General features: G+C 38.8%; 2 protein-coding genes across 2 annotated transcripts; one reads left to right on the top strand and one right to left on the bottom strand.

Annotated features, from left to right (window-relative positions):
• Window positions 1-262: 262 nt before the first annotated feature.
• AVPR1B (arginine vasopressin receptor 1B) lies at window positions 263-12,802 on the top strand. The gene is made up of 2 exons (XM_001372226.3): window positions 263-1,843; window positions 9,536-12,802. Exons 1-2 carry the CDS (start codon window positions 898-900, stop codon window positions 9,850-9,852), a joined length of 1,263 nt encoding a protein of 420 aa, XP_001372263.2. The 5' UTR covers window positions 263-897; the 3' UTR covers window positions 9,853-12,802.
• Window positions 12,803-36,044: 23,242 nt separating this feature from the next.
• Window positions 36,045-56,054, bottom strand: RHEX (regulator of hemoglobinization and erythroid cell expansion). Its single transcript, XM_007481279.2, has 7 exons — window positions 55,986-56,054; window positions 55,189-55,282; window positions 54,181-54,287; window positions 41,994-42,128; window positions 41,046-41,129; window positions 37,900-37,979; window positions 36,045-37,153 (listed from the first exon to the last, which is right to left on the bottom strand). Exons 2-7 carry the CDS (start codon window positions 55,194-55,196, stop codon window positions 36,959-36,961), a joined length of 609 nt encoding a protein of 202 aa, XP_007481341.2. The 5' UTR covers window positions 55,197-55,282; window positions 55,986-56,054; the 3' UTR covers window positions 36,045-36,958.
• Between the last annotated feature and the right edge of the window lie 16,035 nt (window positions 56,055-72,089).

Raw genomic sequence — 72,089 nt, 5'->3', positions numbered from 1 at the left:
CGTTCTCCATTTCTCAAGAGAACAGAGGAAACTTCAGCGGACTGAACTGCTTCCCCCCCCTCTAATCAGCTTCCACGTTCATGGGCGAATTCCCTGGCCTGGGCCTCTATCCGTTCTCTCTCGCTCCTGGGTATATAGGGGACAGGGGACAAGTCCATTTGTTTGGTTTTCAAAGCGCGTTCGCGTGTCTGGCAAGCTCTCCAGGGTTGGGCGTAAGGAGGCTTCACATCGCAATCCTTCTCCCGCAAAGCACCTCTGTGAGTTACTCTGGCCCCACCGCCTCTCGCGGCAGGAGCCAACCAGAGGAGGGAGGGGCTGCTCAGGGGCCGCTCCGAGACTATATATATAAAGCAGCCCTGGCCATCCCCGCCCCGCAGAAGCCCTGCCAGCTAGCAGCGGAGACCAGACAGCAGCACGGGATACCTGGGGGCAGCCTCAACCTGAGGTCTACCGAGTCGAGAGCTGTGGGGATACTCCTTTTGGGAAGGCAGGAAGTGGGAGCTGGGCGCTAGGGAAACTGTTTTCCAAGGAAAGTTTGGAGGAGAGTGGAATTTAGGGAGAGGGGAGGCTTTCCTTATGTAGCATTCAGTTTACTCACTGATTGTTCTCGGCTCTCCTCTCCCTTCCTTATCTTCCCCGGAATTTCCTATCCAGTTCTCCCTTCCTTTTTTTAATTTGCACATACACACCCTGCCTCCATTTCCCCCTCTCCCGTCCATTTTTCTTGCCTCCTCCTTTTTCCTTCCCCTAATTTCTTTTCCTCTTTGTCCCATCGATCCTCCTATTCTCCTTTCTTTCCATCTCCTTCTACCTTTTCACATCCCACTCCCGAATCATCTTTATCTTTCCTACCTCCACCTCCCTCCGCTCCTTCTGTATTCTCCTATTCTCCACCCCATGGATAACTTCCCTCTCTGGACTGTCAACTTCACCCCATGGAGTTCCCCCTCACCCCCAAACGCCACTACACCGTGGTTAGGTCGGGATGAGGAGCTAGCCAAAGTGGAGATTGCTGTGCTAGCCACCATCCTGGTGCTGGCCACTGGGGGCAATTCAATAGTGCTGTTGGCCCTGGGTTGGCCTGGCCGTAAACGGTCCCGGATGCACTTGTTTGTGCTCCACCTAGCCCTGACTGATCTCGGGGTAGCACTCTTCCAGGTGTTGCCCCAACTGCTGTGGGACATCACCTACCGTTTCCAGGGGTCAGATTTCCTCTGCCGGGTGGTCAAATACCTGCAGGCCCTAAGCATGTTTGCTTCCACCTACATGCTGCTGGTCATGACCTTGGACAGATACCTGGCTGTCTGCCACCCACTTCGGACCCTCCACCAGCCCAGCCGATCTGCCTACCCTTTCATTGCTGCCACCTGGCTACTTGCCGCTGGCCTCAGTCTCCCCCAGGTCTTCATCTTCTCACTAAGGGAGGTGAGCCAAGGCACTGGGGTGCTGGACTGCTGGGCTGACTTCCATTTCCCCTGGGGGCTTCAGGCTTATATCACATGGACCACACTGGCCATCTTTGTCCTTCCCGTGGCCGTCCTCATCGCCTGTTACAGCCTCATCTGCTATGAGATCTGCAAAAACCTGAAGGGCAAGACTCAAACTCGGGGAGTGGGAGGAAGGGCCCGAGGGGCTGTACAGGGAGGGGGCGCCTCTTTCCAGGTTCTAGCTGGGGCCACCCGGGGCCCACCATCTCGAGTCAGCAGCATCAGCACCATTTCCCGAGCAAAGATCCGAACGGTGAAGATGACCTTTGTCATTGTGTTGGCTTACATTGCCTGCTGGGCGCCTTTCTTCAGTGTCCAGATGTGGTCTGTGTGGGATGAGAATGCTCCTGATGAAGGCAAGTGGGTATGTGGGTTGTTGCTGGGGAAGGTTAAAGGCTTGGGTACCATTCCCTTCCCCTGGCCTGTCTTTAAGGGAATGGTGGGCTCTCCAAGAAGCAGCCAAGGATTTACTGCATGGTTGGTGGGAGAACCTACATAGTTTCTGCCAGTCAGCAGTGGGGGTCAGCGAGGGAGTGGCTGTGATCTGAATCCTCAGACATTCTTCTTTATGTCACCAAGTGACACTAAGAACAAATCTTCAGGGAGATTGTCCTAAGCTTGGTTGGGTGGGAATATAAGAAATAGGGAAAGAGAAGTTGCAGCTACATCTGGGGGATGCTGATTGTTCAGAGAACAATACTCAGGGGCATCCCTGCTGCTCTGGAGAGAAGTGGGGCTATGCTAGTCTGTAGAATTGGAGCTGTTGTGTGCATCTTTGGAATTCCTGGTCAGACATGGGTTGGATGAATCATAATAATAATATCCAACACCTATATATCACTCACTATTAAGATCTGCAAAGCCCCTTACTTATATCTCATTGGACGCTCTATGAGAGAGGTACCATTTTTATTCCCATTTTACAGATAAGGAAACTGAGATTTGGAGAAGCTAAATGACTTGGATCCAAGCATACAGTGAGCAAGTGTCTGAAGAGGCAGTGGAACCCAGGTTTTCTTGACTAAATTCTGTGTCTTAGCCGCTCCATGCGACTTGCTTCCCATTCTTCGTCAGGAGGGTACAGCGTACAGCCCCTCTATGCGCACTTGCACATATAGGAGTCAGCAGCCTTGGGAAAGGAAACCTTTTCAAGGCCCATTACATATCAAAATGGCACAACCAGTGAATCTGAGATCAAAGAACCCGAGTTTGAATCCTGGCTGCCTATTACTAGCTGTGTGATTTTGAACAAGTCATCTAACTTCTCTGAGACTCAGTTTCTTCATCTGTAAAAAAGGGAGTTGAATTCAGTGATCTTTAAGTCCTCTCCTTTCTCATACCTCTCCCTTTCGTAATATAATTCGACTGGTCTAAAGCCAAATTCTACCTATCAGGTGAGGGTGTTTATATTTGCCAAAAGGTGACTTTAGCATTGCCCTGGAAAATTAGCAATCAACCAAATAAATAACAGCTGCTACTGCCTTTGTGCCAACAGCCAGAGGGGAACAGAAAGGTATTACTCTTCTGAACTCAGGCATGACTCCCCCCATAGTGAGTGGTCTCCTTGATTCTCAGGGACCCTAGAATTTTTTTTTGGCTGATCTTTTTATTCAGCTACTTTGAAGCATAGAAAACAAGCTGAATGGGATGAGCCTGAGGACTCAAGAGTGAGGGCTTTGATCAGTCCCTTTGGAGGGGAATCTAGGATATTCTGTCTTTTTCTGATTTGGGTAAATGCAGAGTAAGCCTGTACAAGAAGTGACTGAAGGCTTAATTTAGAGCCAGAACCTGGCAGAAGTAGTTTTAAAAGAAATATTCTCATTTGTTTTCCTAGAAAAGTTCTTAGGGGGCCCTTTTTTGATGATACCAACCCAAATATTTTAAATTTATTTCTGAATTCCCCCCAAATTCTCCATCTCCAGATTGTTCTATAGGAATGAAACCTTATTGAGAACCTTCTCCCTAACCCAGATATGAGCATCCCGTTTCTGCCTTTATAGAGAGCCCAAGTTACCAAGTCTAAAACTTAGAAATATTCCTGATTTCTAATGAATGTACAATGTAGAAGGGAATAAGGGTCTGAAATATTCTGTAAAGGACACCCAGCTTTATTCTCTCATCTGCAGATTAGTCTATAGAACTCTAAAGTTCCTCTCTGGTTCTAGCATTCTAGGCACCTATGAAACGAGTTAACTCTTTTTTTTTTTAACCCTTATCTTTTGTCTTAGTATTATCTCTAAGTCAGAAGAGCAACAAGGGCTAAGCAATTTGTGTTAATGTCTTGCCCAGGGTCACATAGGCAGGAAAGTATCTTAGGACAAATTTGAACTCAGGCCTTCCCAACTCCAAGCCTGCTGCTTTATCCACTGAGCCACCTAGCTGCCCTGAATCATATAGCTCTTCAGAGTTCATAAAGTAAGAGAACATGAGAGTTTTGGAGGCAGGAACTGCTCCTTTTTAACTTTCTATCCCCAGCTCCTAGGACAGACTGCCTATTGATTTATTGCTCTTAAGTGCTATTGCCCTAGATATCTGAATGGATGACTACTGAGACACCTTTCCCCAAAGAAGAAAAAAAAACAACTTTCTAGGTCCCTTTACTTTAGGAATTAAGTTGACTTGGAATCAGGGCTGTTTCAGAGCAAAATAAAGAATTGTTCTCCCTGTAAGTGCCACCCCAAAGTGCCCTCAGTGCCCCAGGCCTGCCTTGCCTAGCTCACAGTCCCCAGATGCCTCCTACTACCTCGGGCTTCTATTCTGTGCTCCACTCAATATAAATTTCATCATCTGGAATCTCACTGCCTTCTTTCTACTTCCTGTCAAATACTCACTCCAGGGCACAAGGCAGCCAAGGAGATAATCTAATACACCAATAGGTGCTGATGGGTTCAGGGGAGAGTGTGATCACAAGGCCATGTTGCATGGCAATGATAGCAGTCCTAGAAACCATGGTAGGAGCTCCTTGCTCTTGCTTGACTTGAATGCCACATCCAGATCCTCCTTTTAGGGTCACTGGTGCATAGGTCTAGAGATGGAAAAGAACTCAGAGGTCATCTTGTCGAGCTCCCTTGCTTTATAAAGGAGGCAGCTAAGGCTTAGGGAAGTCTCTTGCCCAAGGTCACACACACAGTAGTCAGAATCCAGGTTCTGAGACTCCAGGGCTTTTAAAATTTACTTAGGATTAAACTTAAAATAAATAAAAATAATTTAATTATTAAAAATCCAGAGTTCTTCTTGTGGTACCAGGGATGCTTTCCTTTAGACATCCAAAGGGAAGTAAAATTCTATCAGATAACACCTCCCTCTCCCAGTCAATTTACCCCTTCAATCCTAGAAAACTAGGTTAGTCCCAGGGTTATTTTAGGGTGAGGGTATCTCTGGAAACCAGGAAGACACTTCCCTACTGGTCCTTGTGTATCTGTGACCTGTGGCTTGATCTGTGCTATTTCTTCTTTTCCATTAGAGAAGGGAATAAAAAACATTAGTCAATAAACATTTACTAAGTGCCTTCAATGTGTTAAATGCTGGGTACAAAGAAAGGCGAAAGGACAGTCCTGTCATCAAAGAGTTTCCAGTCTAATGGACTAAAAGAGCCCTGAGCTTCCTGCCTACAGCTTGGAATCAGGAATATCATATCCTGTCTGCTCTGGGGAGATTGTCAAACTTGAATCTGATGATCAGCCCATGCTGGGATTGGACCAGGGGGAGCTTCTATGGATGTGGACTCCTTTCTAATCCTGACATATTATTATTGTTGTTATTCAGATTTCATAAGTACAAATGTTCATAATATTGATTATTTGATAATAACAAGGGATAATTTTTGGGTCCAGATATGTGATTTATATTCAGCCCCTACCAAAGCAGATCAGCAGCTGCTCCAGCCATTTTCTTTCTGAGGTTAGGTATCTTGTATAATTTTTTCCCTTTTCCTTTCTTTGATTTAAATTCCTAGAGTAAGATAGTGTTAGATATGATAAGATTAGTGAGTGTGGACTGTTTGTTGTTTTGGATAAGATTTAGTTTAGCTGGGATATAAGTTTGTTAGTGCACAAATGCCCAAATATTGTTTTTAACACTATTTTGACTTTGTGCAAAGGGGGGAAGTGTTGTAAGGAAAGTGTTGGGAGTTTGCAGAGAAAAGTGGTATGAGACCAGCAGCAAGATTCTGGAACTTTGAAGGGGGTTAGGCTGAGACCAAGACTGTTAGCTGGCTCTCTGGAGAATCTCTGGAGGTGTTGGTTGTAAATTTTCTTGGATTTGTCAGAGGTTCTCCTGACTCCAAGGACAACAGGACACCATATTGCCTCTCAATAATGAAATCATATAGATAATAGAGGACAGTATGACATCATAATATAGTATAGTATAATATAATATTGAATGATATAATATGGATTAAATATTATAATATAGGTTAGTATGATAAAACAGGTTAATATGAAGAGTATACATAATGTAGTATTATATGGGATTGTATAATATATAGGATAGTATAATATAATGTAGCATAATATGGGATTATATTATATATAGATTTGTATAATATAATATAGGAGAGTATGATATAAGATAGTGTAATATAACATATGATTATATGATATAGTATAATATAGTATATAATATAGGATAGTATGATATATAGGATCATATAATATAGTAGAGTATGATATAAGAGTATAATTTGGATAGTATGATAATAAGACAATATGATATAATATAGGATAGTATATTATATATATATAAATTTTTTTTAATTATTAAGAAAATGTTTCTATGGTTACATGATTCATGTTCTTTCCCTTCCCTCTTCTCACACCCTCCCATAAACAACACGCAATTCCACTGGGTTTTACATGTGTCATTGATCAAGACCTATTTCCATATTATTGATATATGCAATATCTGATCCCTTAGAGTCTACATCCCCAATCATATCTCCATCGACCCAAAAGATCAAACAGTTGTTTTTCTTCTGTGTTTCTGCTCCTACAGTTCTTTCTCTGGATGTGGATTGGTTCTTTCTCATAAGTCCCTCAGAATTGTCCTGGATTATTGCAGTGCTGCTAGTAGAGAAGTCCATTACATTTGATTGTACTACAGTGTATCAGTCTCTGTGTACAATGTTCTCCTGGTTCTGCTCCTTTCGCTCTGCATCACTTCCTGGAATGTTGTTCCAGTTCCCATGGAATTCCTCCACTTTATTATTCCTTTAAGCACAATAGTATTCCATCACCAACAGATACCACAATTTGTTCAGCCATTCCCCAATTGAAGGGCATCCCCTCATTTTCCAATTTTTTTTTCCACCACAAAGAGTGCAGCTATGAATATTCTTGTACCTGTCTTTTTCCTTATTATCTATTTAAGATACAGACTCAGCAGTGCTATGGCTGGATCAAAGGGCAGACAGTCTTTTATCGCCCTTTGGGCATAGTTCCAAATTGCCCTCCAGAATGGTTGGATCAATTCACAACTCCACCAGCAATGCATTAATGTCCTGACTTTGCCACATCCCCTCCGGCATTCATTACTTTCCTTTGCTGTCATGTTCTAGTTGTTTTGATTTGCATCTCTCTTATTATAAGAGATTTAGAACACTAGGATAGCATATTATAGGATATGTAATATAGTATGCTATAGGATTTTGTTATATAATGCATGATACAATATAACATAATATAACGTAATGTAATATAATATAGTACAATACAATACAATATAATATAGGACAGTATGACGTGATAAAGGATAGTATGATATAATATAGGATTGTATGACAATACAACATAACATAACACAACCCAACAAAACATAACAGCTAGGTGGCAGTGCTAGGCTGGGAATCAGGAAGACTCCTCTTCCTTAATTCGGATTTGGCCTCAGATGTTTACTAGTTATGTGACCCTGGGCAAGTCGCTTAACCCTCTTTGCCTCAGTTTCTTCATCTGTAAAATGAACTGGAGAAGGAAAAGGCAAACTATTCCAGCATCTTTGCCAAGAAAATCCCAAATGGGATAACAAAGAGTTGGACATGAATAAAAACAACTGAATAAGAAAATGATATGATATATATGATATAATATTTAGCTAATAATGATAAATGAATCCAGCACTGCATATTTCCTCTGATGCCTTGTCATGACACAGAAACTTCCCTCAGTTCACAAAGGTTAGGCCACCAGAGCATGAATTTTGCCAGCTGCTATGAAGCTGAACAGCTTTGAGTGTGGACTAAGGGATACATGCATGCACATGCATTCTGAAAGTCAGCCTCGCTAAGCTCATCCAGGTTCATGGGACAGACAGCTCCTGTGGCATTGAATTTTTTTGGCCACAGCAAATCTAGAAGAGCACCTACATTAGAGGGATTGTAACTGGTGGAGAGGAGGCGCATCAGGATGAAATCAATTAGTCAAGTCACCAAGCATTTATTAAGTACCCATGTGTGCCAGGCATTGTGCTACCAAAAATCACAGGTTGCTGAAGTATTAAAAGACAGTTATCCCCTTCACATCATGGGGTTAGGGGTGCAGTGCCCCTGCGAACTGGAAAATCTGTGTAAAATTTTTTGGCCCTCCGTATCAGAGAAGAAGCCTGATTTTTTTTTCTTTTTTCTTTTGTGGAATGTTTACAGTAAAAGAAATTGCATGTATTTATGGTATTAGAAGACATAATATGTTGATATGATACTACGATACATATATTTTATATAGTTGTAAGTTTCTAAATGTTTCTTGTGTCTTCTCTGGCTTCTGCAAAACTCCCCCAAATTTCCATTTAATTTCTCATGCTGACCTTCAATATATGGAAACTGATGGGGGAAATCACAATGTGGAAGGGATATCTAGGGTTATAAACAATACTAAGAATGAGTTTGGGACTTGGAATCAGTAGACATGGATCAAGTTCCAGCCTTGTTCCTTGGTTCCTATGTTCATGTAGTAATGCTAAAAATTAAAGATATGTAATGATAAAACTTAACTAAGTAAACATGAATAAAATAGTAAATTAATTAATGGAATAATTTGATAACAATGTGGGATAGTGATCACAACTATCATAATAGGTAATATATAAACTATATAAAATAATAAATGACTATGCTATATATAAATAAGAGATAGTGGCATAAAATAATAACATAGTGACTACACTTTTGTTATTAAATTATTTGATTTTACTATACTTTAGTAGAAAGAGTGTTGGACTTGGAGTCAGGACATGGGTTCAAATCCCAGCTTTGCTCCTTAGTTCCTCTATGACAGTGGACAAGATGGCGTCCTCATTGGCAAAATGAAGGGTTTGGATTACGTGACCTCTGAGGTCTCTTCCAGCTTCAATTGTATACTCCTGTGATCCTAGACCAGGTTATGAATTTAGACTTTAGCCACTATTAACTGGAGTGACCTCAGCTTCCTCATATTTACAATGGGATAATCTAATCCTATACTCTCTAATATACCATAGAAGTGTTATGAGGAAAGTGCTTTGTAAACCTTAAAGCCATATACAGGGGGTCCCCAAAGTCTAAAGCCTAAAACTACACTACAACTTTGGGAACATCCAGTGTAAATAAATATCAATTGTTCATTTTGGGGCTGTAGTCATTATTATTATTGTTTGCACTGGCCCCAGACCTGATAGTTCTGGCTCCTTTGATAATTATGATGATCATGAAAATTAGTGTACCATTTGTGTCCCTGGCACTTAGCATGGTGCCAGGCACATAGTATGTACTGAAAGAATACCTGATGACTAATTGACTTTAAGGTTTGCAAAACATTTTATATATGTTATCTCATTCAATCCTCATAACTACCCTATTGGTAGGTGGTATTGTTATTTCCATTTTATAGCTGAGAAAACTGAGGCTGAAGGAGATCTAGAGAATTGCCCAGGGTCACAAAGTTTATGAGTGCCTAAGGTAGGGTTTGACCTCAGACCTTCCTGATTTCATGTCCAGCATTTCCTTTACTCACTATGATACCTTACTAATCTCCAACCCTTTATCCATCCCGTTTTTTGTTGTGCTTCTCCTTTGGCAGATTCCACCAATGTGGCTTTCACCATCACTATGCTTCTGGGCAACCTCAGCAGCTGCTGCAACCCTTGGATCTACATGTGTTTTAGTAGCTACCTGCTACCAGCTCCATTGCGTGACCTCTCCTGCTGTGGGCAGCCCCAAACTGGTCTCAAGAGACAGCTCTCCAGTGGCAGCCTCTCTAGTCGTCGGGCCACCCTCCTCACCAGAGTCAGCCACCCACCCCACCTCAGCCTCAGTGGGAGTTCCCGACCGGAGGAGAACCTGAAGGATTTCTTTGCACCCAGTGAGGATACCATCACTGAGACCAGAGCCCTCTAGAAGAATCCCCGGAGGGGCAGCAAATCTTTTTCGTTTGGGGGGGATATCCCTGTTCATTCCCAAGTCTTTTTTAAAGTGGGCAGAGGTGTAGGGATGGGTTTAGAGTAGCTCCTCTTTCAGATGGAAATGCTGGCTGGGTCATCCTGGTCCTTCGTTTAGGGACATCCAGGAATCCTCTGTTTCTCCTAAAGATGTTTCAAACACATGCATATTTAAAATGACTAGATGTGGCTTTTTCTCTTTGACTTAAGATGTCCAGCTCCTGCCTCCTCTTGTGACCCATCCTGGGAACTAGAGATTCAGTCATATAGAGCAGAGCCCACCATCTCCTTCATGGATATTTCAACCCTCTAAGAATCTCTGGTTTGATTGAACTTAAACCCACTTTAGTCTAATTGACAGTCTTGTAGAGTTGCTCTGGCTTAAAAAAAAAAAGTATTGTCCTGTAGTCAATCTGAGGATGAGCTTCTCCAAACTTCATCTAGATCATAGATGTACAAGCCCTCACTCATCCTGTATTCAGACCCTTTCTATCATGCTAGGGCCTGCCAGATTTGGGTGGACTTAAGCCCTAAATCACTTGGTGGTGCCAGTGGAGAAGGATGTTTGTGTGTCTTGGATCAGCCCCAAATCCCAATGGTGGTGGGAGATCCCATTGTCTCAAATCCAAAGTTGGCATGACCAGAGATCAGCCCAGAGATTCAGTAGGGTTCTCCAACTAACCTTCAATAGAGAAAAATATCTTTATAGTAACAACTCTTTGGGCAGCTAGGTGGCTCAGTGGATAGAGTGCTGAGCCTTGGGGTCAGGAAGACTCATCTTCCTGAGTTCAAATCTGGCCTCGCACACTCACTACCTATGTAACCTTGGGTAAGTCACTTAACCCTGTTTGCTTCAGTTTCCTTATCTGTAAAATGAGCTGGAGAAGGAAATGGCCAACCATTGGAGCTGAGAAAATCCTCAAAAGGGAGTCACAAAGAGTGAGACACGATTGAAAGAAATGACTAAACAACAGTAAACAACCCTATTGTTTAGAGAGGAAAATAATGATCTTGCCTTGTCAGCAGAGCTATAAATTCTAACTCCTACCTTGGTCAGATTAGCCACCCTTGCCTTAGAGCAGGGGTTCTTAACCTGGACCCCTTGGGCAGTCTAGTGAACCCTTTCTAAGAATAACATCCTTAAATGTATAAAATAAAATACATAGGATTACAAAGGAAACCAATTATATTGGAATTGAGTTATCTGAATGTCTGTCTGTCTGTCTCTCTCTCTGTCTCTGTCTCTCTCTCTACCTCTCTCTCTCCCTCCCTCTCTCTCCCTCCCATATATTTTTTTGTTTTTGTTTTTTTAAGAAACCAAGTTCATGGAGAAAGCTAGAAAGGCTCCTGTGGAGGATGAATCTCTGACCTTTCCCTGATGTACCCTAACCTGGTTAGATGGTTACTGTGAATTTTACTAAAGGAGATTCAGCCAATTTGCCTCTAAATACAATTAGAAGCTCCTGTCTCTTTGGAAAGCATCCTCTTTTCCCATGCTGCCTCTCATCCCTTTCCAATAAGATTTTCATTATAGATGGTATTACTTTATAAATAAAATTAGTGAGCTTTAGTTCCACTTTCCCCTCAGGCTTTACTAAAAAAATTAAAAAAGACAATCCATTTTGTGGGGTAATGGAAAAACCCATGGATTTAGACAGAAGACCTAGGTGATCAGTTGAATCACTTTCCCTCTCTCTATTATCCGTTTTCTCATCTGTAAAATGTAGGGTTGTACTGGATGAGCTCTAAGGTTTTGTCCAACTCAAACAGTCTGAGATCCTGATATGTGAACTCTTCCAACATCTTCATCTGAGTATAGTGCTAGTTATATTTAGGGACTTGGAATTAGTCCTATAGTTACAATAGTCTTGGTTTGAGACACTTTATTTATTTCCCACTTATGGCCATTAATGTATCATTCCCCTCCTCTCTTCAATCATGTTGGGTCTCTCATCTCTTGTCTCAGCCTATATTTAATTGAGCCTTTGGGGCAGACACTCCTCAGGCTCCCCAAGAGGCTTTGCAAGAGTCTTTCTCTTCCTTATTGATCAAGACATCTTAATCTTAATGACTGTAGGTAGGTGCGACCTGTTCCCAAGAGTTGGTCTAGAACTAGAATTACTGAGCTTAGCTTGATATGATTCAAGCTATCTGAAAATCAGAGGCCTGGGATTAAAGATTAGGAAATCAAAAACCCTTCCTTCCGTTAAAGTAATCCTTGGGAACACATTTGGTATGCTCAATCAGGATTTTAGAACTGGAAAGTATGTTAGGAGTTATCTAATTCAGAAATGTTTTATTCACCCCATGTCAGGCTGTGTGCAACCCACAAAATTCCCTGGAGGGGTCTAACCAGAATAATTACAAACTTGGAAAATGTTCAATAACATAAATAAAGATAGAACATAGATGATGTTATTTTGTGGTTTTCTGAGACAATATGCTGCCTCCCACCCCAATCTGTTTCTATTTGAATTTGATACCACTTAGGATATTGAAGGAACTGAGGAGATTTAGTTTTTTGATGGGGTGAGGGTTAAGGAAGGATGGGGAGGGGCAAAGAAAAATGATATATTTTTCAGAAAGAGGAAAACCAAGTTACCAAAATGAAAAAAGAATTTATAATACATGGTAAGGAAATTGTTAAAAATTTGCCTAATTTTATGTCAACAAAACTGATACATTAAGTATGTGACTGCTTAGAGAAATGGAAAAATATTCTGACCAACAAAATAGAAAATAGAAAATGTGAATAATCTGATCTCAGAAAAAGAAGACAAGCCACAAATAAACTCTGGAAGGAATTATATATGAGTTGTGTATGTGTGTGCATATATGTGGGAAATCCAAGCCTAGATGGATTTATGGATGAATTCTATTTATAATAAAGAGATCTGAAGTTTCATGTACAATTCTAGTTTTATGTTTTACTATGTGTGTGGGGAAATGGGAATTCTATCAATCATTCAAAGAACAACTTACTTAAAAAAAAAAAGCCATAACCTTCTTGCCGAGGGCAAAGTCCACCCTTGCTTGGGACTTCAGGGTTTCCCAACAGGTCAGTCAACAAAAATAACAAAGGGAAAACAGCTTAATCATAACAGCCACAGGATTGTTTTGCATCTGAGAGCTGTTCCACCATGCCCAGGCTTGGTTTTTATTTTTATACCCATTTTCTTGGCACTCAAATACACATAATCAAAGAGAGATAATTGGAAAAGTGATACATTAACTTTTAACAAATCACTTGATTAACATTCTATATTTTTGTATTGTGATTAAAGACAGAATAAAGGTTGCACATAAGATAAATTATTTTGTCACATGTGGCTTAATTTTTTCATTATCCTGTGAGAAGTTTTGAGCTTACAAACAATCAAGGAAAATTACTTATTGCTTTTAATAAAATGGAATAATTAATCAATAGTTTTAAAAGACAATTCAACTTAAAAGACTATTCAATCATACCATTGAGGTTGAGGGGTAGTACTGGGAACACAATTCAAATTTAGACTGGTCATTTCTCAGGGTTTTTACTAGGGAGTTCCTGAGTTACTGATTTGTGTAATTGAGTCACTGAGGCACATTGAAGCTTGATGTTCTTGTACTTATTGTATGAGTCTCTGTGATTGATTTGTGTGCTGGCTTCATGAGAATAGGTTTCTGTGAATGGGAAAGTTCGGGGTTTGGACTGTAGCTGTGGTTTTGCTGGGAAATATGCACCTAAGTATAAATTAACCCATGATAGCCTTTTGGGGATTGGGTTTGAGGGTCTGATCTTTTTGGTGATGTTTTGGGGAATTAGGGTACAGGTGTTTTGCTCTTGCATTATTTCTTTTGAGATCAGGGGGAATAATAATCATGTCAATTCATAGGTAAGGGGTATTGATGAAAGAGATAATGAAAAGGGGGGATTGGGTGGGCAATCACATCTTGCCAACAACCACTCTGTGGTCTCCTTAGCTACCACGTGTGACTCTGTCAAGGCATCATGGTCTGATGGCTCCCAGCATATCCCCCCTTTTTTATTTTTGAGCTGAAGTGACTTCAGTTCGATTTGGACTTGCTGAATAGTGGACCCTAGGTATCAGATGAGGACTGGTAATCAAAAAAAGAATAAGAAAAAATAAGACAAGAGCAAATCCACAAGCAATATAGGTATGGGTCAAATCACTGTTGTAGATAAGAGGACATACTGTCATAAAATGAATTGGCAATGGATGAGGCTGAATAAAGGGAGGTACCAGAATGACTGATATCCATGATTTGTCTGTGTAGTGTGGATTTCTTGTAGGGAAGGTTGCTAGTGATGTAATGAGTGCAGTGATATCCAATAAGGGGTGCAATGGTTTAGGATGGCTTAAACTGTTGGAAATTAATTATAGGGCATAAATGTCTGGACCATCATACCAGTCAATAGTCATATTAACAGGAAGCATAATAAAGGGTGGTTATTTAACAACAAATACAATGATAGCAGGAATGGAGGGATTAAGACAATTTGTTAAAATACATAGCAAGAATTTCTATAAGTTGTGGGGAAAACACATTGTATAATCAATGCACAGGCTTGAATGGGTTTGGAACTTTTCTTGTCACTAGAGCAGGGGGGAGAGAGAAGCAATGAATTTCCACAAAGAAAAATGAGTAATGGCAGATAAGGGGCTTTCAATGGCAGAAATACCAGGGGGTACTGATAAAATGGCTAGCATGGCAAATAATAAGGTGCTAGTACAATCAGGAGGCATAAATTGTTGCTTGCCTATTCTTTGTTTTGCTTGGGCTGCAAGTATCCCAATTTGTCCCCAAATTGGTAGAGCATCTTGTTGTTTTAGCACAGTCTCTATATCTGCATTCTTCCAGGCTTGTTGGGATGGGAGTCATGGCAGGAACCGGTGAATCCTTCTGGAATCCAAGTGTGTATGGGAGTACCTGGTGGGGGTGGGGGGAAACAAACACATCCTTGCCCCCAAAAGAGGGCTGGGATGATCAATGATTGTCTGATGGCTCCCAGCACCTTCTGTCTTAGCATCAATACCAAGTATTAGTTCCAAAGCAGAAGAGTGATAAGAAGTAGGCAATTGGGGTTAGTTGACTTACCCAGGGTCACCTGGCTGAAAGTGTCTGAAGCCAGATTTGAAACCAAGACCTCCCATCTCTAGGTCTGACTCTCAATCCACTGAAGCACCTAGCTGTTCCTCAGTTTACTGTTACTGCCTTTTCCAAGGTAACCCATTTTTTTTCTGCATAGATGTTATATATGCCATTTATTTGCATGTTTCCTAGATTGTTAGAATGTAAGCACCTTGAGGGCAGGGACTGCTTGTCTCTCTCTGTATCCCCTGTTTTTCTTTTCTTTTCTTTTCTTTTTGATGTTCACATTTTTTTTGTCTATTTGAATTAGTTTATTTAGTCAGTTTAGAACATTATTCCTTGGTTACAATAATCACATTATTTTTTTTTTAGGTTTAAATCTTATTTTTTATTTTATTATTTTGTGATATAAGACAAGTTATTTTGCTTCTTAAGGACTCATATTTTCTAACAATTGGATATAACACTGTTATAATAACTGGTTCCTCTCTCCTTCAGCTTTTATTTATTTATTTATTTATTTATTTATTTATTTATTTATTTATTTATTTATTTTTAATTTTATAGTATTTTATTTGATCATTTCCATGCATTTTTCATTAAAGACAAAGATCCTTTTCTTTTCCTCCCTCCCACCCCCCGTGGCCAACGTGTGATTCCACTGGTATCATATGTGTTCTTGACTTGAACCCATTGCCATGTTGTTAGTATTTGCATCAGAGTGTTCGCTCTGAGTCTTTCCTCTGTCATGTCCCCTCAGCCACTGTAGTCAGGCAGTTGCTTTTCCTCGGTGTTTCTATTCCCTCAGTTTGTCCTCTGCTTTTGGATAGTGTTTTTTTCTCCTTGATCCCTGCAGATTGTGCAGGGACATTACACCACCACTAATGGAGAAGTCCATTACGTTCGATTATACCACAGTGTATTACTTTCTGTGTACAATGTTCTCCTGATTCTGCTCCTCTCGCTCTGCATCACTTCCTGGAGGTTGTTCCAGTTCACATGGAAATCCTCCACTTTATTATTCCTTTGAGCACAATAGTATTCCATCACCAACATATACCACAATTTGTTCAGCCATTCCCCAATTGATGGGCATCCCCTCGTTTTCCAATTTTTGGCCACCACAAAGAGCGCAGCTATGAATATTTTTGTACAAGTCTTTTTGTCCATTATCTCTTTGGGGTACAAACCCAGCAGTGCTATGGCTGGATCAAAGGGTAGACATTCTTTTATCGCCCTTTGTGAATAGTTCCAAATTGCCCTCCAGAATGGCTGGATCAGTTCACAACTCCACCAGCAATGAATTAATGTCCCTACTTTGCCACATCCCCTCCAGCATTCATTACTTTCCATAACTGTCATGTTAGCCAATCTGCTAGGTGTGAGGTGATACCTCAGAGTTGTTTTGATTTGCATCTCTCTGATTATAAGAGATGTGGAGCACTTCTTCATGTGCTTATTAATAGTTTTGATTTCTTTATCTGAAAACTGTCTATCCATGTCCCTTGCCCATTTATCAATTGGGGAATGGCTTGATTTTTTGTACAATTGATTTAGCTCTTTATAAATTTGAGTAATTAAACCTTTGTCAGAGGTTTTTATGAAGATTTTTTCCCAACTTGTTGTTTTCCTTCTGATTTTAGTTACATTGCTTTTGTTTGTACAAAAGCCTTTTAATTTGATGTAGTCGAAATTATTTATTTTACATTTTGTGATTCTCTCTATGTCTTGCTTGGTTTTAAAGTCTTTCCCTTCCCAAAGGTCTGACATGTATACTATTCTGTGTTTACCCAATTTACTTATGGTTTCCTTCTTTATGTTTAAGTCACTCACCCATTTTGAATTTATCTTGGTGTAGGGTGTGAGGTGTTGATCAATTCCTAATCTCTCCCACACTGTCTTCCAATTTTCCCAGCAGTTCTTATCAAATAGTGAATTTTTGTCCCAAGACCTGGGATCTTTGGGTTTATCGTATACTATCTGGCTGAGGTCGCTTTCCCCCAGTCTATTCCACCGATCCTCCTTTCTGTCTCTTAGCCAGTACCAAATTGTTTTGATGACTGCTGCTTTGTAATATAGTTTGAGGTCTGGGACTGCTAGGCCCCCCTCATTAGTGTTTTTTTTCATTATTTCCCTGGATATCCTTGATCTTTTGTTATTCCAAATGAACTTTGTTATGCTTTTTTCCAAATCAGTAAAGAAATTTTTTGGGAGTTCCATGGGTATGGCACTAAATAGATAAATAAGTTTGGGCAGGATAGTCATTTTTATTATGTTGGCTCGTCCTACCCATGAGCAGTTAATGTTTTTCCAATTGCTCAAGTCTAGTTTTAGTTGTGTGGCGAGTGTTTTGTAGTTGTGTTCATATAGTTCCTGTGTTTGTCTTGCGAGGTAGATTCCTAGGTATTTTATTTTGTCTAAGGTGATTTTGAATGGGATTTCTCTTTCTAGTTTTTGCTGCTGAGCTGTGTTGGAGATATATAGAAAAGCTGATGACTTATGTGGGTTTATTTTGTATCCTGCAACTTTGCTAAAGTTGTTGATTATTTCAATTAGCTTTTTGGTTGAATCTCTAGGATTCTTTAAGTAGACCATCATGTCATCTGCAAAGAGTGATAACTTGGTCTCCTCCTTGCCTATTTTGATGCCTTCAATTTCTTTTTCTTCTCTAATTGCTACTGCTAGTGTTTCTAGTACGATGTCAAATAATAGAGGTGATAATGGGCATCCTTGTTTCACTCCTGATCTTATTGGGAATGCATCTAGTTTCTCCCCATTGCAAATGATATTAGCTGATGGTTTTAGATATATACTGTTTATTATTTTTAGGAATGACCCTTCTATTCCTATGCTTTCTAGTGTTTTTAATAGGAATGGGTGTTGTATTTTATCAAAGGCTTTTTCTGCATCTATTGAGATAATCATGTGGTTCTTGTTGGTTTGCTTGTTAATGTGGTCAATTATGTGGATGGTTTTCCTAATATTGAACCAGCCCTGCATCCCTGGTATAAATCCTACTTGATCATGGTGGATGACCCTTCTGATCACTTGCTGAAGTCTTTTTGCTAGTATCCTATTTAAGATTTTTGCATCTATATTCATTAGGGAGATTGGCCTATAGTTTTCTTTCTCTGTTTTTGACCTGCCTGGTTTTGGAATCAGTACCATGTTTGTGTCATAAAAGGAGTTTGGTAGAACTCCCTCTTTGCTTATTATGTCAAATAGTTTGTATAGTATTGGGATTAACTGTTCTCTGAATGTTTGATAGAATTCACTGGTGAATCCATCAGGCCCTGGGGATTTTTTCTTAGGAAGTTCTTTGATGGCTTGGTGGATTTCATTTTCTGATATGGGATTATTTAAGAATTCTATTTCCTCTTCTGTTAGTCTAGGCAGTTTGTATTTTTGTATATATTCATCCATATCACTTAAATTGGTATATTTATTGCCATATAATTGGGCAAAGTAATTTCTAATGATTGCCTTAATTTCCTCTTCCTCAGAGGTGATGTCCCCCTTTTCATCTTTGATGCTGTTAATTTGCTTTTCTTCCTTCCTTTTTTTAATTAGATTGACCAGTACTTTGCCTATTTTGTTTGTTTTTTCAAAGTACCAGCTTCTTGTCTTATTTATTAAATCAATAGTTCTATCACTTTCAATTTTATTAATTTCTCCCTTAATTTTTAGGATTTCTAGTTTGGTTTTCTGCTGGGGGTTTTTAATTTGGTCACTTTCGAGTTTTTTTATTTGCATTTCCAATTGATTGATCTCTGCTCTCCCTAGTTTGTTAATATATGCACTCAGGGATATGAATTTACCTCTGATTACTGCTTTGGCTGCATCCCAAAAGGTTTGAAAGGATGTCTCGCCATTGTCATTTTCCTCGATGAAATTATTAATTGTTTCTATGATTTCTTCTCTAACTAAACGATTTTGGAGTATCATATTGTTTAGTTTCCAATTAGTTTTTGATTTGGTTTTCCATGTACCATTACTGATCGTTATTTTTATTGCCTTGTGGTCTGAAAAGGCTGCATTTATTATTTCTGCTTTTCTGCATTTGTGTGCCATGTTTCTGTGACCTAATGTATGGTCAATCTTTGTGAATGTGCCATGTGGTGCTGAGAAGAAGGTGTATTCCTTTTTATCCCTATTTATTTTTCTCCATATGTCTATTAATTCTAATTTTTCTAAGATTTCGTTCACTTCTTTTACCTCTTTCTTATTTATTTTTTGATTTGATTTATCTAAATTTGATAATGGTTGGTTCAAGTCTCCCACTAATATGGTTTTACTGTCTATTTCTTCCTTCAATTCTCCTAGTTTCTCCATTAGAAATTTGGGTGCTATATTATTTGGTGCATATATGTTGATTAGTGATATTTCCTCATTATCTAAAGTCCCTTTTAACAAAATATAATAACCTTCCCTATCCCTTTTGATCAGGTCTATTTTTGCATTGGCTTTATCAGATATCATGATTGCCACTCCTGCCTTCTTTCTGTCACTTGAGGCCCAGAAGGTCTTACTCCATCCTTTAATTCTGACCTTGTGGGTGTCTACCCGCCTCATGTGTGTTTCTTGGAGACAACATATGGTAGGGTTTTGGATTCTAATCCATTCTTCTATTTGTTTACGTTTTATGGGTGAGTTCATCCCATTCACGTTCAATGTTATGACTGTCACTTGTGGACTCCCTGGCATTTTGATATCCTTCCCTAATTTTAACCTTTCTTCTTCAGCTCTACCTTTTAGTCCAGTGATTTACTTTAAATCAGTCCCCCTTGTATTTCCCTTTCTACCCCCCTCCCTTCTAATTCCCTCCCTTATTTTCCCCTGTAGTCTTTTTAAAAAATCCCCCCCCACCCTCTCCCTCCCTTGTACTGCTTCCCTCCCCACCAGTCTGTTTTTTACCCTTCTACTCCTCTATAGGGCGCAAATCTATTCTCTTCCCCAATGGATTGGATTGTTCTTCCCTCTTTGGGTCAGTTTCAAAGTACGTAAGAGTTGAATATTTCCTATCTCCGACCTCTTTACCCTTCCAGTGTATCGATGTTCTCCCCCCTCCCGCCATGAGCTTCTTTGTGACATATAAATTTACCCCCATTTGTTTCTTTTCCCATTTCTTTTAGTCATAACCTCTTTTCTTTTTTAGCTTTAGTCATGTATATATATACATACACATGTATATGTATTTATGCATGCATATATCTATATACCTATTTATGTCTTGTCCTTTCATCCTATACAGTTTGTCACTGTTCCCTCTGAGTGTAGTTCTTCTAGCTGCTTAGGTGATAGCAACAGTTTTTAAGAGTTGCCAATGACCTCTTTTCTTATAGGGATACATATCATTTTAACTTATTGAGTCTCTTAAAAAAAACCTTTGTTGTTGTTGTTGTTTTTCCCCTCTTTTTTAATTACCTTTTGATGATTCTCTTGAATTCTGTGGTTGGACTTCGAATTTTCTGTTCAGGTCTGGTCTTTTATTTATGAATGCTTGGAATTCCTCTGTTGTGTTAAATGACCATAGAATATAGTCAGTTTTGATGGGTATTTTATTCTTGGCTGTAGGCCTAGTTCCCTTGCTTTCCGGAATATCATATTCCATGCCTTTCGGTCCTTCAGTGTGGATGCAGACAGATCCTGTGTTATCCTCACCATGTTTCCATGGTATCTGAATGGTTTCTTTTTGGCAGCTTGTAATACCTGTTCTTTTATCTGATTGTTTTTGAATTTGGCTATAACATTTCTTGGTGTTGTCAGTTGGGGGTTAAAAACAGGGGGTGATCTGTGGATTCTTTCAATCTCCACTTTCCCCTCTTGTTCTAGGATTTCGGGACAGTTTTCCTGGATAATTTCCTCTAGTATTATGTCCAGGCTTTTTCTTTTGTCGTGGTCTTCTGGTAGTCCAATTATTCTTAAATTGTCTCTTCTTGAACGATTTTCTAAATCGTCTGTTTTGTGAATGAGATGCTTCGCATTTTCCTCAATTTTTTCATTCTTTTTGTTTTGTCTTATAGTGTCCTGCTGCCTTGTGAGGTCACTTGATTCTAGTTGTTTTACTCGGGTTCTTAAAGATTGGATTTCATCTTTGGCTTTTTGGTCGTCTTTTTCCTTCTGGTCTGAGTTTCTTTGAAGACTGTCTTTCATCCTCTTTATCTCGTCTTTCATCTCCTTTGCTTCATCTTTCATCTCCTTTGCCTCATTTTCCAGCTGGATGATTTTGGCTTTCAGGACACTATTTTCTTGTTTTAGTTCAAGTGCCTCTGTTTCCAGATGACTTATCTTAATTTTTAAGTTCTTTTCCCAATTGTCTTCAGCCTCTCTTAGCTGTGTTTTGAGTTCTTCCACAGCCTGTATCCAATTCGCTGGGATTTCTGGTTTATCGTTTGCTGATCTCTCCCCCTCTGTTCCATTTGGTGAGTAGTAGCTATCTATTGTAGTTTCTTTCTTCTGTTTCTGTTGTTTGTTCAAATTCACCCCTTCTTTCCTCCCTGTATTTGTCTGTGCTCTTGTTCCTCTCATTTTTTTGTTTTTTAGGGACTTCTATCAGTCTCCCCTCTTGGAGCTTTAACAGAGGATCTCTTGGTGTAATCTCTGAGGGAGGGTTGTTGGGGGTTTGAGCTTTCCTGTCCTCTGGAGGCTTTTGATTGGCTTAAAGTTCAGCAGTCAGTGAGGATGGATGGGGAGCCTGGGCTTCCCTATGTTCTGGAGACTTTTGATGGGATTGAGTTCAGCTTATTTGGGATGGGTTTATTCTGAGTTTTAAACTTCCTGGACGGCTGGAGCAGATATGGAGGATCTCTAAAGCTCTGGCCAGGCTGCCAGGTCTATGCTCCTTCTAGGCTGCCATCTTGACTTTGCCTCTAGGTTTCTGTTTTTTCAGAAGACCCAGCTCTCTAAGGGGGGAGGGGTTGTGGCTTGCCTGGACTCTGAGGGCTCCTGATGAGATTAGGTTCAGGTGGTGTGGGCCGAAAGATCCCAGAGCCAAAAAAGGGAAGGGAAAAAAAAACAAAGCAGCCACCTCCTCTTCCACAGTCTGTGTTGAATGCCCGGAAACTGGCCCGGGTTACTTTCAAGGAAAGCTCCCCGGAGCACCCCCCTTGCCAGCCCTGAGTTCTCCGTCCTCTCAGCAGCTCTAAGGGCTCCTGATGGGATTAGGTTCAACTGGTTCTTTCAGAAGACCCTGCTCTCTAAGGGGGGAGGGGTAGTGGCTTGCCTGGACTCTGATGGCTCCTGATGGGATTAGGTTCAGGTAGTGTGGGCTGAATGATCACGGAGCCAAAAAAAAAGAAGAAAGAGAAAAGCAGCAACCTCCTCTTCCTCAGTCTGTGTTGAGTGCCCAGAAACTGGCCCGGGTTACTTTCAAGGTAGGCTCTTCGGAGCCACCCCTTTGCCAGCCCTGAGCCCTCTGTCCTTTCAGTAGCTCTGAGGGCTCCCGATGGGATTGGGCTCAGCTGGTGCCCCGAAGCTGGGTCCTCCCCCCGAGACCCAGAGGGAAGAACCCAGCCAGGGGGCCACAGGCTTCCCCCTTCTCTCTATGCTTCCCTGCCGTCTGTGTTGGGCGCTCCGGAGACTGGCTCGGGTTGCTTTCAAGGTGAGTCCTCAGAGCCCTGAGGTTCCCACTGCTGCCTTGGGCTCAGCACTCTGGGTTGGGGGGGATGGGCCCTGGGACCTTCTTTCTGTCTACCCCTTAGATCTGAGTGATCTAGGGTTCTGGCTTTTGGGGTGTGGTACCTTTTGATCCAGGTCCAGGAGGAGATTTCCCCAGGTCTATCCTGTTGTTCAGCTTGAATTTCGGTGGCCTAGGAGCACTTTGTTTGCGATCGGTAGGGAAGGGTTTCGGAGGTCTGAACTTTCGCTGCTTCTACACCGCCATCTTGACCGGAAACCAATAATCACATTATTAACCCTCCCCTCCACCCACCCTTCCCGCAGCCAATGCGCAATTTCATTGGGTATTACTTGTGTCCTTGATCAGAACCTATTTCCATGTTGTTGATGTTTGCACTAGGATGTTCATTTAGAGTCTACATCCCCAACCATATCCCTTCGATCCATATATTCAAGCAGTTGTTTTCCTTCGGTGTTTTTACTCCCACAGTGTTTCCTCTGAATGTGGATAGTGGTTTTTCTCATAAATTTCTCCAAGTTGTTTTGGGTCACTGCATTGCCACTAATGGAGGAGTCCATTACATTCTATTGTACCACAGTGTATCAGTCTCTGCATACAATGCTTTCCTGGTTCTGCTCCTCTCACTCCGCATCAATTCCTGGAAGTTGTTCCAGTTCACATGGAATCCCTCCACTTTATTATAGCTTTGAGCACAATAGTATTCCATCACCAGCATATACCACAATTTGTTCAGCTATTCCCCAATTGAAGGGCATCCCCTCATTTTCCAATTTTTTGCCACCACAAAGAGCACAGCTATGAATATTCTTGTACATGTATTTTTCCTTATTATTTCTTTGGGGTACAAACCCAGCAGTGCTATGGCTGGATCAAAGGGCAGACAATCTCTTACCCCCCTTTGGGCATAGTTACAAACTGCTCTCCAGAATGGTTGGATCAATTCACAACTCCACCAGCAATGAATTAATGTCCCGACTTTGCCAGGTGTGAGGTGATACCTCAGAGTTGTTTTGATTTGCATTTCTCTGATTATAAGAGATTTAGAACAATTTTTCATGTGATTTGTCTATTTTATTTTTTTAATTATTTTATTTATTTTAATTATTTTAATTTTTTTCAAAGTACCAGCTTCTAGTCTTATTTATTAAATCAATAATTCTTTGACTTTCAGTTTTATTAATTTCTCCTTTGATTTTTAGGATCTCTAATTTAGTCTTCATCTGAGGATTTTTTTTTAAACCCTTACCTTCCATCTTCAAGTCACTGTGTATTGGCTTCAAGGCAGAAGAGTGGTAAGGGCTAGGCAATGGGGGTCAAGTGACTTTCCCAGGGTCACACAGCTGGGAAGTATCTGAGGCCAGATTTGAACCTAGGACCTCCCATCTCTAGGCCTGGCTCTCAATCCACTGAGCTTCCCAGCTGCTCCCTCATCTGAGGATTTTTAATTTGTTCACTTTCTAGTTTTTTCATTTGCATGCCCAATTCATTGACCTCTGCCCTCCTTAATTTGTTAATCTATGAACTCAAGGATGTAAATTTCCCCCCAAGTACTGCTTTGGCTGCATCCCATAGGTTTTGAAAGGATGTCTTATCATTGTCATTTTCTTCAATGATGTTATTAATTGTTTCTATGATTTGTTCTTTAACTAACTGGTTTTGGAGAATCGTATTGTTTAATCTCCAATTAATTTTAGATTTATCTCTCCATGTACCCTTACTCCAATTTTATTTTCATTGCATTTGATCTGAGAAGGTTGCATTTATTATTTCTGCTCTTTTTCACTTGTTTGCAATGTTTTCATGCCCTAATACATGGTCAATTTTTGTGAATGTACCATGTGCTGCTGAAAAGAAGGTGTCCCTATTTATTTTTCTCTACTAATTCTAATTTTTCTAAGATTTCATTCACTTCTCTTACCTCTTTGTTATTTATTTTTTGGTTTGATTTATCTAGTTCAGATAGTGGAAGGTTCAGGTCTCCCACTAGTATAGTTTTTCTATTGTAATATTTATTGGGAAAGGAAATAGGATTGGGGAAAATGGGGATAAATGGGAAATAATGGTAGGTTTGTATAGGGTAAGGAGGAGTTAAGGGGAGAGAGGGAACACTGCTTGGTGAGGCAAGGGAGGGAGATGCCCCCAGCTGAGAGGAAACAGCAGGGGTCCAATAAGGTCTTTTATTGCCTTGATGACTGAACTGATTTTCAGCTCCCTCTATGACCACAAGAGATAGTCCACTTATCTGACTGCTAATTCAAATAATATAAAGTTTAATAATCCAGTTGGAATTGGAGTTTTTCCTTAGCTTCAGACCTGAGGCCAGGCCCCAGAGGCTGGCGGAGGGTTTGTCCCACTCCCGTCTACTCTCATTTGTCTAATTCAGAATCTTAGCAGTACATAGAAAGCAAACAAGAACAAATCTAACCTTCAGAAGCAACTGGGCCTGAATCTTCCAGCTGAACCAAGAAGAGCATGCCACTCCAGACTGGGCTGAACAAGCTCCTCTCTCCTCCAACACCCTGAAGCAAGTCCCACACGGCAGGAAGGAAATGCTAGTCACAAGACCCCACTGCCACTCCCAGTTGGGCCCTTCCCCCACAAACTGTCAGTCTTGTTTTCTTTCCACAATCGTCCCCTTTTTTTGTTGTGACCTTCCCAAGGTCACATATTTATATTATAGTTACCAATTTACTAAATCTACTCTAAGGAATTCTTAGCAGGAAAATTTGGGCAAGGGTAGTTTGGGGGTTTTACAATAAATTCAGTACAATAAATGTTGAACAAACTATTACAAGAAATTTGAATCTTAGTGCTAATACTACTTACTCTACGTTAACTAAAACTAATATCATATTTACAGAAATTATTTACATATAATATAACAATATACGTTGTTCCACATCATAATGTCAGTCAACTAGAAATATCTATTGATCTTTCTATTTGCCTAAGACCTTATGGAACTAACTATATACATATTTACATTTTGCATAAATACAATTTCAGACACTTGTTTACATAAACAAGGTCTCTCAATATGTTAGTGATTTTGTTTTTTGTGTCTAATAGTGTTGTGTTGAATTAATACTTATCGAGTTTCTTCAGATTTCCACTTTTCATGTTGACTGATGGATCTCTTCTTTCTTCCATGTTATGTAGTGATGCATGCTATTTCCCTAATATGTGAAATTACTTTTGTTTTATTATTTCAACACACTCAATCTTACATATAAGTCTCATGTTCAATCTGTCCTCTTCTTATATAAACAAATTTACAAAGTTTAAAGTCTTAGCTGTCCATTTCAGCTTTGCTTCTTTGTTTCTTGTCTCTAGCATCTTTTCTTGATGTTTTTTTCTCTGGGCTGGTTTAAAATCTTTTCCTCTGGGATGTTTTTCCTCTGGGTTGCTTTTCCTCTGGGATGCTTTTCCTCTGAGTTGCTTTTCCTCTGGGATGCTTTTCCTCTAGGTTGCTTTTCCTCTGGGCTAGAAAGTTGTCTCAAACATTATGTGTCACTATGATTTCTTTGTGTTGTACTTCTTATGTTAATCAGTTTTTGTTTCCATTTCTCAGCCCTATCTGTTGTCTAATTATCTTCGATGTCTGTTATGGTGGTGTTGAACTTTTTCTGGTTTCACGTGGGAACAGTGAAACCATGAGTCTTTCCCTGCAACTTTTATAGCTGTTGGGGTAGTAAGCAATACTTAATGTGGCCCAGTCCATTTTATGTCTGTAGCCAATTTTCTATTGAAATTTTTAAAGTATACTATGTCTCCTGGTTTGATGTCGTGCAAATTGTAATCCAGGGGTACTGTTTGTTGTATTAAGCCCATTTCATGCAATTCTGTTATTCTTGTCTGTAAAGCTTGTATATATTTTGTTAATTGACAGTCTAGTTTGTGAGAAGTTCTATGTCAGAGAAAGGAAGATATGATAGGAGCATTACATTGTTTGCTTCTTCTTCCTTTTGTTTTGGATCAGGTATATGATTTTTTTTTGTACTGCAAATTTAGTGTCTCTATCCACTTTATCCACTTCCACATACTTTTCACAAAGTTCTTCTTAATTCTTGACTCCCAATGCTGCCAGCATTTCTTCTAATGTGATTGTGTAGTTTATTTCCTTAACTAACTCTTCTGACTGGATCGTTTGTTCTTGATTTGAATTGTTAATGTAATTATCTGTCTCCTCCTCTTATAAAGCTTTGTAATTTTGATCGTAAGGTTTGATATATTCATAAGGTTCTTGGTCTTCTTCATTTTCTGAATCAAACATTATTGAATATAGAGATTCTGTGTGATTCGCGTCTTGCATTGACTCTTGCTTGGTGGTTTCTATATTCCCCAAGTCTTTTGCAAGCTCTTTAACTTGTTCGTAATTTGTGATTTGGCTGTCTTCGGGAGATGTTTTTAAAACAGGTTTAGTTTCTCCTGTATCAATAAGAGCTGGGTAGGTCTCATTACCCACTCTTATCATAACCCTTGGTTCTGTGTTCTCATTTTGTTGGCACTCTTGGACCATAGGTGCCTCTATTTCTATTTTGTTCAAATCCCAGTTTTGTTCTTCTTCTACAGACTTTTCTTGTTGCTTTGAACATTCATTTTGCAATTCATCATCAGTTTGCACTGGAATTGCATTATCATGGAGACTTAAGGATGGCATGACAATGTTTGTGTTTGCTTTTTCTTGTGCAGTTACTATTGGTTGGAATGCTTCTACATAAGGATTTAAGGTTGACTTTTCTATTATGTCCTTGGTATTTTCTTTTGTAATATCTTCCCTGATTTCTGTGTCATTGTCTCCAGAAGGTCTGCTAATTTGAATGTTTTCCGTTATTGCATTTTCCTCCCCATTGGACCCTTCTATTGTTAGCTCTTATGCTTCAATTAATTCATTTACATTTACAATTTGTGTATTACAGACTGTTGCCAGTTCTGTTTCTTTTTCTTTCTTAGTAGCTTGTTCCACTGTTCCAAAATTTTTCTCTTTAATCTCTGTTACATCATTATCTAATTGGATTTCTTCTTCTATCTGTTCTTTAGTTTTATTTTGTGATTTTGGCACCCCACATTCTATCTGCATGGAGTCTCCTTCCTTTTCATTTTTCCTTTTTGATGTTACCCCATGTAACTGGCTTCATAACTGACTTTGTTTGGCAGTACCTGAGACTACTTGCGAATAACGTGGCTTCGCTCCTTGTTGGATGTACCTCTCCATGGTTTCTAAATTTGGTGCTTGCAATGAATTCTTGCAATTACAATCACAACATTTTGCATTTATTTGTGTATTATTGCTGCTATACTTTACATTGCTTTTCCAAGACCTCTGTTTTTTATTAGCTTGGAATAATTGTGCCTTTAAATAACAGTCTTGAACCATGTGACCCATTTTTCCACAGAGGAAACATCTGGGTAAATTTCTCCTTTGATTGCTTTGTGTGTAATTTCTTGTGGGTTTGTATGATTGCAGAGTGGCTAGATTTTTTATTTCTTCAATTTATTTATACTTACTTGTGCTATTTACCTCCTTGAGCTTGGCTTTAAGCTCTTTTATTATTTCATCTTTTTCCTCTAGCATTTCTTTATGACCTGAAAATATGCAAGTTGAAATTTTTCTTAAATCTTCTAGACTTAGTGTTTCCCAATCTGGGCATTGAAGTTTAAAATATGATCTAATAGGTGTGTTATTGCCTTTCACAAATTGTCTCCTTATGTGTTGGAGATTTTCTTCAGTTAAATTTTTAAATCCAATCACATCCTCTGCTACTTCAATAACTCTATCGAGGAACTTTGATGGATGTTCCCCACTTTCCTGTCTCAATCTCTCAAATTTTCCTCAAGTATCTGGTCTTTCTGAAAAACTTTTTATTGCCTCTAATAAATCTTCTCTGGCCTTTCTTAGGTAACATAGATTTTCATTATTAGATAACTCTAAGTCTGTTCCTTCCTCTGGCCATGATGTTAAATTTGGATTTTTTTCTTGTTTCATCAAGGAATTGTGTTTTTCCCTTTTTGAAAATAATTCTGAGAGAAGAATTTCAGTGTCTTGGAAATCTGGATCATAAAGCCTAATTGCTCTTTTAAATTCTTTTAAACATCTCATCGGTTTGGAAAACCAGGAAGACATCCATCTTTTCAGACTTTCAAGGTCAGCTGTTGTAAATGGCTTATGTGTTTTAATATGAATTATGCCCCTATCTGGTTGTAGGCCACTCCCAGCAGGAAGGAAGTGCTAGTCACAAGACCCAACTGCCACTCCCAGTTGGGCCCTTCCCCCACAAACTGTCAGTCTTGTTTCCTTTCCACACTATCTCTTGCATCCTTGAGCTCCACAAGTTTCTCCTTTAGAAATTTGGATGCTATGCCATTTGGTGTATACAGTTGAGTACTGATATTTCCTCATTGTCTATACTGCCTTTTATCAGGATGTAATTACCTTCCCTATCTCTTTTAATTAGATTTATTTTTAATTTGGCTTTGTCAGATATCATGATTGTGACTCCTGCCTTCTTTTTATCAGCTGATGCCCAATAGATTTGGCTCCATCCTCTTACTTTCACCCTATGCATATCTACCTTCCTCATCTGTGTTTCTTATAGACAGCATATGGTAGGGTTTTGGATTCTAATCCACTCTGCTATTTTATGGGTGAGTTCATTCCATTCACATTCAGAGTTATGATTACTAGCTGTGTATTTCCCAGTGTGAATCTTAAAAACTGCTCAGACTCTACCTTAGAAGATTTGGTTAAGCTATTCCCTTATTGTAACAAATGGAGGTACTTGATCAGGAATGTATTGGGAATTTTAACATTACTTCACCCATACTTAGGCATACTTTAGGGGAAGATAAAGTTGTAAAATTCCTTACTGAACAATGAAAAGTCCCCAACTCATACTTATAGTGAAGCTAAAACCTTAAGCTAGGTCTATATTTAGATATAATACAAAAGGGTGCTAAGTACCTATAAAGGTTAAATTAATCACTAAAAGGTCAAGCAACTTACAAAAGGCAAGCTTAACAAAAGAAGTGTGAAGTTTTAGTTTACCCAGAGAAAGTGAGAACAAAAGAAGATGTGAACTAAAATGGTCAATCCTGGGGAAAACGTCTGCTGTGATTGGTAGATGTGAAAATTTAGGGGAGGTGACATAAAAGAAATTTCTCTTTAAAAGGAGCTGGAATTACCACGGCTGCTGGCACCAGACTTGCCCTCCAATGGATCCTCATTAAAGGATTTAAAATGTACTCATTCCAATTACAGGGCCTTGAAAGAGTCCTGTATTGTTATTTTTCATCACTACCTTCCCGGGTTGGGAGTGGGTAATTTGTATGCCTGCTGCCTTCCTTGGATGTGGTAGCCATTTCTCAGGCTCCCTCTCTGGAATCGAACCCTGATTCCCCGTCCCTTTGTGGTTGCCATAAACTGTGACCACTAAAAATATGGTTTTCAAGACTGTGAATTGCCAAAACTGTAAAGATAATTTTAGTGTCTTGATTTTTATAAAAAATAAATGGTCACCATGGGAAAAATTCCCAAATATGAAATACCCAAATCAGATGGGTTTTATGGAGAATTTAATTAATACGAATGAAGGAGTTTACAGTCAGAGAGTTTGGAGTTCTCTCTGAACTTAGTTGGAGTTTTGCTTGGAACAAAATCTTGTGGTGAGTGGATAAAAGACTGACTAGTCTCTCTTAAGGCTTAGGCCTAGGCCATTTGAGTATTTCCTATCTCCAACCTCTTTACCCTTCCAGTGTATTGATGTTCTCCTCCCTCCTGCCATGAGCTTCTTTGTGACATATAAATTTGTCCCCTTTTGTTTCTTTTCCCATTTCTTTTAGTATTAATCTCTTTTTAGCTCTAGTTGTGTATATATATGCATATATATACACATGTATATGCATTTATGCATACAAATATCTATATACCTATTTATGTCTTGTCATTTCATCCTATACAGTTTATCACAGTTCCCTCTAAGTGTAATTCTTCTAGCTGCCCAGGTGATTTGAACAGTTTTTAAAAGTTATTAATGACCTCTTTTTTTAAAGTGATAAATAACCTTTTAACTTATTGAGTCTCTTCAAAAGGGGGAGGTTGTTTGTTTGTTTCTTTCCCCCCTTTTTTAACTACCTTTTGATGATTCTCTTGAGTTCTGTGCTTCAGCATCAAATTTTCTGTTCAGGTCTGGTCTTTTCTTTACAAATTCTTGGAATTCTTCTATTTTGTTCAATGACCATACTTTCCTCAGTAAGAATATAGTCAGTTTTGCTGGGTAGTTGATTCTTGGTTGTAGACCTAGTTCTCTTTGCTTTCTGAAATATCATATTTTATGCCTTTTGGTCCTTCAGTGTAGATGCATCCAGATCCTGTGTTATCCTCACTGTGGTTCTATGGTATCTGAATGACTTTTTCTTGGCAGCTTGTAATATCTTTGCTTTGGTCTGATAGTTCTTGAATTTGGCTATAACATTCCTGGGTGTTGTCAGTTGGGGATTAAATACAGGAGGTGATCTGTGGATTCTTTCAATCTCCACTTTTCCCTCTTATTCTAGAATATTGGGGCAGTTTTCTTGGATAATTTCTGTAATATTATGTCCAGGCTTTTTCTTTTGTCATGGTCTTCTGGTAGACCAATGATTCTTAAATTGTCTCTCCTTGAATGATTTTCTAAATCCTTTGTTTTGTGAATGAGATGCTTCATACTTTCCTCAATTTTTTCATTCTTTTGGTTTCATTTTATAGTGTCCTGCTGCCTTATGAGATCACTTAATTCTAGTTGTTGTATTCTGGTTCTTAAAGACTAGATTTCATCCTAGGCTTTTTGGTCATCCTTCTCTTTCTGGTCTGATTTTCTTTGGAGGTCATCTTTCATTTTCTTTACCTCATCTCTCATCTCCTTTGCCTCATCGTTCATTTCCCTTGCCTCATTTTCAAGCTGGTTGATTTTGGCTTTCAAGACACTATTTTCTGTTTCCAGATGACTTATCTTAGTTTTTAAGTTCTTTTCCCAATTGTCTTCAGCCTCTCTTATTTGTGCTTTGAATTTCATTTTGAGTTCTTCCAAACCCTGTATCCAATTCACTTGAATTTCTGTTGTATTGCTTGCCTCCTCCTCTGTTCCATTTGCTCTTTGTTCGTTGCCTGTACAGAAGCTGTTGATTGTTATTTCTTTCTTCTTTTTCTGTTGTTTTCTCATATTTACCCCTTCTTTGCTCCCCATATTTGTCTGTGCTCTTGCTCCTCTCATTTTTTTGGTTTTGGGGCTTTCTGTCAGTCTCCCCTCTTGGAGCTTTGTCAGATCTCTCAGTGCAGTCTCTGGGGGAGGAGTGTTGGAGTTTGAGGTTCCCTGTCCTATGGAGGCTTTTGATTGGATTAATGTCCAGCAGTCTGTGAGGGAGGGGTGTTGGAGCTTGGGCTTCCCTGACCTCTGAAGATTTTTGATGGGATTAAGTTCAGCTGGGTTGGGCTGGATGTGCTCTGAGGCCAAAACCTCCTGGAAGGCTGGAGCAATATGGAGGGTCTCTGCTGCTCTGACCAGGCTTCCCACTCTGTGCTCCCTCTTCAGCTCCTTCCCTGCTGCCTGTATTCGACATTCTGAGCCTGGCACAGCCCTGCCTGCAAGGTACACCCTCCAGACAAGCACCTTTGCCCGCCTAGAGGTTCCCACTGCCACTGGAGTTTTAGTGCTCTAGGTAAGGGGGGGAGGGGTCCTGGGACCTTCCTTCTGGGCTCTGTCTTGTTGTTAGGTTTGATTTTTAGTCCCCTAGGCGCATTCAGTTTGTGATTGGTAAGAAAGGGTTTTCAGAGGTCTGAACTTTTGTTGTTTCTATGCTGCCGTCTTGACATCTTGACTTGCCTCTATCCCCTGTTTTTAGAGCAGTGTGTTTCACATAGAAATTAATTAATAAATGCTTGTTGATTGATGAATTTGCCAAAATAGAAGAAGGTATTGTCCTTCTTTGAGACAAATAAGGTCCTGATGCTCATCAAAGAAGAAATAAAAAGAGGCAGTACTGTCTGCAAATGTTTAAAGAATTGGAGGCCAGAAGAGGAAGAGAGCCTAGATCTATTTTGCTTAACCCTAGAAAGCAGAAATAGCAGCAGAGCACAAGTCATGGAAAGCCAATTTTAGACTTTTTTAAACCCTTACTTCCCATCTTAGAATCAATACTGTGTATTGGGTCCAAAGAAGAGCAACAGTAAGGCCTAGGCAATGGGGGTTTAAGTGACTTACCTAAGAAGTGTCTCAGACCACATTTGAACCCAGGACGTGTCATCTCCTAGGCATGACTCAATCCAGTGAGCCACCCAGTTGCCCTCAGCTTTAGTCTTAATATAAAGAATGAATCTCAATTAATTTGAGCTTGTCCAAAGAGGAATAGGGTGCCTGGGGGATTATATTCAACTCTGGCCAGAAATCTTCCACTAGAGTCCAGATGACTCCTTTATGGGAATAGAATGGGGGGAATTCCTGCTTGTGCGTGGGGTGGATTAGAAGACTCCAGATTTCAGATGCTGTCCCCAGAGGATCTTCCAGTTGATTATCTAGACTAGGTTATTTTTGTAGCCCCCCTTTCCTACCTCTGATCCCATAGATGATCTTCTTTCTTTTCTTCTGCCATCAAAGGTTACTTTGCAAAGACCTCTATCTATTTATACCATAGTGTGAATTTAAGTGAGTGTCTTACAGCTCCCAGGAGAATTTGCATTTTAAACCAAAATTCTCTTTGCTGAGAGATTAAGTCAATTTAATCGAGTTAGAGGAATTTCAGGCATCATCTTGCATGTATTAAAGATTTGTGCTGCGAGGAGGTTGGGCAGTCAGAGATGTCTTCACCTTCCCTCTCGCCCTACTCCCAAAACACACTGTGATTACCAGGTGGAAGACTGGCCTGATTCTTTAAAAAAAAATGCAGAAAAAACATGGATGGGGTCATTCTTCCTCCTCTCCTTCCTTTCAGCCTTTCTAAGGCAACTAACAATTGGTTCCTAGAGAAGCTGGGATTCTGCCTGCGGCCACCAGAGGTCAGCATAGTTCTGAAAGTGCTTTGCCATTTATGAACACTGCTTCTTTCATTCTCTTGCTTTCACAGCCAGTAACAATCCAGAACTCATAATCTGTGCTAGCTGCTTCAAAGGGTTACTCTGAGGAACGCTGCTTGTTACTATCTAATGTTCTCATTTCTTACAATAGAGTGTATCTATCACAAGGCACACCTAATGTGTTCATTTTATAGATAAAATAGAGACAGAGGTGAAATGACTTACCTAAGGTCACACACCAAATGGCCAAGGCAGAATTTAAACACAGGTCTTTCTGGTTCCAACTACACTATCTGTCTGCACACTATCTGTTTGCCACTTAGGGAACTAGCCCTATTTATTAATTAACCAATAATCAATGTTTATTCATTGTTAACATTTATTTATTTCTAATTGGTAAACTATCAATTATTTATTAACTGATAAATCATTAATGCTTATTGTTTATACACCACCAAAATATATTATTAGATGCATATTTTAAGCATTAATATTTATTAATTAATAAATAATTAGTATCCACCTCTTAATGAGTTACTATAATTTGTTCATTGTTCATATTTTAGTTAATAAATTATTAATACTTATTAATTCTATATCCTCAGGAAAGTAATTTCAATCCTTCCTGATATAACTACAGACATTTTGAGAAAACTGAACTCTTGGGACATATGCAGAAGATAGAAACTTGTTAATTATCATTAATAATAGCTCACATTTACATTGTGCCTTAGGATTTACAAAGCACTTTATATACATCTTGTCTCCATTTTATTTTATTTTCCTTTTTGTTAAACCCTTATCTTCTGTCTTAGAATCAGTACTGTGCATTGGTTCCAAGGCAAAAGAACAGTAAGGGCTAGGCAGTGGGAGTTAGTGACTTGCCCAGGGTCACACAGCTAAGAAGTATCTGAGGTCAAATTTGAACCCAGGACTTCCCTTCTCTAGGCTCTCAGTCCACTGAGCCACCCAGCTGCCCCCTTGTCCTCATTTTAAAGAAGAGGAAACTGAGACTGAGTGAAGTTGTAACTCGCCCATGGTCACATATGTTGATGGTAAGTGACAAAGACAGGATTCAAACCTGGATCTCTGCTGACTCCAGTTCTAGTGTTTTCCAAGGCATCCCATTGCTTCACTTGGGTTAATTTTCAGCTCCTCTTCCCGTTGTTTCAAGTCATTTGCTAGTTGATTCCAAAGTCTCATTAGCCCAGTTTCCCTAGAAGGCTTCCCCTTCATTTTTAGATCAGATATTCCCAAGTGGCTATGGGGGATTCTGCATTGGGGGATTATCCAGAACTCCAACTTTCCACGGACTTCTTGGTTTTAATCATTAATGAATATTAATGAAAAAATTCCAAACAAAATCTTCAAAATGAAATTGGAGCAATTCTCTCTCCTCCCCCCAAACCATGTGTTATGCTCTAGTGAAAATCATCTTCTGGGATGCAAGAATGGTTCGATGATGAAAACAGGAAACACAACGCATCATATTAGAAACAAAACCATCCAAATCCACTTGACTATAGCAACAGATGGAGCAGGGGGAGCTTCTGGTGAAACACATGTCTACGTCCCAGATCCTATAGCACAAAGGTACAAAAGCACAAATAATAATAGCCAGCTACCATTTTACAGCTCCTACCGGGGGCCAGGTATTGTGCTAAGTACTTTACAACATTATCTCATTTGATAAGCAGCAACCCTGGGAGGTAGGTGCTAGTATTACCCCCATTTTACAGATGAGAAACTGAGAGAGGCAAAGGATAAGCAACTTGCCCAAAGTCACACAGCTAGCAATTATTTTATTTTTTAAACCCTTACCTTCCATCTTGGAGTCAATACTGTGTATTGGCTCTAAGGCAGAAGAGTGGTAAGGGCTAGGCAATGGGGGTTAAGTGACTTGCCCAGGGTCACACAGCTGGGAAGTGTCTGAGGCCAGATTTGAACCTAGGACCTCCCGTCTCTAGGACTGGCTCTTAATCCACTGAGCTACCCAGCTGCCCCCGCTAGCAATTATTTGAGGCCATCTTCAAACACAGCTCTTCTTGACTCTAGGATCACCGTACTATCCATTGAGACACCTAGTGCTGAACAAACTATTTTTTATTTTTATTAAAAACAAAACAAAACTCTTACCTTCTGTCTTGGAATCAATACTGTGTGTTGGTTCCAAGGCAGAAGAGTGGTAAGGGCTAGGCAATGGGGATTAAATGACTTGCCCAGGGTCACACAGCTAGGAAGTGTCTGAGGTCAGATTTGAACCCAGGACCTCCCGTCTCTAGGCCTGGCTCTCAATCCACTGAGCCACCTAGCTGCCCCCTGAACATACAGACTTTAAAAAAAAAAGATGGGAACCAATGAACAATAAGGTAAGAGTTTTTTTTAATGATAAAAACATTTATCTAGCATCAAAAGCATTATTTATTTGTATTTTGAATTCAAGCAAACAAAAAATAAAAACCATGTTTTCATTATATATATGCATACATACACACACACACACATATATATATATATAATGACTAGAAAAGGTAGATTGAACACAGAACTGTGAACCTCTATTGTGCAGACTTGGTTTTCTTTTTCGATATACAATATAAATCCAACCTATAGCTTTCAAAGCTGTTCTCCTTGGCTATGCTCCTTTCTGGCCTTCCTTCTGTTCTCTTCTCTGCGTTAAAAAAAATGCTTCTGGCCCTCATTGCTTTTCTTTGTCCTTTGTTTTCTCAGCTTGACTTCTTGATAAATAGCATCATTGTCTAGTATAGTTATCTCTGCATGCATCCCATCTCCCTACTAGAGTTTAGGCTAGATAAAGACAGTGAAACTTTGTATTTTCCCCAGCACCTAGCTGTTTTCTGTATATAGGAGGTACTTAATAAGTGCTCTTTGAATTTAATGGAATGAATTCTATCTTCTTTAGTAAAATTTTCCCTGTTTTAGCATGTTGACAGTTTTATTTGAGCTCTAACCAGAATCCTTCTTGTTATGTTATTTATTTTTTAAACCCTTACCTTCTATCTTAGAATTGATACTATGTATTGGTTTCAAGGCAAAGGGGGTAAGGGCTAAGGCAATGGGGGTTAAGTGACAGCTAGGGAATGTGAGACTAGATTTGAATCCAGGACCTCCTGTCTCTAAGTCTGGTTTTCATTCTATTGAGTCACCCAGCTGTCCCCTATTATTATTAAGATATTATTATTAAGATATTTTCTGTATTATTAAGATATTTTCTTTTAACTCAAATCCAAGACCGTGGAGAAGCGAGTCCCTTTTGGTTGTCAGAATTCACATAGCCACTTCTGTGTATTCCACTGGCTCAGAGGAGTAACTGAAATTCCAGGCATTCTTTTTACAGTTCTTGGGATCCACATTGACATAATCGCCGGCTGCCTTTGTGTTCTCATAGTTCTTAGGAGACAAAGCCCTTTGGCAATCAGTGGCTGGAAAGACCAGGGTGCTGTAATTCACATCTCTGGGTGCCTACAAACACCAGAAATAAGGAAGAAAGTTGCAAACCAATATCCATCTCCCGTTGTGGATGGGATGGCTGGGTAGACTTTATTTTATTATATTAATTTTTTTTTTTAGAATCCTTACATTCTGTTTTGGAATCAATACTGTGTTTTGGTTCCAAGGCAGAAGAACAGTAAGGGCTAGGCAATGGGGGTTAAGTGACTTGCCCAGGGTCACACAGCTAGGAAGTGTCTGAGGTCAGATTTGAACCTAGGACATCTCTGGACCTGGCTCTCAATCCACTGGGCTACCCAGCTGCCCCCAGCTAGGTAGAAGTTAGAACAAAATCTTCATCTCTCAGTATATTGAGGGAAGGAACAATGGGATAATTATTCACGGAAAAAAGATGTTGAGACCCACATTTAAGTAGTAGGTAGGCAGAGGTGGACAGTTTACAGACTGGGTAAGAATGGGTACAGAGAAGCCCAGCAACTCTTATCCCAATGATACCAGGTTACAGACCTGTATGTAGCTCAGACGCCATTTTGCTTCCAGTCTCTTCCCGTTCAGACATGGAAGTGGAAATCAGACTACCCACATCCCACAGGAAGCTTGATGATTGCCTGCCTTTTTTCCCATCCTCCACTCATTTCCTTGGCCGTTCCATCCCATGCTGTCTGTCTTTCCTCATGCCAGCTCCCTCCAGCTTGGACCTCTCCTTCACTCTACCTACTTGTCTGGTGGAAGCTTTGGCCGCTGGATGACTCACTCACCTTGCTGGTGGAAGTTGAAGGATATCCTTCTGAGCTGTCAGAGCTCTCTGAGGAGGAATCACTGCCACTGTGGCGTTCGTCTAGGCGAGGGAAGAATGGCATAGGATTTAGAGCAGGTCAGAATTGGAGAGGAGCTTAGAGGCTACCCCAGACGACCCCTTTGGGCTATAGAGAGCCACACAAGCCATTTTTCTTCCAGGGGAAACAGTCCACATATATTTGTTAAACACTTTCTGTGTCCTACATGCTGGCAATACAATGAAAGGCAAAAAGATGATTGACATGGGAGTGAAATGGGGATGGTGATTTGGAAAAGATAACAGTGAAGAACAGAGGATGAATTAAAAAAAGAGACAGAGACAGAGAGAGCAAGAAGGAGAGTGAAAACAGACAAAGAGATAAGAAATTAAGATGAGAGGACAACAAATCAAGTTAGACAATGGAATAAAGTGGGTTCTCATTTGGGACCAGAGATCTTCTAGTCTGATCCCCTCCACTTAGAGAGGAAGAAGGGGCAACCAGGTAGCACAGTGGAGAGAGCACCAGGCCTAGAGTTGAGAGGATCTGAGTTCAAATCTGGATTCAGACACTTCCCAGCTGTGTGACCCTGGGCAAGTCATTTAACCCTGATTGCTAGCATTTCCTACCCTTCTGCCTTAGAATAGACACTAAGTATGGATTTCTTTTGACCAATAGTAACATAATAGAGTATAACTTCTTCTTTTCATCAGTTCTATCACTAAAATGTTTCTGAGTTATGATAGAAAGTAAGGGTATACCTTACAGGGCAAGTAGATGGTGCAGCTGGGTCTAGAGTCAGGAAAATATTTTCCTGAATTCAAGTCTGGCCTCAGACACTTATGATCTGTGCAACCCTGGGCAAGTCATTTAACCCCCATTGTTCTTATTGCCGTGCTGCCTTGGAAGCAATACCTGTTTGCCCCAGTTCATCTTTTGTAAAAGCTGGAGAAGGAAATAGCAAACTACTGCAGTACCTTTACCACAAAGATCCCAAATGGGGTCATGACTAAAGAATGACTGAACAGCAACATATATACATATATATATACACACATCCATATAGTAAATTAGAGACAATATTAGAGGGCATACAGTAAGATTAGGAAGGACTGATACCAAATGAGATGAGCAGAACTGGGAGAAAAAGTTACTGAATTGCTAGAATAAAATGAAAAAACTGAAACACTGAAAAACTCTGATCAATGACAAATCAATGACTCATAATGAAGCATGCTCTGCTCTCTTGGCATAGAGGTGACTAGCCTGTCTGTTTAATAGTAGAAGGAGGAGGAGGAGGAGAAGGAGGAAGAGGAAGAAGAAGGATAAAGAGGAGGATGAGGAGAAGGAAATGATGAGGAGGAGGATGATCATCATCATCATCCGGCTGTTTAATTGAGTTCTTTACTTCCCAGAAGTGATGGGGAAAATAGAGAGAGTGATGAAAGATCAGCAGGGAGGAAAAAGATCAAGAGAAACAGTAAGTCACGTACTAAAAAGTCTCAGAAGTCAAGTGCTCAAAGTATAAAAAATCTTGAAGAATCATCCACTGGTACCAGAAAGCCACAAGTTTATCATCTGTGTTTGAGTCCCTGGTGAAAATGCTATTGTTCTTTTGCTATGTTAAATAAATATGGATGATGCAGAAAGTCCTTGGTGGAAAGAATCATTTCAACAGAAGTGACACCAAGGTGACATGAGCCAGACATTTTTAGACCTGGACAATATGTAGATTTGTTTTGCTCAACTATACTTCCTGGTTACAAATTAAGATTTCTATTTGAAAAGAGAGAATTAGAAAATTGTTAGGTAGTGATAGTTATGGAAGAAAAAAGAAGAAACAAGTATCATGGAAACATTTTAAATTAGACAGAGCAGAAGGAATTTCAGAAGGTGATATGGACAATAATAATAGTATTTTTATTGCCTTTTAAGGTTTGCAAAGCACTTTACAAATATTATCTCATTTTATTCCCATCACAGCCCTGCAAAGTAGGTACTGAGGCAGAAAGAGATTCAGTCATTTGCCCAGGGTCATATATCTAGTAAATATCTGAAGCTGCAGTTGAACTAGTCTTCCTGACTCTAAGACCTAGCACCATCTAGCTGTCACTTATTGTTTGTTCCTTTACTTGAATAATTCCAGTGACAAGTAGGGCAATGCTATCTCTGTATTAAATTTAATATTTCCTTCAAAAAAACTGTATGTAATAGAAGTTCACAGGAAAGAAAGAAAGAAAGGAAGGAAGGAAGGAAGAAACAAAGAAAAAAGGAAGGAAGGAAGGAAGGAAGGAAGGAGGAAGGAAAGAAGGAAGGAAGGAAGGAAGGAGGGAGGGAGGGAGGGAGGGGAAGAAAGAAAGAAAGAAAGAAAGAAAGAAAGAAAGAAAGAAAGAAAGAAAGAAAGAAAGAAAGAAAGAAAGAAAGAAAGAAAGAAAGAAAGAAAGAAAGAAAGAAAGAAAGAAAGAAAGAAAGAAAGAAAGAAAGGGAGGGAGGGAGGGAGGGAGGGAGGGAGGGAGAAAGGGAGGGAGGAAGGGAGGGAGGGAGGAAGGAAGGGAGGGAGGAAGGAAGGGAGGGAGGGAGGAGGAAGGAGAAAGAAAGAAAGAAAGAAAGAAAGAAAGAAAGAAAGAAAGAAAGAAAGAAAGAAAGAAAGAAAGAAAGAAAGAAAGAAAGAAAGAAAGAAAGAAAGAAAGAAAGAAAGAAAGAAAGAAAGAAAGAAAGAAAGAAAGAAAGGAAGGAAGGAAGGAAGGAAGGAAGGAAGGAAGGAAGGAAGGAAAGGAGTAAAGGAGGAGAAAAGAAAATGAAGATAAGTTGGTATTTTCATAAAAAAAATTTGCTTTCCAATCAAAGAATCTATCAACAGATATCTGTTATATGACTTATTATGTGTTGGGAATCATACTAAGTGTTAGAGATGCCAATAAAAAATCAAATCAGTCCCTGTCTTTAAGGAACTAACTTACCTTCTAATGGGGGAGACAACACGTGCATAAATGGGCATATGTATAATACATTATAATAAAATATCAAACCATTATATAATTAATATGTTCATTACAGAGTATAACACATAATATCAATATTAAATATGATAATCAAGATTATATAATAATGTTATGTATGTTACATACAGAATAGATCATCTTTGGGGGAAGGCAGGAACAGTTCAAGTTTCTGGGAAAGTCCTCCTGTAGAATGTGGCATTTGCATTGAGTCTAAATGAAGGCAAGAACGTTAAAGTGGGAAGTTAAGAGGTCAGTTAGGTAGCCAAGTGGATAGAGCAGCCAGCCTGGAGAACCTGGGTTAAAATCTGACCTTAGGTACTTCCTAGCTGTGGGACCCTGGGCAGGTCACTTAACCCTGATTGCCTAGCTCTTGTTGCTCTTCTGTCTTAGAAATGATACCAAGACAGAAGGTAAGAGTCTAAAAAACAAAGTTGTGACATTAAGGAAGGAGAGGAAATTCCAGAGCAAATGCACAGAGGCAATGAATGTGTGTGGAATGGCAAGTAGACCTATATGGTGGTATGTAGAGGATACCTAGAGGGTACCATAGAGAAACTAGAGGGGTCCAGCTGTGAAAAGCTTTAAATGACAACTCGTGGGGTTATAAAAGGAATAGAACTCCTCTTTAGGAAAGTTAGTTTGGAGGCTGGGTGGAGAGATGGATTGGAGTGGGGAAAGACAAGTCAAGGAGACCCATTAGAAGGCTATTATAATAGGGGGCAGCTGGGTAGCTCAGAGGAGTGAGAACCACGCCTTGAGATGGGAGATCTTAGGTTCGACTCTGACCTCAGACACTTCCCAGCTGTGTGACCCTGGGCAAGTCACTTATCACCCCCCCCCCCTTGCCTAGCCCTTACCGCTTTTCTGCCTTGGAACCAATACACAGTATTGATTCCAAGATGGAAGGTAAAGGGGTTAAAAATAATAATAAAATAAATAAACGAACAGGAGAAATCAAGGAGAGGAGGGCTAATGGGGGTGGGGAGAGATAAACAGAGAGGCTACTTCCTTCTGAGTTCTACAGAGGGAGCAGAAGCATCTCCAATGACACCAAAGGAAGGTAAGATTACTCACCCCTATAATTCTGGGAAGCTGGAGCACTTCTTTTACACTTTGTCTTTTCTGAGGCAGGTGACTCAGTATTACTTTTTGGCTTCTTCAGTTCCTGGACCAGGGCGCTTGCAGCTTTCACCATTTGAATGCAGTTGGCTAGAGAGGAAATTGTTGGTGATTAAGAGCTACTCTTAGACTTTTCCTGGTTCTGTTCAAGTGTCCTCTGTCCAACTGAGTAGTAGAAAATTATCATTGCCTAGAGCTGGGAGGGGTCCTCAAGAGCTCACATCTCATCCCAGACCTTCAACCAAACTAGTTAAGACAGGTTTATTCTATTGGTGTTTCTATACTCTGGAGAGTGTCTCCATAACCTCCCTTAGGAGTCCACTAGATGCCTGCATTCTGTTATGGTGGACACATATACTTTCTTGTTTAATTCAAGTCCATTTCTGAGCTAACATTTTCGTAGTTCAATAAGGAGATGGACAAAAATAGCTCAGTAGCCAGACCAAACAAGACCATTTCCTTCAACCTTTCTTCACAGACACTATTTTCTTTGTAGGCATCAAGGTGGAAAGAGCATCAGGCCTGGAGTCAGGAAGACTTATCTCCCTTAGTTCAAATTTGAACTCGGATACTTATTAGCTGTGTCACCCTGGACAAGCCACTTAATCCTGCTTGCCTCAGTTTTCTCATCTTGTAAAAAATGGATTTGAACTCTGGACTTCAATCCCCACAAGCCCTTGCTCCACTTCCCCAAAATGCTTTGTAATCTCACTGAATTCTCAGGTGGGCCAAGATCGAGAAGGGATTTAACCTGATTGCAAAGGCTTTTGTACTCTTTTGGGACTTCCGTTTTGGAGCAGAGGCGTCTCTTCCATGATGTGAGATCATCTTGTCTAGGCCTCTCTGGTCTAGGCACGTGTCTTTTTATCCTGTATTTTCTTTAATCCTTAATCTTTAATAAACCTCATAAAATATAATACTCCTTGCAGAGAGAAACTAATTTCTACCTGCCTCAGTCTCCCCTAAATTTTAATCTTTACAGTTGGCAACCCAATGGGAGAAAAGACTCTCAATCTTCTGATTCTTTTCTGATCTTAAGTTCAGCTTTTAATAGCTAGTGCCTAGAAATTTTTTTGATCCACATTTCTTTGGCTGAGGTTTTTTTTTTTACCCTTGCAAAGCTGCTGCTCATTCCAGCCATTAGATAGCTCACAGGCTCCGGACCTGTTGTGTTTGACACCCACCTGGTTCCCAGCCTCTTCATTCTGCCTGCCTGTTTCTCCTGCTTGCTGCTCCTGCCTGCAGCCCCTGATCCTGACCTCTCTCCATCCTCACCTCATCCCAACCCTGCCCACCCCAGTGGCCCTCCCTGGCTCCTGCTCCTGGCCTCTCACCTGGCCCTGCCTGCCTGTTTCTGCGCCCCAGACCCACGAGCGCGACCCCAGCCAGCTCATCACCCAGATCCTTGGAGCAGATTGCTCAGGACTTATTTCTACCAGCTGGTAACAAAAGGGGGGGGGGTGTTTTGGCTCCACGTGGGTGGATTGGAGTGTATCAGGAGAGAGAGAAAGGGAGAGGAGAAGACTATTCCAAACAGGAACTTAAAAGCAATGGGCTTTTACCTTTTGACTGTTCTGGTAATTTCACTGATTTCACCTGTGTGCCAGAAGAAAGATTCATCCCAAAGATTCAACTTTGAAGGGGCAAATGGGTGGCTCAGCGAACTGAGAGCCAAGCCTAAAGACATGAGGTCCTGGGTTAAAATCTGGCCTCAGATACTTCCCAGCTGTGGGAACCTGGATGGGTCCCTTAACCCCCATTGCTTAGCCCTTACCACTCTGCCTTCTGACAATAGACATTTAAATGGATAATTAAAAACAAACAAACAAAAAACCAAAGGACCTTTAAAAACTGGAGGTTACAAATTTTAAGGCATTTCAGACTCCAATGGTTTACAAAAAAAAATCTCAGAATTGCATTTTCCTGATTGTTTTGTTTAAGGTTTAACTTTGTGATTTTAAGTTCATATATTACTGGATTCAATATTATTCTGTTATGCTGTTCATTTTAATGTACTGAGTTAAGTACTGTTAAATTCTGTTGTTTTCCCCCTATAACTGTGCTGAACAAATATTATTGAATAAGCCCATATTAAAAAAAAAACAGCTTTTTTTCTATTTTTGCCTTTGTAAATTGTCACATAGAGGATAGATGGACTTCAGAACTGGTTACAATTGTATTAACAACCTTTGGAAAATTTAATGTGCAAAATATCTCAAATGATTTTAAGGGTTTTTTAAATATGATTTTTGTAATTTTTTTAAACAATCTCTGGTTAATTTTGCCTGCCCCTACCATGAGGTAAGGCCCATAGCTGAAGTGAAATATAATTAGAAACCCCAACCTTCCCACATGTGAATGGAAGTTGGGAAGTTAATCTCAGGGCATTTGTACCCCTAAAAAGCCTCCAAAAAGGAGCATCCCTTTATTTATGCTCTTCAGCTCACTATTTTACTTCCATCAGAATGATATATAGATTTCTTGATTATGTTCTAAACCCAAAATGAGTTTTAGTTTGTTTAAAAATATGTTTGTTACCAAGGTTGAAAGATTTTCTACGTTTGTAAAACTTGTGACAAATATCCATCAATTCATAGGTTTTAAAAATGCCATACAGCAACTTATGTGAAATATGATAGTGTGTTTGTTTGCTATCGTAATTAATTGGGCTATTGAGAATTTGGGGGATATTGATATCTACATATTTGTACTACTGTATTTTTAAAAATGGAAAAATGTTGCCTTGCTCAATTCATTTGCCTTCTACTCACAGTAATCATGACCAGATACAAAGAGGAAATGGATCTCATTTTTGGTGAGAAAGCCTTGTATTCTATATTTTCTTAGCTGACACAATGTGTCAATGATTATAAGCTATATTTTTGAATTTTTAAAGCTCTTTTATTATTATATTTTTCTCGCATGTGTAATATACTATTTCATTTTTTTAAATTTTTCTCTCCTTGTACCTTTCTGTAGTCCTGGCTATTGACTGGGTAAATGCATCAGCTTCGATCATTTTAATTGGGCCCTAATTCGAGGACCTGTTATAGATTTATTTTTCTTTTCACTTGGAATTTTTACACATAAGACTTTGCTAGTCTATATTTTCATCCAGTATTTTCTTTTTTTATTTTGATTTTTCTGATGTCTTTTTAATATGTCTTGCCAATTGATTCATATACCTCATACCTCAGCCATGCATCCCTAAGTGATCCTGTATTTTTTCAGTCACCCACAACACGGGGAAATGTAAAACAAATATCATTATTTAAATTGCAAAGTTTAAATTCCTTTTTAGAAGAATTTTAGGTTAAAAAACATGATACCTCTCTGAATCCAGAAACTGAACTGTTGGAGAAGACACCATGAAGAAGCCTCCAGACCACAAGCTGCACAAATATGAACTTTGGGTGTAGTTGATTGAACATCTATTTGTATGTATACTTTCATGCCAAAGGGGATGCCCCCTAACTGACTTTTTGTCAATGCGTCCAGCAATTATTGGTTTTGTTCTTTTTTTCTCTTATCCTCACATTATTGTAATCTTTTAAGTTGATTATGTTTTTATGATCCTTTTGGAAAAAAAAATAATTTTTTCCAAAAATGATCACACAGTGAAATGTAAAAAATGGATTTGAACTCTGGACTTCAATCCCCACAAGCCCTTACTCCACTTCCCCAAAATGCTTTGTAATCTCACTGAATTCTCAGGTGGGCCAAGATCGAGAAGGGATTTAACCTGATTGCAAAGGTGTTTGTGCTCTTTTGGGACTTCCGTTTTGGAGCAGAGGTGTCTCTTCCATGATGTGAGATCATCTTGTCTAGGCCTCTCTGGCCTAGGCACGTGTCTTCTTATCCTGTATTTTCTTTAATCCTTAATCTTTAATAAACCTCATAAAATATAATACTCCTTGCAGAGAGAAACTAATTTCTACCTGCCTCAGTCTCCCCTAAATTTTAATCTTTACAATCTATAAAATGAACTGGAGAAGGAAATGGCAAACCACTCCAGTAGCTCTGACAAGAAAATAGCAAATGGGGTCATGAAGAGTCAGATATGACTTAAAAACTATTAACAACAATTTTCTTTGGAAGTTCATTTATATCTTAAAATTTTATTTTTCTGAGATTGGATTTTTTTTAGTTTATTTTTCTTGTTTTATCTGGATATTTTGTGCTTTTCTAAGTGTTCTATTTCTTAAGTTTTGAATTGTATTAGCATATAATTGGGCAGAGTACTTTCTAACAATGTCCTTTATTCCTTTTTTATTATTTTTTATTTAACATTTTTCTTTGCACATTTTTGTTTTCCTTTGTTGTTGTTCAGTTATGTCCAACTCTTCATGACCTGATGGACATAAGGTACTGGAGTGGTTAGCCATTTCCTTCTCCAGGATGTCCCCATTTGACAAATGAGGAACTGAGTTAAAAAAAAATAGGATCTTAAGTGACTTGCCTAGGGTCATGCAGCTAAAATGTGTCTAATTCCAGGTTTGAACTCAGATCTTCCTGACTCCAGGTCCAGTGTTCAAATTACCACTGTACCTAGTTATCCTTTGTTTTATTATTAGATAAAATTAATTACTGCATTGTCTATTTTATTGGTCTCTTTTTTTAAACACTTACCTTCCGTCTTGGAGTCAATTCTGTATATTGGCTCCAAGGCAGAAGAGTAGTGGTAAGGGCTAGGAAATGGGGGTCAAGTGACTGGCCTAGGGTCACACAGCTGGGAAGTGTCTGAGGCCAGATTTGAACCTAGGACCTCCTGTTTCTAGGCCTGACTCTCAATCCAATGAGCTATTCAGCTTCCCCCTATTGGTCTTGTTTTTAAAAAACCTAACTCCTGGTACTATTTATAATTGCAATGGATTTTTATATTGGTTTCCAATTTTATTTATCTATCCAATATTTTCAAAATTGTGGAAATGTGTAGTTTATGTGGGATATTTTGCTTTGTTGTTGTTGTTGTTGTTTGTTTGTTTTTAATAACAAGCCCAATTTATTGATATTTTGCTTTTTTTCTTTTGTTATGAAAAGTATTCAAATATGTTTCCCCCTAAGGATTGCTAGGGCTGTGCCTCATAAGTTTTGATACGTTGTCTTGTAGTTATTTTCTCTGATAAAACTACCCATTATTTCAATGATTTGTTGCTTAACTCACAGTTTTTTAGACATAACATTTAGTTGATATTTAAGTTTGACTACTTCCTCCTCACTGATGATCATTTTTACTGTATTAGAATCAGTCAAGAAATGTGTTTAACATTTCAGCTTTTCACGGACACTATTTTGATCCTTTTTGATTATTTATGACCAAGCAGAGTCAGGATGGTAGAAAGTTGTTGGTAGGAAATGCCTTTAAGATCACCCAGAGTGGTGCTTTTTTGAATGGAAAATGTAGCCAAGGAAAGGAGATGAAGAATTTAGGGAGAGCTTCCTAACTCCAAGGGAGAGCTATAACTAGTAGAGGACAAACAGGGCTTTGTTCCAGGTCATATCCTCCCCAGGATGGTGTCTTTCCGTGATACCCTTTTACTATCATCACCAACCCTGCACATCACCTTAATGTCCTCCAGAGATGTGAGGCACAATTGCCTCCATAGCACTCTTTGAAAGACGAGTTATGCAATGGAAGCATGTTTCGCATGATGATACATGTATAATCCAGATCAAATTGCTTACCATCTCCAAGAGGTAGGAGGGAGACAATTTGGATTTTATAATTTTATCAAACATATGTTGAAAATTGTTAATATGCGTAATTGGGCAAATACAATATCTTTGAATAAGAAAAAAGGATGAATTGTGAACTGTATCTCTGTTGGGACTGGCCTCTGTGCCAACTTCACCCCACCAACTGAATTTACCCCTAACATATAGGAACAGAGCAAATTTAGAAAGTCATTCTTTTATCAGGCCCTTTGGACAATAAAGTCAATGTGTATGGTGCCAAGTCCTTGTTACCTTAGGGGACTCTGTTGCTGACTTAGCAAATATTAAAATCAAGGTTGGAATGTCTGGATGCCAAGTTATCTAAGTTCTGCCTCAGGTAGTCATCTGAATATCTAGTTTTTGTTGAAAGTTACCAATTTGGGGCGGAGTCAAGATGGCAGCATAGAAGCAGTAAAAGTTCAGACCTCTGAAAACCCTTCCTTATCGATCACAAACTGCATGCTCCTAGGGGACTGAAAATCAAACCTAACAACAAGACAGAGTTAAGGAACCCCTCCTGCTGGACTCAATTCAAAAGGTACACCCCCAAAAGCCAGAATTTGAGAACACTCGGGTTTAAGGGGAAGGCAGAAGGAAGGTCCCAGGACCCCTTATCCCGCCCCCCCCCCCACCTTGAGCACTAAGCCTCTAGCGGCAGCAGGAACCTCTGGTGGGCAAAGGCGCTTGTCTGGAGGGTGTACCTTGCAGGCAGGGCTGTGCCAGGCTCAGAGTGTTGAACACAGGCGGTGGGGAAGGAGCTGGACAGGGAGCACAGAACAGGCAGCTTGGCCACAGAGGCGGAGACCCTCCATATTGCTCCAGCCTTCCAGGAGGTTTTGGCCTCAGAGCACATCCAGCCCAACCCAACTGAACTTAATCTCATCAAAAATCTTCAGAGATCAGGGAAGCCCAAGCTCCAACATCCCTCCCCCACAGACTGCTGGACTTTAATCCAATCAAAAACCTCCAGAGGATAGGGAAGCTCAAACTCCAACAACCCTCCCCCACAGACTGAAGGGAGAGATCTTCTGTCAAAGCTCCAAGAGGGGAAACTGACAGAAAACCCCAAAACCAAAAAAATGAGAGGAGCAAGAGCATATACAAATACCGGGAGTAAAGAATGGGTAAATATAAGCAATCAATAGAAAAAGAAGAAAGAAATAACAATAGACAGCTTCTGTATAGGCAATGAACAAAGAGCAAATGGAACAGAGGAGGAGGGATCATCAAACAATTAATCAGAAATCCGAGCGAATTGGATACAGGCTTTGGAAGAATTCAAAATGTAATTCAAAACACAATTAAGAGAGGCTGAAGACAATTGGGAAAAGAACTTAAAAACTAAGATAAGTCATCTGGAAACAGAAAATAGTGTCTTGAAAGCCAAAATCAACCAGCTTGAAAATGAGGCAAAGGAGATGAAAGATGAGGCAAAGAAGACGAAAGATGAGGCAAAGGAGATGAGAGATGAGGTAAAGAAAATGAAAGATGACCTCCAAAGAAAATCAGACCAGAAGGAGAAGGATGACCAAAAGGCCTAGGATGAAATCCAGTCTTTAAGAACCAGAATACAACAACTAGAATTAAGTGATCTCACAAGGCAGCAGGACACTATAAAACAAAACCAAAAGAATGAAAAATTTGAGGAAAGTATGAAGCATCTCATTCACAAAACAAAGGATTTAGAAAATCATTCAAGGAGAGACAATTTAAGAATCATTGGTCTACCAGAAGACCATGACAAAAGAAAAAGCCTGGACATAATATTACAGGAAATTATCCAAGAAAACTGCCCTGATATTTAAGAGGGAAAAGTGGAGATTGAAAGAATCCACAGATCACCTCCTGTATTTAATCCCCAACTGACAACACCAGGAATGTTATAGCCAAATTCAAGAACTATCAGACCAAAGCAAAGATATTACAAGCTGCCAAGAAAAAGTAATTCAGATACCATGGAACCACAGTGAGGATAACGCAGGATCTGGCTGCATCCACATTGAAGGACCAAAAGGCATGGAATATGATATTTCAGAAAGCAAGGGAACTAGGTCTACAACCAAGAATCAACTACCCAGCAAAACTGACTATATTCTTACAGGGGAAAATATGGTCATTCAACAAAATAGAAGAATTCCAAGAATTTGTAAAGAAAAGATCAGACCTGAACGGAAAATTTGATGCCCAAGCACAGAACTCGAGAATCATCAAAAGGTAATTTAAAAAGATGGAAAAAAGAAAAAAAAACCTTTTTTATAAGAGACTCAATAAGTTAAAATGATATGTATCCCTACAAGAAAATAGGTCATTGGTAACTCTTAAAAATTGTTATTATCAACCTGGGCAGCTAGAATAATTACACTCAGAGGGAACAGTGACAAAGAATGAAATAACAAGGCATAAATAAGTATATAGATATATTTATGCATAAATACATATAGATGTGTAAATATATATATATATATACATATACAACTAGAGTTAAAAAAACAAGTTAATACTAAAAGAAATGGGAATAGAAACAAAAAGGGGTAAATTTATATGTCACAAAGAAGCTCATGGCAGGAGGGGGGAGAACATCAATACACAGGAAGGGTAAAGAGGTTGGAGACAGGAAATACTCAATTCTGACGTGCATATCTGACAAAACCAAAGTAAAAATAAATCTAGTTAAAAGAGATAGGGAAGGTAATTATATCCTGATAAAAGGCAGGCAGGCAGAAAGGCAGGATAGACAATGAGGAAATATCACACCAAATGGCATAGCATCCAGATTTCTAAAGGAGAAACTAGTGGAGCTCAAGGTTGAAATAGATAGAAAAACTATACAAGTGGGAGACCTGAACCATCCTCTATCAGAACTACATAAATCAAACCAAAAAATAAATAAGAAAGAGGTAAGAGAAGTGAATGAAACCTTAGAAAAATTAGGGTTAGTAGACATGTGGAGAAAAATAAATAGGGACCAAAAGGAATACACCTTCTTTTCAGCAGCACATGGTACATTAACAAAAATTGACCATGTATTAGGGCATAAAAACATTGCAAACAAGTGCAAAAGAGCAGAAATAATAAATGCAACCTTCTCAGATCACAATACAATGAAAATAATAATTAGTAAGGGTACATGGAGAGGTAAATCAAAAATTAATTCGAAATTAAACAATACAATTCTCCAAAACCAGCTAGTCAAAGAACAAATCATAGAAACAATTAATAATTTCATTGAAGAAAATGACAATGATGAGACATCCTTTTAAAACCTATGGGATGCAGCCAAAGCAGTACTCAGGGGGAAATTTATATCCTTGAGTTCATATATTAACAAATTAGGGAGGGCAGAGGTCATTGAATTGTGCATGCAAATGAAAAAACTAGAAAGTGAACAAATTAAAAATACTCAGATGAAGACTAAATTAGAGATCCTAAAAATCAAATGAGAAATTAATAAAATTGAAAGTCAAAGAACTATTGATTTAATAAATAAGACTAGAAGCTAGTACTTTGAAAAACAAAAACAAATAAAGTAGACAAAGTGCTGGTCAGTCTAATTATAAAAAGGAAAGAAGAAAGCCAAATTGACAGTATCCAAGATGAAAAGGGAGACCTAACCTCTAATGATGAGGAAATTAAGGCAATCATTAAAAAAACTATTATGCCAAATCATATGGCAACAGATATGGCAATCTAAGTGATATGGATGATTACTTACAAATATATAAATTGCCTAGACTAACAGAGGAAGAAATAGATTACCTAAACAACCCCATATCAGAAAAAAAAAATTGAACAAGCCATCAAAGAGCTCCCTAAGAAAAAAATCCCCAGGTCCAGATGGATTCACAAATGAATTCTATCAAACATTCAAAGAACAACAAATCCCAATATTATACAAACTATTTGACAAAATAAGCAAAGAAAGAGTTCCACCAAATTAATTTTACGACACAAATATGGTACTGATCCCAAAACCATGCAGGTCAAAAACAGAGAAATAAAAATATAGACCAATATCCCTAATGAATATAGATGCAAAAATCTTAAATAGGATACTAGCAAAAAGATTCCAGCAAGTCATCATGAGGGTTATTCACTATGATCAGGTAGGATTCATACCAGGAATGCAAGGATGATTCAATATTAGGAAAATCATCCACATAATTGACCATATTAACAAGCAAACCGACAAAAATCACATGATTGTCTCAATAGATGCAGAAAAATCCTTTGATAAAATACAACACCCATTCCCATTGAAAACACTAGAAAGTATAGGAATAGAAGGGCCTTTCCTAAAAATAATAAACAGTATATATCTAAAACCATCAGCAAACATCATCTACAATGGGGATAAACTAGAAGCTTTCCCAATAAGATCAGGAGTGAAACAAGGATGCCCATTATCACCTCTATTATTTAACATTGTACTAGAAACACTAGCAGTAGCAATTAGAGAAGAAAAAGAAATTGAAGGTATTACAATTGGCAATGAGGAGACCAAGCTATCACTCTTTGCCAATGATATGATGGTCTACTTAAAGAATCCTAGAGAATCAACCAAAAAGCTAGTGCAAATAATGAACAACTTTAGCAAAGTTGCAGGATATGAAATAAACCCGCATAAGTCATCAGCATTTCTATATATCTCTAACCCATTTCAACAGCAAGAATTAGAAAGAGAAATTCCATATAAAACCACCCTAGACAATTGGAAAAACATTGATTGCTAATGGGTAGGATGAGCTAACATAAAAATGACAATCCTACCCAAATTAATTTACTTATTTAGTGCCATACCCATTGAACTTCCAAAAAACTTTTTCACTGAATTAGAAAAAAACATAATGAAGTTCATTTGGAAGAACAAAAGATAGGATATCCAGGGAAATCATGAAAAAAAAATGCAAGGGAAGGAGGACTTGCAGTCCCAGATCTCAAACTATACTATAAAGCAGTGGTTATCAAAACAATTTGGTACTGGCTAAGAGACAGAAGGGAGGATCAGTGGAATAGCCTAGGGGTAAATGACCTCAGCAAGATAATCTATGATAAGCCCAAAGATCCCAGTTTTGGGGACCAAAACCCAGTATTTAATAAAAAACTGCTTGGAAAATTGGAAGACAATATGGGAGAGATTAGATCTACACCAAGATAAACTCAGAATGGGTGAATGACCTAAATATAAAGAAGGAAACTATAAGTAAATTAGGTAAACACAGAATAGTATACTTGTCAGATCTTTGGGAAAGGAAAGACTTTAAAACAAAGCAAGAGCTAGAAAAAAAATCACAAAATGTAAAATCAATAATTTTGATTACATCAAATCAAAAAGGTTTTTGACAAACAAAATCCTCCAAAATTAGAAGGGAAGCAACAAATTGGGAAACAATTTTCATTACAAAAACTTCTGACAAAGGTCTAATTACTCAAATTTATAAAGAGCTAAAGCAATTGTACAAAAAATCAAGTCATTCTCCAATTGTTAAATGGGTAAGGGACATGAATAGGCAATTTTCAGTTAAAGAAATCAAAACTATTAATAAGCACATGAAAAATTGTTCTAAATCTCTTATAATCAGAGAAATGCAAATCAAAACAACTCTGAGGTATCACTTCACCCCTAGCAGATTGGCAAACATGACAGCAAATGAAAGTAATGAATGCTGGAGGGGATGTGGCAAAGTAGGGACATTAATGCATTGTTGGTGGAGTTGTGGATTGATCCAACCATTCTGGAGGGCAATTTGTAACTATGCCCAAAGGGGGCTAAGAGACTGTCTGCCCTTTGATCCAGCCATAGCACTGCTGGGTTTGTACCCCAGAGAGATAATAAGGAAAAAGAAATGTACAAAAATATTCATATGTGTGCTCTTTGTGGTGGCAAAAAATTGGAAAATGAGGGAATGCCCTTCAATTGGGGAACAGCTGAATAAATTGTGGTATATGTTGGTGATAGAATACTATTGTGCTCAAAGGAATAATGAACTAGAGAAATTCCATGGGAACTGGAACAACCTCCAGTAATTGATGAAGAGTGAGGAACAGAACCAGGAAAACACTGTACACAGAGACTGATACACTGTGGTACAATCAAATGCAATAGACTTCTCCATTAGTGGCAATGCAATGATCCTGAACAACTTGGAGGAATCTATGAGAAAAACCACTATCCATATTCAGAGGAAACACAGTGGGAGTAAAAACGCCAAAGCAAAACAACTACTTGAATACACAGGTTGAAGTGATATGGTTGGGGATGTAGACTCTAAATGAACATCCTAGTGCAAACAACAACATGGAAATAGGTTCTAATCAAGGACACAAGTAATACTCAATGAAATTGGGTGTCGGCTGTGGGAAGGGTGGCTGGAGGGAAGGAAGGGAAATAAAGTGATTATTGTAACCAAAAAAAAAAAAAGAAAGTTACCAATTTGCCTCCTGAGTAAAATGTAAAGAAGTAAGAGGAGGGCAGCTTGAAGGAAAAATGCAGTCACTTCAATCAGTAGGACTTGCATGAATGAGAGCTCCTTGGAACTGGAAAAAAAAAAAAGGACAAGAATTAGAACCTTTAGCAGTAACTGAATGCCAAAGTTGCTACATTAACATCTCTGGACCCTAACTGAGTAGCCAATATGCTACTTTTGTGATCCCAAACAAGTCATTTAACCTCTGCAAATCTGTTTCTCCTTTATATATGACAGTAATAAGGAAGAAGGAAGAAGAGTTGTAGGAAGACTGAGAAACTAGTTGCTGGCTGTCCCAGAGTTCAATCAAAATCAAGTTGGGCAGTAGGGGAAGCAAGGTGACTCAGTGGATATAGAGCCAAGCCTGGAGTCCCAGGTTTAAATCTGACTTCAGACTCTTCCTGTGTATGACCCTAGGCAAGTCATCTAAGCTCCATTGGCTAGCCTAGTTAGAGGCTATGTGCTGTGCCACACACCCTAGAGACCACCTGCTATGCCCCATCTCCCCACTTAGTGCCAGGCATGCCCCATCCGCTGCCTCCCTCCCATACCACAAACAGGACAGGGATAAAGGACTCCCATTGGGCTGCTGGGCAGAAGGATGGGTGAAGTAAAAAAAATATCATCAGTCAGAGTAGAGGGGGGAGGGGAGTAGCTCCACTGGAATCTCTCTGCCTTTCTAGTAACAAACTTGGGGGTGGGACAGCACAAGTGCTCACAGAGAGCACTCTACATGCCATATTTGGCACATGTGCCATACTTTCGTCATCACTGATGTCACCTTTACTGCTATACTTCCTAGGAACCAATACATAGTAATGATTCTAAGACAGAAGGTCTTATTTAAATAAAAAAATCAAGTTCAGGCCAAAATCAAACCAGATGTGTGTGAGAGTTAGGAGAGGCATTCATAGGAGTTATGATTCCCAGCAATAGCTTCAATGTATTTGATGACCTCAACTGTGCCATACTCAGTCATCTTCACTGAAGTCTGAATTTTTCTGGAGAAGGAATCAGTGGGTAGGAAGACTTTCTGCTGTTGTTGGGATCCTCTCTCTGGGAGATCTGCAAGAGACAAAATATCAATGAGTTAAGACTCTTAGTTCTCAACCATGACTTCATCATAGGCTGATCTTGAAATAACTAAATTCCTTCCTTCCTTCCTTCCTTCCTTCCTTCCTTCCTTCCTTCCTTCCTTCCTCCCTTCCTCCCTCCCTCCCTCCCTCCCTCCCTCCCTCCCTCCCTTCCTCCTTTCTTTCTTTCTTTCTTTCTTTCTTTCTTTCTTTCTTTCTTTCTTTCTTTCTTTCTTTCTTTCTTTCTTTCTTTCTTTCTTTCTTTCTTTCTTTCTTTCCTTCCTTCCTTCCTTCCTTCCTTCCTTCCTTCCTTCCTTCCTTCCTTCCTTCCTTCCTTCCTTCCTTCCTTCTTCTTTCTTTCTTTCTTTCTTTCTTTCTTTCTTTCTTTCTTTCTTTCTTTCTTTCTTTCTTTCTTTCTTTCTTTCTTTCTTTCTTTCTTTCTTTCTTTCTTTCTTTCTTTCTTTCTTTCTTTCTTTCTTTCTTTCTTTCTTTCTTTCTTTCCTTCCTTCCTTCCTTCCTTCCTCCCTTCCTTCCTTCCTTCCTTCCTTCTTTCTTTCTTCCTTCTTTCTTCCTTCCTTCCTTTTGTTATTTTATTATTAAATAATAAAATAATTCATTATTTAATAAAAATACTGGAAAAGTTGATTAGTGATCTGACAGGAAACAGATTTAGACACCCAACTTGGACCACATACCTCAGTCAGGAGTTAAGTCAATAAGCTTTTACTGCGTACTTCATTTGGGTAGGAGTGGCACTAAATAGTGGGCATATAAAACAAGACAAAAAAAAAGAAACAGTGAATTTCTGTTGAAAGATAAACTTGAACCTCAAAATGTATTATAAATAAGATGGAAGAAAATGGAATAAGGAACTTACTTCAATAATGGAGAAGATTTTTTCTAATTTAAGATGCATTCTTAACAGTGCAATAAAATAGTCTATTCTCCCCAAAAAAGCAATGTAATCAAGAAAATTTGTGTGACAAATAGCATGTATAAAAAGATAGAGGCAACTTGATTGCTCAGTGGATAAAATGGTAGACCTGGACAGAGGATGTTCTGGGTTCAAATTTGACCTCAGACACTTCCTCGGGGGTGACCCTAGGCAAATCACTTAACCTCCAGTTCTTAGCTTTACCACTCTTCTGCCTTCAAACCAATACACAGTATTTATTCTAAGATGGAAAGTAAGAGTTAAAAAAAACATATTAATGCCTTTTCTCAGTTTATTAGCTCCAGCTTATGCTGTCTAGGTCTTGTTTGTATGTAATTGTTTTTACTTTATTTTTCCTACTAGACTGGGGGCTCCTTAAGAGCTGGGACTGTCTTTCCTCTTTTTTTGTATCCCCAGAACTTAGTATAGTCCCTGACACATAGTAGGTGCTTAATAAATATTTAATGATTGAGTGACACAACACAAATGCCTCCATTTACTTCCATTACCTTATTTGATTTGCACAACCCCGCAAATATGTCATTTAAGTCTTACTATCTCCATTTTATGGATGCAAGAGATCAGAAAGGTTACATTGTTGTACAAGTGAAAAGAGAGCTGGTTTTAGAGTTGAATGACCCAAGTTCTAATTCCACGCTGCTATTTCACCTATGTGACCTTGAGCAAATTTTATAATTTCAAGCTCTCAGTTTCTTTATTAGAAAAATTGGAAGGTTGCATTAGATGATCTCTAAGGCCCCTTACATCTCTAATTCTCTGATCTTATAACCTTATAATTTTCCCAAAGGAGCCAACTAATCAATGACAACCAGGATTCTTTCTCCCTCTTGGGTCATCTGAGGAACTTCATAGATTTAGCCATCAAATACACCGATACCAAAACGAATTTCTCTAGCTTCTCCATCCACTAATTAGTCTTTCCTCCAATAGTAGGGAGGGACTGCTGCAAAAAGATGGAATTCAACAGATTCAAAAGCATGAAGTTTGTTGAGTGTTGAACACCAAGAAAACGAGGATAGTGTTTCTAGATGACAGAGTACATGAAGTGGAGCAAAGTATAAGAAGATTGGAAAAGTCAGAAGGTACCTAGTGGTGTAGAATTTTAAATGCCAAATGGAAGACTCTCTATTTAATCCTAGAGGTAACAAGCAGCCCCTGGAGTTTATTGAATGGATAAGTGATAATGTTAGAATTAGACTTTAAAAAATCCACTCTGGTAGCTGAGTGGAGGATAGAGTTGGGAAAGACTTGTGGCAGAGACCAAAAAGGAGGGTTTCGCAATAGTCAAAGTGAGAGGTGATGAGAAATGTACTAGGGTGATGGCTGTGTGAGTAGAGGGAAAAAGACGGAGGTGAGAGATTTGGTAAAAGGTAGAAATGACAAAAATTGGCAACAGATCGGTTATGTAGAATGTAGAGTGAGAAAGGAGTTGATGAGACGGGGAGCCTGAGTGACTGGGAAGATGATGGTGTCCTTGTTAGTGATAGGAACATCCAGAAGAGGATTTGAAAGTAAAGATAATGAGATGTTGACTGAAATATCAGTAAGTGAGTAGAGTTTGGGTTTTTTTTCTTGTTAGAGCTATATGTCCATTGTGGGTAAATTCTGGAGATAAGACCCAGCACAGAATGAGGTTTAGAAATTTTAACAGATGGCATTACACCAACATTTAATACTTTCCAACCACAAATGAGGAAGTTGCTCATTAAGGTCACAATCGCGCATTGCAGAAACATTTGATGATACGTAAAACCCACCCAACAAACAAAAGCAAATTTGGCATTTTAGGGCAGTCAAGTTGTGAGAGAAACTAGTGGAATATGTGTGTATGTATAATTTGGGGGCCCTCTATTTCATTATAAAGAAAGGGAGGTTAGAGCTCTCTTCTAGGATGCTTGAGATTATATAAATGGAGATTTTGAACCTCTGACTTCATTCCCCAGAAGTCCTTAGTGTTTCCCAAAATTCCCTATAATCTCTCCTGCGTCTCTACATTGGCAAGATGGCGTTATTGGTATTTAGGTGGATATGTGCTCCTCCCATGCTCTCTTTACTTTACTTCCTGTCCGGAGCTTGGTTGTGGTAAGGCTGATGTTTGAATTGGCTGATCAGCCATGGGCACGTGGTCTCTATTTTGTATCCTCTTTATTCCTTGATTTCTAATGAGCATTAATAAATCCCTTAAAATATAATATTTTTATTATTGAGATTTGATTTTAATTTTTACAAGATTTATCACTTGGACTGATGGAAATGCATTAACCCTGCCTAATGGTCACCGTCAAATTACTTGTTATTAGAAACCTAAAGGATAAAGAATTTCTTCTGGAACAAGAACTAACTCGTATATCTCCATTACCAAATTTCATTCTCACTTCCAAACTTCCAATAAATCCTCTGTCCTTGATTCAAGAGTCAGATTGGGGTCTTTCTAATCATATTCTTACTTGCAGTCTATGCCAAAAATGGTCAAAATGGGACCTCCTTTGCCTTATACTATTCTTAACTTTTAGTTTGCTTGCTTTAAAAAAAAATCCTTACTTTCTGTCTTAGAATCAATACGAGTATCAGTTCCAAGGCAGAAGAGAGGCAAGGGCTAGGCAATCAGGGTAAGTGATTTGCCTAGGATCACACAATTAAGAAATATAGTTAGTTTGCTTTTGAAAAGAGTATTTTAAAATTGAGGTCAGAAGAGAATATGACATTGAAAGGGGTTAGGGTGTTAGGGTGGGGTAGAGAAGAGAGGAAGTCTAATGAAAGTTGGAAATTTGAAAAAAACAAACAACACAAATTATTTCAGTTTTATAGATCCTGACAACCTATCTGACAGGAGAGGGCTCTTCTCCCTCAGTTTTATGGATTGTATATTGGGAAGAGGAATATCTAGGGCCAGAAACTATTTGAACTTTGTATTGCATAACACCAAAGCAAACAGATGAAGGATAATTGTGGCCATCGAAGTGATGCTGCTGTGCAATATTCCTGGATCCCACCAGTCAGGATGACTGTTCATTACCCACACCTGCCAGGTCAGTAGCCAACCTTTTGGTATTTATTAGGTATCAGCACTTTGCTAGGCACTGAGGATACAAAGTAAAAAACATTGTCCCCATCTCAAGGACCTTACATTCTAATGAAGGATGCTACATACATAGAAGATATGTGTGGATGGAAGGTAATCCCCAAGTAGAAGGGCATCTCATGGGATGCAGTGGGGAGAGACTGGGAAAGGCTGCCTGAAGAGATTGGAATGGGTTCAAAATCTCCCTCTTCTACTTACTGATTGCTAGGTCTTAGGTCACTGCCTCAGTTTCCTCAATGAGTAGTTTGGGATAGATGATCTCTTAGACAAACTCTAATTTCTATGATCCCAGCTAGCTTCCTCTCCAAGGATAACATCCTGAAGGAGGTTGAAAATGAGCAGATTGGGGAAGGAGTTAGATTGGATTTTTGGTGGGAGGTTGATCAAAGGAGGAGAAGACATGCCTGGTCTATTCAGCCTGACAGAAGATGAAGCTTAATTAATAATAAGAATGAGAGATTAGGTTGGTTATTTCCATCTAGTTTCCATGTGGTGACCTTCAGATTAAATCAGAGTTTTTAACTATTAAATATGCTTTAAAAGTTCTAAATCAGGGGGCAGCTGGGTGGCTCAGTGGATTGAGAGTCAGGCCCAAAGACAGAATGTCCTGGGTTCAAAACTGGCCTCAGACACTTCCTAGCTGTGTGACCATGGACAAGTCACTTGACCCCCATTGCCTAGCCCTTACCACTCTTCTGCCTTAGAACCAGTTGATTCTAAGATGGCAGATAAGGGTTTTAAGGGGGGAAAAAAGCTCCAAATCAATGGTGTCAAACTCAAATAGAAAAGGGGGCCACTAATCCATATGCAAGGATCCTTGCCTATTTACATATTTACTTCATTTTAAAATGTAATGTTGTACATGGATTGATGGGGATGTGATTGGGGATATAGACTCTAAACTATCACCCTCATGCAAATATCAATAATATAGAAATAGGTCTTGATCAATGGCACATGTAAAACCCAGTGGAATTGCTCATTGACTATTGGGAGGGGGTGGAAGGAGGGGAGAGAAAGAACATGAATCATGTAACCATGGAAAAATATTCTAAATTAACTAATTAAATAATTTTCAATTAAAAAATAATGTGTAATGTTGTCTATGCCATATTATATTTTTTATTTTGTTAAATATTTCCCAATTACATCTTAATTTTATTTGGGCAGCACTGGGGAGTATGGAGGGGCTGCTGTGGGCTGGTGTGGTTGACAAACTTGAATAATTGGCTTAAAATAAAAAAAAATAATAATAATAACTCTACAGCAGGGGTTCTTAACTTTTTCTGTCACTGTCGCTGGTGGCAGTTTGATGACATGTATAGACCCCTTCTCAAAATGTTTTTAAATGTGTAGCATAAAATACATAGGATTACAAAAGAAATCAAATATCGTGAACAAATAATAAAATGTTAACATTGAGAAATATTTTCATAAAAATATTTTAAATAAATTCATAGAGCCCCGGTTAGGAATCTGTACTCTGAAACTCTGGCTTTGAAATCAGAAGGACTTAGAGATCAAGGCACGTTTTTGAACCCATGACTATAACCCCTGGCAAGTTCCTTAAAATCTCAGGGTTCCAGGCAGTTCTCTGAGACTGTAAGTTATAGACAAGTCTGGGTCAATAGAAGGAGTTTCCAAACTGGAAGTTCCCCCACTGGTAAAATCACAGATCTGGATCAAAAATAACACTTCACATTTCTGGAGCAGTTTATGGTCTATCAAAGGTTTTCCTCCGTATGAGGCAGGTAGTGAAAATATTATTATCCTTGTTTTATAGACAAAGAAACTGACACAGAGAAATGATATCTTTTGCCTGTGTCACATATAGGAATGTTTTTAGTCTTCTTGGACTCATACGGATTAGGAGCACAGAACAAAATGCCCCATATTTCCGATCCAAAATGAAACCTTCCAATGCATTTCAATAGCATGGAGCCATATGCACTGAAGAACACTAAAAACATATCCTCACTTGAAATGAAGCTGGGCCTGGATGATCTGGGATAATAATATACTATAATAAATCATATATTATTTATAAATAATTATTATAAATTATATAACACATAAAATTATATATAAATATAAATAAAATAATAAATAATGAAATATAATAAAATATAATCTTTTAGAGCATTTTAAGGTTTTTAAAGTACGCTGCTTACATCATTAATTTATTCTTAAAACAATTAAGAAAAAATAATATTTACATAGCATGTGCCAGGCCTGTAGGCGCCAACCTCATAATTACTAGTATCTTATTTGATCCTCACAAGAACCCTGGGCGGTAAGCACTAATATCATCCCATTTTACAGATGAACAACAGATGTTACTATATACATTTTACAGATGATTTTCTTTGTTGATTCTGACTCCACACCCCAGATCAGAGCCTCATCATCTCTCTCTTAGATAATTCTCCTAGACTCCTAGTTGAACTCATTGCTTACAGTTTCTCTGCGTTTCCTAGCACACAGCAGGCTCTTAATAAATGCTTATTAGCAGGGGGCATCTGCGTGGCTCAGTGGACCAGGTCCAGAGACAGGAGCTCCCAGGTTCAACTCTGGCCTCAGACACTTCCTAGCTGTGTGACCCTGGGCAAGTCACTTAACCCCCATTGCCTGGCCCTTACCACTCTTCTGTCTTGGAACCAATACACAGTATTGATTCTAAGTTGGAAAAATAAGTAATAAATAGATAAATAACAGTAAATGTTTATTTACAGATACCACTGCTAAAATAATGTTTCTTATGTGTCAAATATGGAAAGCACTGGTATAATCTATATCATATTATTTATTGCCTCAAGGATGATGGCAGAGAAAGGGGGAAGGAGAGAATGTGCATTAGAAAATGTCAGAAAACAATTATAAAAATTGTTTCTATCTATAATGGCAAAGAATTATTTATTTTTAAGAAAAATGCTCCCTAATGGGTCTAACCAGATTACTCCTTTGTTGTTGTTTTACCCTTACCTTCTGTCTTAGATATTGGTTCCAAGGCAGAAGAGCGGTAAGGGCTAGGCAATGGAGGTCCAGTGACTTGCCCAGGGTCACACAGCTAGGAAGTATCTGAGGCCATATTTGAACCCAGGACATCCCTATCTTTAGGTCTGGCTCTCTATCCTCTGAGCCACCCCAGATTACTCCCAGATTACTCCTTTCATTCAAAAACCTTTAGGGGTTACCCATTGGACATAGAATAAAATGGAACCAGGGCAGCTAAGTGGTTCAGTGGATAGAGAACAAGAGGCCCCAGGTTTAAACATGGCCTCAGACATTTCCTAGCTATGTGATTCTGGGCAAATCACTTAACCTCCATTGTCTCGCCTTACTGCCTTTTTCTGCCTTGGAACTGCTACCTATTATTGACTCAATACAGAAGATAAGGGTTAAAAAAGAGAAGGAGAAAATAAAATGGAGCCCCCATAGCCTAGAATTTAATAGCCCTAATAATAGAATTTAATAGTCTGGTTCTGACCTACCTTTCAAGCCAGATCTTCAGACTCAAAGTTACAGCCACCTTGGATGGGCCAATATTACCGGAACTCGACAGCCTAGTTCACTTCCTTATATCGTCTCTGCCTAGAATGCACTCCCTCCACCTTGTCCACCTCCCTGGCCTTTGCCCCCTTTCCCGGTTCAGTTTGATGCCCCCTCCTTTGTGAAGCTGTTCCTGACTCCCCAGCATACTCTATGCCCTCCTCAGTTTTCCCTGAACGATACTGATCTGTGCATATGCTGTGTGGGTCCCATTGCTCCCCACAGCCCCCCAACAGGATGGAAGCTCCTCGAGGGCAGCGATGTTTGTCTCTGTATCCCCAGCTCCTAGCTCAGGGCCTTACCCAGAGCAAATACTGAGGAAATGTTTGCTAAACTAATAAATCTGAAGCTCAGAGCAGATAAGGTGACTTCTCTGTGTTCTTATAGCTCTTTGGTGTCAGTGGCAGGAAAAAGAAAGAAAGAAAGAAAGAAAGAAAGAAAGAAAGAAAGAAAGAAAGAAAGAAAGAAAGAAAGAAAGAAAGAAAGAAAGAAAGAAAGAAAGAAAGAAAGAAAGAAAGAAAGAAAGAAAGAAAGAAAGAAAGAAAGAAAGAAAGAAAGAAAGAAAGAAAGAAAGAAAGAAAGAAAGAAAGAAAGAACTGGACTTGAAATTGAAATCCTGGTTCTGCTATTTATTGGCTGTAAAAAGGCACAACCTGTTTGGGACTCAGTTTCTTTATTCTTAAAAGAAAAGGTTGGCCTATTTGAGCTCTTCCTCTAGCTCTCTATCCTATGATTCTTCGTCAGTTGTAATTAAGATGGAACCAAAGGCAGATAATAACAGAAGTCCAGAATTTAGGAATTTACATGTCAGTATAGATCATAGGGATGATATCCATGAAACTAGCTTCAGTTCTGATTATCACTCACAAGCTATACAGTCCATGGCTATAAGGTAGAATGAAAATTTGATGTCCTTCAGTCCTTTCAATCATGTCCAACTATTTGTAACCTCTTTTGAGGTTTTCTTTGTTTTATTGCCATTTCCTTCTCTAGTTCATTGAGGAAACTAAGGCAAACAGGATTAAATGACTTGCCCAAGGTCACACAGCTAGTAAAAGTCTGAGATCAGATCTGGACTCAGAATGATTCTAAGCCCATCCATTACATTCATATACCATCATTTGTTCAGTCATTCTCCAGTCATAGGACCGATGTTAATTTTGACACCACAAATAATGCTTCCTAGTAATGAAAATAGAAAGTGTTATTAAGAAAATTCAGTTTGATTCTATTTAACACACCTTCTATGCTACAGGTACTATGCTGGACTTTGGGGGAAGAAAAGACAAAAATAAGGGAATCCTTGTTTTCAAGAAGCTATATTCTATGTGGGGAGTACAACATACACAGAAACAAAACATATGTCCATTGATTGAGTAATAGCTGAGCAAATATATTACTGCTACCTTACATTATATTATAGTATTTGTAATGGCAAATACTGAAGAATTCAGTGAAACAAAGAAATAGATCACACTTTACGTAACTAAATAAATGAAAGATATATGCTAACTAAATACAAAGTAATGCTAAAGCGGCTTAACAATTGGAGGAATCATCAATGTTCTCTTGTAGCAGCTCCACAGATGTTTAAACTCAAAACAAATCAGGTACAGTAACTTCAACTCAATTCAATAATTCAATGTAAAGAACTATGTTTGGGGGTAACTGGGTAGCTCAGTGGATAGAGTGCCAGGCCTGGAGATGGGAGATCCTGGGCTCAAATTTGGCCTCATACACTTCCTATTTCCGTGACTTTGGGCAAGTCACTTAACCCCAATTGCTTCTTCTGCCTTAGAAGTGATACTTAGTATGGATTCTAAGTCAGAAGGTAAGGGTTTGTAAAAAAAAAACCCAACTATGATTGGACTTGGGATAGACATAATAGACTGCCAATCAATCAATCCAATCAATATTCTTACTACAAAACAATCTATAACAAAGTTCTTCTCTGACTGTCATTTTTTTGCTATAAATTAGTGGCATCAAACTCAAATAGAAATGGGAGTCACTAATCTATACATAAGGATCCTTGCTGTTGCGTACTGACAGTTTTAAATATAATATTCTCTATATTTCATTGCATTTTAATTTATTTTGTAAATATTTCCCAGTTACAGTTTAATCTGGTTGATCTGGAACTCACGTGTTTGATATTTCTGCTTATAGATGACCATAAAGGAATTAGACATCAACTTTATTTATTAAAGTATTTGGCATGTGTAAGGTCAACTCTCTGTCCTGAGTAGGATCATACATGCATCAGATCACAAAGAAATAATTTAGCCTTGATGTAAGAAAAGAAAATTCTTTTTAAACAATGAGCTACCCAAAAGTAGAATGTCTTGGCTCAGCCTGCTGTGTTTCCCCTCATTGTAGGTTTTCAGACTTATATGGATGGGATGGTCATCTGTTGAGTATACAGTAAGGGGATTGCTGCTGCAACATCTCTCACGTCCCATGATGGGAGTTTAGAAATCATTTAGTTCAACTCCTTTCTCCAATAGATGAGGTAACCAAACCCAGAAAGGGACAACTGACTTGTCCAATATCATATATTATTCATCTTTAAAAAGGAATTCACTCTTTTATTTGTGGATATATTTTGTTTGAACATGACTGACATCCAAAGAAATTCTTTTACCAAGTACATCCTTCCTTCCCCATTATCTTACCTACTATCAACAGAGAAGAGACTTGCACCTTTCATTTTGAGAAGAAAGCACTAACACAGCCATTTTATATGACCAGCTTTATTGTCTCTCCATGTCAAATTCTTTTATTATTATAATAATGATCATATTATAGCTATTCTTAGAATAATCATTATAATTATTATAATTCTTTTTACAATAATTATTATCATTTTCTATTTAGAATTCTAATAAGGATCATAATTATTCTTGTTATCTTTTAGCTTTGCTTTTTATTTTATATTTCTCATTACTTCATACAACTCTCCTTGTGTTTCTCTGAATTTTTCATCATGGCATTCATTATGGAACAGTAATAGCCTGTTACATTCATATACCCTAATTCATTCAGCCATTCTCCAGTCATTGGACTGATGTTTTCTTTCCCAAATTTGGTATTGAAAATAATGCTGCTATGAAATTTTGGAGAAGGTTAATCTCTTCCTGTTATCAATGACTTCCTTGAATTATAATTCTAGCAGGGGGATTTCTAGTAAATAAATATAAACTTATATTTATGTAAATCTAGTATATATGAATTTATAAACAATTTGGGTAACTTTTAATGTAAAATTATTTTCTAAAATAGTTGAATTCACAACTTTATCAGTGATGAATCATTTTGTTAGTCTTCCCATAGCCTTTCTAACTGAGTTTTCCCAATCCTTTAATATCTTTGCTAGCTTGGAAGTTCTTTCTATTTTAGAAAGAATCTAATTCAGGTGCCACCTCCATGAAGCCCTCCTGACCTTCCTCCAGCAAAAAAATGAATTTTCTCCCTCAAATTTCTGTGAACATTTTTTCTTGACCTTTCCTTTTGCATTTTATTTCATATTTATCTCATTTTTTGTATCTTTGTTATCTGTGAATTTTTCCCTTCTCCTTCTTCTCCTATTAAATTGCATTGTCTGTATCATTTCTATCTTCATATTTTCCATGCCAGCCATAGTACTTTATAGGAGTTGGAGTAGGTTTTTCATAGTGCTGAATTAATCTGCATTGGATAGGAAAAAACAATCCAAAGTCTCCCCACTTAGTCACTTTTGGAAAAGAACAAGAGAAAACATCAAGAAAAATGGAGGGGGTAGCTGGGTGGCTCAGTGGATTCAGAGACGGGAAGTCTTAGGTTCAAATCTGGCCTCAGACACTTCCTAGCTTTGTGACCCTAGGCAAGTCACTTAGTCCCCATTGCCTAGCCCTTATTGCTCTTCTGCCTACTATGTGTTGGTTCCAAGATGGAAGGTAAAGGGAAAGAAAGAAAGAAAGAAAGAAAGAAAGAAAGAAAGAAAGAAAGAAAGAAAGAAAGAAAGAAAGAAAGAAAGAAAGAAAGAAAGAAAGAAAGAAAGAAAGAAAGAAAGAAAGAAAGAAAGAAAGAAAGAAAGAAAGAAAGAAAGAAAGAAAGAAAGAAAGAAAGAAAGAAAGAAAGAAAGAAAGAAAGAAAGAGAGAGAGAGAGAGAAAGAAAGAAAGAAAGAAAGAAAGAAAGAGAGAGAGAAAGAGAGAGAGAAAGGGAGAGAGAAAGGGAGAGAGAAAGGGAGAGAGAAAGGGAGAGAGAGAGAAAGGGAGAAAGAAAGAGAGAAAGAAAGAGAGAGAAAGGGAGAAAGAAAGAGAGAACCAAGGAAACAAAGGAAGGAAGGAAGAAAGAAAAATGGAAAGAAGCATATTCCTTCATGCTCATTATCTGATTATCAGTCAGTCCTTATAATGTAGGTAGGAAATGGCAGAGATTATTCTCTGTATTTTATAGATGGGAAAATTAAATTTCAGAAAGGTTAAATAACTTACTCCAGGTTGGCCAAGTCCATGGTAGAATTAGGACAAGAACCAATCAAGAAATAATCATCAACCATCTATTCCATGCCCAATAGAATTTCCTGATTCCCAACCAGACTAATGATCTTCATTCACATCCAATATTGCTTCCTTCACTGGGAAAGTACAACCTGTGGGAGATTTGTGGAAGACTCATTCATTGAATTAATTGCCTCCTACTACTAGCTATCATTCATAGCAGTTTGCTGCATATTTCAGGTACCTCAATTAGTTCATTTGCTCCTCATAGCATCCCTTGACCTAAGTAGTACAAGTATTTCTAGTCTCATTTTACAGATGAACTCACTAATCTAAGAAGGGTTGTTAGTTACCTGAGTTCACACAGCAATGAATGTCAGAGCTTGACTTTGAACCCAAGTCGACTGCTCTTCTGCTGCTCTCTTCCCCAGAAAAGGAAACAAATTCAGAGAAGAAACAGCCAGTAAATGGTAGTTTCAAAATCAGATCTTTTTTGTCCCAAATTCAATATCCCCAAAGAAAGTTTGAAGTTAGGATCTAGAAAGTCTCCTCCCTCGCCTGGAACTCAGAAGAGGCATTTGGGATCTCCTTGAGTCTCAGAGGTCTTGCTACGCTCCCTCATGCCTCCAGAGACCAGCATCATCGCTACACCCTAACTTGCTCCATCTCTGCATTTTGGCCTCTGCCTCTATCTCCCTCCTTGGGGGCCTACCTGGAGTGAGCTTCTCCCTCCATGGAGAATGTGGCAGCTTCCAATAGAGGCAGGGGTGCTGCTTCAGTCTGAGAAGATAGAAATCTGAAAGGTTAAGAGCAGAAGAGCAAGAACAAATGACAGCTGAAACCTCTTATCTTTTATCTTAGAATCTGACTGTGCTCCCTTCCACAAATTTTGGGTAGCTAGTAGAGATTAGCAATATCTCTGTAACTGTGCCCACAAAATACATTCAGCATGGCACAGCGAAAACAGTATGCCTTCCCGTCTACCTCTGGATTCAGAATGCCCGAGTTCTTGTCCTGGTTATTTACCATTTTGTTGCATGACCGTGGGTTAATCAGTCTTCTCCGTATTTCAGGTCCTCCTCTGTACAAAGAGGGTAAAGGGTTTTATATTCTCATTGTTCAGCTTTTTTAGCTATGTCCTATGTTTGTGAGCCCATTTGGGGTTTTCTTGGCAAAGACATTAGAGTGGTTTGCCATTTCCTTCTCCAGCTCATTTACAGATCAGACAACTGAGACAAACCGGGCGAAGTGATTTGGCCAGAGTTACACAGTAAGCAAGTGTCCAAGGTTGGGTTTGAACTCATGAACATGAGTTTTCCTGATTCCAAGCCCAGTGCTTGACCTACTGCAACATCTAACTGCCCCCATTTGGTTTTCTAGGACTCTGTGTATGGTATGGCCATTAAGTAATATGACCAATTTCCCCCCATGGCTTCTGGGAAGCAATCTCATTACTTTATAAGTATACAACACGTGTGTCAGGAGGTAATGCATTTTCATGGTTAAGTTGTTAAACTGTACCTGAGGGGAGCAGGAAGGTGGCTAGAGAGTTAGGTCTGAAGACAAGAAGCTCTGGGTTCAAATTTGACTTCATACCCTTCCTAAATGTATGTCCCTGAGTAAGTCTCTTAACCCCAGTTACCTAGCCTTTACTACTCTTCTGCTGTGGAACCAATATTTATTTATTTTTATTCAGCTATTTTACCACAGCCCCGCCAAGCCCCATTTATCACTTTCCTTGACTATCTTATGGTCAATTTGATAGGCGTGAGGTGGTACCTCAGAGTTGTTGTAATTTGTATTTCTCTAATCAAGAGTGACTTAGGACATGTTTTCATTTGATTATTGAAAGCTTTGATTTCTTCATCTGAAAACTGCTTGTTCATATCCTTTGACCATTTGTCAATTAGGGAATGACTTGTGTTCTTATAAATTTGACTTAGTTCTATAAATTTCAGAGATTAGACCTTTATCTGGCAAATGTGTCATAAAATTTCCCAGTTTGTTGTTGGAACCATAGATTCTGAGATATAAGGTAAGGGCTATAATAAATAAATGAATAGTACCTGAAGAGTACTTCCTCCCCTCAACTCCAGTTGCCTAGTCCTTAACACTCTGCTTCCTTGGAACCAATACCTACTAGAACTGATTCCAAAGCAGAAGGTAAGGGGGTTAAATACATATATGGAGGAGAAATGCAGAAGAAAAACATCCCTCCTTACATCCTATGACCCACAGAGCAGGTGACTCCTTCACTCAGCCTTAAGTCCTCTTTTGTATAGTCTCCCCCCTCCTTTCCTTCCCCTTATCATGGGGTTCAAGTGGTGAACCAGGAGCCTCTGGTCATACCTTATCTTTTTAAAGTAAGGTTCTAGACCATGGACCATTGGAAGTAGCCCTAGTGACTGCCCAGATGCCTGGGAATGGTTCTAAATACATAAACATTGTTGTTATTGTAGAAGTAGAAACCTTTTCCTTCCAAATATATTATAGATTTATATTTATTTATTTAAAAACTCTTACCTTCTGCCTTAGAATCAATACTAGTTGGTACTGTCCTTCCATATTTTAATGGACTCCTGTATAATATGTAAAAATAGACTCAAATCCAGGACTTCAATCCCCAGAAATCCTTGCTCCACTTCCCCAGAATGCCCTCTAATCTCACTGAATTCTCACCTGGGCCAAGAGCAAGATGGGGTATTTAAACCTGGTTGTGAATAGGCTCAGGCTCTTTTGGACTTCTGTTTTGAAGCAGACACGTCTCTTTCATGATGTGAGGTTATCTTGTCTAGGCCTCTCTGGCCTAGACATGTGTTTTCTTATTCTGTATTTTCTTTAATCCTTAACCTTTAATAAACCTCTAAAAATAGAATACTCCTTGCAGAGAGAAACTAATTTCTACCTGCCTCAGCTTCCCCAAATTTTAATCTTTACAAATAGAGATTATCACATGCAAGGGGAAGGGACCTATAAATAAATCCCAACTATGGTTTATATTGACCTCCTTTCCCCAGCTTATTCCTTTTTACCCACTTCCTAGAATTGAAAAATAGCAATGTTCAATTCTGAAGGAGTAATTGTTGTTCAACCCTCTCATTTTATAGTGAAAGGTCCCAGTTATGAAAATAATTGAACCCAAGTCATACCACTAGTCCCAGAGAACCCTAATTTGGGAAGTAAAAAATTGAGGTTTTGGCTTCTGGTGCTAATATACATAGAGAAAAAGACAGATAGATTGGGAGATAATTTCAGAAAACTTGCTGACATGTTTCTCAACCACTACATTCTATTTTTAGCTTATTTAAGGCAGGGTCAGTCAAAATCTGAGAAAGAGATCATGGAGGAAGACACAGGTTACAGATTCCATTCTGATAAAAAATTCCTACTGTCTTGTACAACTGGTCCTTTTCAAATTATGATTCATTAAGATTCACATTTATATTTTTGAAATAATGAAAAATTCAAGGACTCTCAGGGATGGAAGGTATTTTAGTTTTATAGCTCCACCTGTAATTTATTGACTAAGACATTGAGGCTTAGAGAATTTTCTTTAGGGTGATTGAAAAGAAATAAATAATCTCTCACAGTTTTGGGTAACATTTTATAGTTGGTAAATATTCTCTTTAAAATTGCTATCCATTCATTCAACATTTATTTATCAACAAATACTTTCAAATACTAAGGCACATGGCTTAGGGTTCTGGGTTTGGTTCCAAGGAGACTTGAGTTCAAATCCATCTCAAACACTTAATTAGCTGGGTATCACTGGACAAGTCACTTAACCTCTATATAGGTCAAGCAACTCTTTAGGAAAACTATTAAATCATACCCAGCTTGCAATCTGAATAGAGGAGACAATTCCCATCCTGAGAGGTTTCCATATCTGGAGTTCCCCTAGATGACAAAATTATAGATCCTTGAGTATTCACTTTCATATATATTATCTTTTTTTTGATCCTCCTAACAGCCTAGTAAGGCAAACATTTTTACACCCATTTTGCAGGTGAATAAAGGTGGCTTAAAAGTTTAAGTGGCTTAGGAGTAGTCACATAGCTAATAAATGATAGAGTTAAGGCATAGACTTTTTTATCCAAGGAGAATATTCCCTCCTAGTTGATAATTTTTCCATAGGCTAACTGCTTTTTGAAAATTCTTATTTTCTGCCTTAGTAACAACTCTAAGGTAGAAAGTAAAAGGAAAGGCAAATGGGATTAATTTACTTGCCTAGGATGACACAGCCGAGAAGTCTCCAAGGTCAGATTTGAGTCCAGGTCCCCCTGACTCAAAATCTGGTGCTCTATCCACTGTATCACCTAGCTGCCCCCTAAGCTAACTATTAATAAAATCAATTGGGAACTTACAGGTCTTGTCTTTAGATATTTACACGGTCTTTGCATGGTGATCCCTAGTTGGTAGGATCACTAGTCACTTAAAAGACCTCATCATGTCTACTTAAGCATGCAAAACATCATGGCCATATTACATTATGCTATTATGTAGAGATCCCCTAGATATGAATCCCCACAGAAGCATAGGAAGTCAGAGCTGGAAGGGATCTTGGAAATAATTTATTCCAACCTCCTTATTTTACACATGAACAAACTGCAGCCCAGATTAGGGATTCTCTGAAACTCACCACTGGGCCACAACTACTGTCTATAGCTCCCTCCTCCCATTGGTGAGTTCTTCCTAGTACTTCCATTTTAAGGAAAGACTGTGACCAGTCAT

The sequence above is a fragment of the Monodelphis domestica genome, chromosome 2, assembly GCF_027887165.1.
Source record: "Monodelphis domestica isolate mMonDom1 chromosome 2, mMonDom1.pri, whole genome shotgun sequence".
Classification (NCBI taxonomy): Eukaryota; Metazoa; Chordata; class Mammalia; order Didelphimorphia; family Didelphidae; genus Monodelphis; species Monodelphis domestica.
This window is presented reverse-complemented; position numbering and strand designations above follow the sequence as displayed.

Excerpts from the sequence above, each read along its gene's own strand:
- RHEX (XM_007481279.2), bottom strand. Across the intron at positions 41,130-41,993 it reads AGCTTCCCAGAATTATAGGG|ACTCAATGCAAATGCCACAT; the intron begins GTGAGTAATCTT and ends GCCTTCATTTAG. Across the intron at positions 37,154-37,899 it reads CTTCAACTTCCACCAGCAAG|GCACCCAGAGATGTGAATTA; the intron begins GTGAGTGAGTCA and ends TGGTGTTTGTAG.
- AVPR1B (XM_001372226.3), top strand. The coding sequence starts at position 898 with ATGGATAACTTCCCTCTCTGGACTGTCAACTTCACCCCATGGAGTTCC. Across the intron at positions 1,844-9,535 it reads TGAGAATGCTCCTGATGAAG|ATTCCACCAATGTGGCTTTC; the intron begins GCAAGTGGGTAT and ends CTCCTTTGGCAG.